Below are 56,422 nucleotides of genomic sequence, written 5' to 3'. Positions count from 1 at the left end.
TAGTGGGTCAGGTTGACATTTACGGGCCATATATCTAATTCAGGATGCATGATTTGCTAATGGGGAGTTCTGGACTTCTCCAGCCTCCTCTATGGGCTTTGTTCACAAAGAGAAATGATAACACGGAAATATATATATATAAGAAGCCAGCTTCTAGAAGGAGTTCTAAAAATCTTTTTTTTTTTTTTTTTTTTTTTAGTTTAAAAGGCCTGAGAGTCAACAGAGGGTTTAAATCATGCATACTGAGCACTGAGCTTCTGTGCAAGGAAGAATAAATAAATGAAAGATGCCATGAAGGAGAATGCTTGGCTGACCACTGAGAAGTACGTACATTCGAATCTGTTTCCCTCGAGCAATGCATTCAGGTGAGACTGCCCTTTCTTAATTAGTAACAGAACTGCTCTTTTTGAGAAATGAATTCACTATGGCACAAGTGAGAACTACAACTAACTTGTTGCATTTTTAGATGCCTCACACAGAACATTGCTACTTAACACATAGAGGCAAAAAAGGTTACCAGAGAGTAACTATGGGAGCAGTTGGTAGAAGCAACATTTGGGAGGGCAAAAAAATCATGTAAAGGAAAGGTGGCTAACTAGTTCTATCTTGCCCAACACAGTGCCCAATGTTTAACGAAATATGATTTTGAAATTAATTATCAATAGTTGCAAACCAAGAAGCTTCACATAAAAATCCAAACTCCTGCCATCTCTTGGAAGAAGGCTTAGCTTTCATTCAGGTGTGGCACCTGTTAGAGATGCACCAATCCCTTAGTGAGCCCATGCCCACTAGCTTCCTACCTATAGGCACTGGAGTCTTAAACCTCATTCTTGTTGATCATTACTTATCCACCCCTGTTACATACTTGCTTTAGAACTATGCTCACATCATGCATATCAAATGAATGAAAGAATCCTCTAGGAGAGTATCAGAAACGTGCAAGGATATGTGCTCGGACTAACACCTTCCATGAGTCTGAGAGTCGTGCCTGATTTCTAATCACATATGCTTTGCATTAAAACGACCTGTTTACATAAATACATGTCCCTCAAGATTCTGAACCACCCCTAAGCAGGCATCACTTACCCGGCCCCCACACAGAACAATGACTCTTATGTGTAAGTCGTTGTCAGTGGTGTTTTTAAAGATTGATGACACTGCTCTATCCTTAACTCTTAGCTTTAACTTTTTAAAGAAACATGTAGAAATTCATTCAATCATAATGTTTGGAAAAGTCATAACAAGCTGAGAGCTGGTTTAGAATTATTTAAGCTATATTCCCCAGTCTCTCCCTACAGAAAGGACTAAACCTCACAGCCCTAAAGGTGTTTGGAAACTCTGGTAATTTGAAATGTCACTTTGTGCATAATCCATTTTATTTAGGGAATAAAAAACTAAGTCTGGTTAAACTCTTGAAAATTATACCAGCACCAAGAACAAATCAGTTTTCTCAGATAGTAGTCTCACATCATTAACTTATTAAAGGTTTTTAGCTTAAGCTAGTTTGTAATTACTAAATGTTATGCAATAAAATTCTGGAAACTTTTTACCTTACCTTATCTTACTTTTTAAAAAAAACAATCATTGTCAGTGTTTGAAAAGAAGAAGAAATATGGACTCTGCTCCATAATAAATGGGTCTACTCTGGGGCACAACACCCCCCCACCCAGCATGATCTCATTAATCATTAATCACTGAGGCTTCACTGGGTAGACTGGCAGAAGCAAGGCAGTAATGAAATTCAATCCCCATTTCACAGATGAGGCCAAGGCAGCAAGAGTTAAGTGATTTTTGAAGACGATACAGCAAGGGGGTGGAGGAGCAGAGCTAGACTACTGCCTGAGCTATCCTGGAGGCTCCATGAAGCCCCTCATGAAGAAGTGGGGAGTAAGGAGCCTGCAAGAGGGCCTAGTGAGGGGGCCCTTGACTCAGGGTGGGGTTACAGTAGGAACCCCACAGGCCTGCTTTCAAAACATCTCCCAGTTCATGGACTGTATGTGACTTTGGCTAAGGATCTTCTCTGAGTCCCATTTCCTCCCCTTTCAGATAGTTATAAGGATAATCACAATTAGGTTTGCAGGGAAACTCGCTTAAAATTCACATATGAAGAATCTCTGGCACATTATGGACATTCAGTAACATCTCCCTTTGATGCTGCAACTCACCCACAGATAAAAACTATTTTTTCCTCCCATTCCTGGACTGAGAAACCCTGTGTCCACCCTGTCACCCATCAAGAGGACTGAGGAGGATGGATAGAGCCAGCCTAGGCTCTCCACAGTCCTGTAAGATTTCACCTGTATCTTGTTAATCTATGCCATTAGCACCCATTTATGATGCGGAGAAATTGTTAGGATTATAAACATCATCTCCTCCAACCCCTCACACGTGTACTCTGGGCCTCCACATATTTATAAGTATTTACTTTCTTTCTAAAGAGGCCTCTCTATATAGCACATAAATAATGTAAACACCTTTCTGCTTCTCCTTTATGTAACATTACCTTGCAAAGAACATCACCATTTGTCCCAAACTGAACATGAATTTCCTTTCAAAATTATTCATAGAGATGGATTAATCATTGTGAATCTATGATGTATGGTGTAGGCTAAAAAGGGAGATGGTGAGGGGATCCCTGGGTGGCTCAGTGGTTTAGCGCCTGCCTTCGGCCCAGGGTGTGATCCTGGAGTCCCAGGATCGAGTCCTGGGATCGAGTCCCGCATCGGGCTCCCTGCATGGAGCCTGCTTCTCCTTCTGCCTGTGTCTCTGCCTTTCTCTCTCTCTCTCTCTCTCTCTCTCTCATGAATAAATAAAATCTTAAAAAAAAAAGGGAGATGGTGAAATAGTAAATAGTGAATAGACAGTGAAACATTCCTTTTTTTTTTTTTTAAGATTTTATTTATTTATTCATGAGAGATACAGAGAGAGAGAGGCAGAGACACAGGCAGAGGGAGAAGCAGGCTCCATGCAGGGAGCTCGACATGGGACTCGATCCCGGGTCTCCAGGTCACGCCCTGGGCTGAAGGCAGTGCTAAACCACTGAGCCACCTGGGCTGCCCTGACAGTGAAACATTCTAAAACCCACAGGGCCAGGAAGATTAGAGAGCTTGAATGACCTGAGTCAGAGGACCAGGCACCGTGTCCCTCAGCCAGACACACGGAAATCATCCATTGTCTCTCCTCCCTCTGCCTGCAGGCTCCGTGTCCTCCACACTACAGGTCCTCCAGCCTTTGCACGACTGTCTCCTTCCCTGAACCCCCCTTGGCTGCATGCCAGCCGTCAGCATCCATCCCATGTTTGAACTGTGGTAACGATCTTCTAGCTCATGTCCATGTTTCCATTTTTATCTACTTCCTGTCCATCCTCCACACAGAGCCAGAATGTCCTCTAAAGCACAACTGTTACCCTGTGCTTGCTCTGCTTAAATTCCTTGGTGACTCCCCTGGGCCTGTGAGGAAGGACACACGATGTTCTCCCGGAGTGGAGCCTGCCTCCCTCTGCGGCTCTCCCTCACACTGCGGCCACTTTCCACCCCTCACACCCACATGACTGCCTCATTTTCCCCTGAGCCTCACAAGTTGGTCCCTGATTCAATGCCCCATCACTCTGCTCCACATCTCCCCATCAGGCTTCTAAAGTGGCCACCTCCCTAGGCCAGTTCTCTCTTTCTTTGAGCCTCTCTGGGGCCTGGGCCCACGGGGCCCTCCTCAGCAACTAGCTCTCTAAATGCTCATCCTCTTCCCAGGCCTGCTGGTCTAGACCATTCTGTGGCTTGACCTCCATGGCTCTTGATGTGTTGTCATTTTTCTTTACCCCTTGGGACTCCATATCCAATGTTAACTGAAGATGCAATATGCGTGGAAATTTCTGGGACTTTGATATGGCCTCCCACGTCCTCTGTGTCTTCCCTACTTTTATAACTCCTGTTAGATGGACACTGGCTCTCCTTATTCTCTCTACTTCCAAAACTATGGGGTATGTTTTCTCTCTCCAGACAGGTTGCTCAGTTCCATCACCCGGGGATTCACTCCTTCTTCAGGTCAATCTAACTTGCTGGTATGTTATCTTCTTGTTTATCTCAATTACTGCATTGTTATTTCGGGAAATTCATTTGCTCAACTTTGCCTTGCTAGTTTTGTTTTTCCCCAGAATCTATTGTTTCCTTTGAGATTCTGGTCCTTTTTCATCTCTTGAATACATTAAAAGAGGCTTATTTTTAGCTTCTTGCAAACAGCTTGATTATCCCACATTCCTATGCATTATTTTCATGTTTGTTGTGTTTTCTAAACACTTTCCACAGTTGACAGCTGCCTTGTACAGTTCATCATTCCTGTTTTAAGATGAGGAATTTATTTCTCTCTGGCACTCTGGGCACTCTGGACTGTGGGAAGGCCCAGACAGAGTGGCTTTGCCTCTGTTCCTATGGGGGCTATAGTGATGCCAGGCTAGGACTGCCTGGGGCCCTCACCGGAACTATATGCTTGCGGCTGAGCCCCCACAGACGTTTCCTCGACCAGAGCCAACATTGAAGCTAGACCAGCCCTTATGAGTTTGATGATCTCAAGAGGAACCTCAACCACAGTCATCATGGAACTGCAGAAAGACAAGCTAACTTTCTTGGTCACAAGTCTTCAAGGGTACATGGAAGACATGGGACCACAAAGTGAGGTCATATGGAGAAACAGAGAGAAAAAAAAGCATGGGCCTGGGGTTCTGTCTTTACTGGGGGCAAGAGTAGGGGGCCTAGGGCTTTGCAGTTTCACTCTCTTGATGAATTTGAAACATAAGAGTGGGAACAGAAGTAGGGGAAGGGAGGCACCCTAGATTAGGGACTGGCTCTTTGTTTTGCCTCAGGGCCTGATCTCTGGGTCATGAAATTAAGTCCTGCATGGGGATCCACACTCAGCATGGAGTCTGCTTGAGATTCTCTCTCCCTCTCCTTCTGCCTCTCCTGCTTACACTCTCTCTTCTCTAAAATAAATAAATCTTCCCCCCCCAAAAAAAAAAAAGTACAGGAAGGGAAAAGCAGGATCACACTAGCGGTCAGTTATCTTAGTCACTCAGAGCTTTCCATAAGAGGACTTCATGGGCCTGGCTCCTCATCTAGCTATGTAGCTGGCAGTGTGTTTTTTCCAGAAGGACATCTTTGAAATGAATGTCTCCATAGTCAGAAGTTTAATGTCGGGCACTTATTCTGTTACAATAAAAAAATCCCTGATTGCCAGGCCCTTATAGTACAACACCTTGTCGGTTCAGTGTCACACTCACTTCTCAGGGGTTCTCATACCATATGGGGTTGTACACCGGAACTCCATACCACCCCTTTGCATGGCATGGGCTTCCTGTTTTGATACCTTACAGGTTACTTTTCTTTCCTTTCTACTCAGAGCCCAGGTGAACAGTAGTCTTCCTTAATGCTTCCAACTTTGGAGCTTCCCTTTATAGAAGGACTTTCAGACTTGCAGTTCTTTCTAGGGCATCTCAGATGCAACCTCCAGCTTTTGACAAGCCTTCTACCCCTTCTCTTATTCTGGTGGGGCATCCTGTGCCCACCCCCAGCCACCTGGACATTCATCCAGATTTCCTCCTCTGCTGTCTGAAACATCTGATTGCAGGCTACTTTCCTGCCTTGGGGTTCCATTTCATTTCTGGCATGTGGAAATTTGCCTTTCTTTCTTTCTTTCTTTCTTTCTTTCTTTCTTTCTTTCTTTCTTTCTTTCTTTCTACTAAGGTCAGCTATATTTCCAACAAGGCTTTGTTTTGGTTACACTTATCTAGTATTTTTCTGCTTTTATAACTGGAAAGGTATCACACATTAGCCCTGTTCGCTTGTTTTATGAACTGGGTTCTGTAGGCCTTGAATTAGAACATGTGGTTTATTCAGCATTCAGCAAGTGCCTCCAACATATGAGATACTTAGACTTTGACTGCTAAATAAATAAAACCTGAGATGAATCTCACCTTCTCCATTTAGCAACTGGATCTTAGAAAAGCCATGAAATCCCTGTAGACCTCAGTTTCTCCATTGTCAAACCAAATGAAAATAATCCCTCCTTCATTGTCTCACACAAAGAATGGGTTGTGAAAGTCAATGCAATAATATTAAGAAAGACCTTTAAACAGTCATAAGCTCTAGTCAAGTGAAAGACACTAAAGAAAAAATAATTCTATATTAATAAAGCGTTTCAAATTAGTGTGGGAGAAGGAACAACATGGAAATGACAAACGTACACTCATTCATTTCTTTATCAGTTCTCAAGTATTTGGTACGCCTCACAATACACCTGGGCAGGGTATGCATAGATAAGAAGTGGGTGTACCTAGAAAAGACCTCAGAAGACCTCAGAAAATGCAAACAGTCCTTGAGGTGCCCTAAATGAAATTGAATTAAATGTGCACAGTTCAATGAGGAGTGAGCCAGAATCCATTTACTATTTTGCAACTGGCTTTTTTTAAACTATAAAAAATATCTTATATTGTTCCACATTAGAACATATCAAGGTGCTTATTATTCTCATTCTTCTTACAGCTGCAGAGTATCTCATAATATTCTTTAGCCAGTTCCATGTTAATGAATATTTAGGTTGTTTCCAAACATTTGCTAGTTATAAAAATTTTTAAAAGACCTCAGTGATATCCTTACACATTCATTATTTCACACATGTGCCAAATATACCCTTAGAAAGGGTTTTAAGAAGTGGATTTGTAAGTCAAATGACATGTGTATTTTACGTTTTGATGGATATTGCCAAATTATTCTCCATAAAGATTGTAGCTGATATTCTAGTTTTTAAACATTATGTATTTACTTCCTACTAAAAACAATGATAGACTGTTATATATTTTCCCTTTTTATTCTTTTTGCTAAGCTTTCTTTTAATTGTCTTATTTCCCTGGATAGGACTTCCTTAGCAATAGAAAATCTAACTGGCAAGAGGAGACCTCTTTCCCCATTTCCCTGCTGAGTTAGTTTCCTTGTATTCTACTTTGCTGAGAGATCATGCTCTGTATCTTAAGTGAGTCTTGAACTTTGTCATATCTTTTTCTTGTATCTGTTAGGATAACTATATGTATTTTCTCTTATTTTGTTAATGTGATGAATTACATCGGTGGATTATTAAATACAAACCAACATGCATTCCTGGGGGAAGCCATTCATGATCATAATGATTATCTTTTTAAAATATCATTTGAAAAAAATAATTAAATATAGTTTGATTCATTTTGTCCAATTTTGCTAAAGATGTGTATTTCTGTCCTCAAGAGACATTATGGTTTCCTTTTTTTTGTAATATCTTGGTTTAGTTTTGGTGTCAATGTCATATTGGCCTCAGTTTGGGGAGAATTCCCACATTCATTTCCGAAAAGAATTTGTGTAAGCTTGGTATTTTTTTTTTCTTTTTAAATGCTTGATAGAATTTATCAGTGAATCTATCTAGGCCTGGAGATGTCTTTGTGGATTTTTTTTTTTTCTAATGAATTCGATTCCTTTAGTAGATCTAGAGGTATTTGGATTTCCTATCTTATTTATCACTTTTACTAAGTTGTATTTTTTATAGAATTTGTCCATGTCATCCAAGTTGTCAAATTTAATAACATAATAGTACCCATTAGGTTCTCTTACTACTCTTTTGATGGTTTTTAGGATCTGGAGTAATAATTTCTTTCTTGTTCCTGTTACTGGCGATTTGTATTTTCTTTTTTTTCTTTTTTTTTTTATAAATCAGTCGCCAGAGATTTACCAGTTTATTAATCTTGTCAAAGGACTAACTTTGGGCTTTGTTAATTTTCTCTTTTATGTATCTATTGCTTACCTCATTGACTTCTGCTCTTTATTACTTCTTTCCTTCTAACACTTGGGTACTTTTCACTTTCTTTTTTAGCTTGTTGAGATAGAAGCTTAGATAACTGATATTATATCTATTTTCTTTTCTAAAATAAATACTTAAAACTCTAAATATGCCTTTTCTGCCACAAAATTTTGATATGTTGTATTTTCATTGTCATAGAACTTAAAACAGTTTCTAAATTCCCTTGTGATTTCTTCTCTAACCATGAGCTGCTCAATAACGTTCTGTTTGTTTGCTTACTATATGGGGATTTTCCAATTTTATTTTAATTTATTTTGTGATCAGCCACTTATAATTTCAATTCTTATAGATTTATTGATACTTGGTGGCCCAAATATAGCTTCTCTTGATAAATGCTCCACGTGTACTTTAAGAAAATATGTATTCTGTAATTGTTAGATGTAGTATTCTGTGAAAGCCCATTAAGTCAAATGTATTGATTGTGTTTTTCAAGCTGCTAAAAATATCTTAGTGATATTTTCTCTCCTTGTTTTGAGTGCAACCCACTGAGAGCAATGTTGAAAAATGCCCTATTATTAGTGTGAATTTATTGGTTACTTTCCTAAATCTTCCAGTTTTGGTTCAAACACTTTATTTATTTTTTTTTTGAAGAGGCAGAGACATAGACAGAGGGAGAAGCAAGCTCCTGGTAGGGAGCCAGATGCAGGACTCAATCCTTGGACCAGGGATCACACCCCGAGCCGAAGGCAGACCCTCAACCACTGAGCCACCCAGACGTCCCTGCTTCAAGCACTTTAAAGCTCTTAGATACATAAACATTAATGACTATAATGTCTTCCTGATAATTGAATGGAACTGATCATTTTATTATTATAAAATATCCCTCATGCAAAGTACATCTAGGATGGTGGAATAAGTATCTCCTAAAACAAGCTCCTCTATAAAAGCAACCATAATGCTGGCAAAGATTGTCAAAGTTAACTTTTCCAGAACTCCAAAAATTAGTCAAAGTCTTGAAACTATCCCACAACATTTACTCAAGAAAAATGTCTGAATCCCAGTAAGAAGAGAATATGGCATTTTGACTTGCCATATTCCCATCCTCCTATATTCAGCTCCATGATAGCCTTGGAAACCAACAGACTCAGAACCATACTAGATGTGAAAAACAGCAGCCTAGCAGATATGGAGGAGGCAGAATGGGTTTGGAGCACCCCAGAAAGCCTCATCCTGAAAGAATTGTTACATTTTATCTGTCTGGAAGCTCCCTGAAAAAGCCCTAATAATAGGACTTATCTTTATTTGACCTGACTCAGAGCTTGCTCAATGAAGAGAATTCTAACCCCAGAGCATTTGCTGAAAAATCAACTGCAACTGTTTAACATCCAAGCTGATTGAGGCAATGCTAATAATTGGGCAAACACGGGCTGACAAAAATAAATCTCAAAAGAAAATCTAGGGATCCCTGGGTGGCGCAGCGGTTTAGCGCCTGCCTTTGGCCCGGGGCGCGATCCTGGAGACCCGGGATCAAATCCCACGTCAGGCTCCCGGTGCATGGAGCCTGCTTCTTCCTCTGCCTGTGTCTCTGCCTGTCTCTCTCACTGTGTGCCTATCATAAATAAATAAAAAAATTAAAAAAAAAAACACCTTTAAAAAAAAAAATCTAGGGAATGAGATTGGAAAAGCTCAGACATATTCCTGGGAATATAGAATACTCTAGGTTCTAGTTTTCACGTGGAATTGTGACACATGGGGGCTTATTAGAGTATCAAAAATATATTATGAGCAAAATATATGAACACATGAATAAAATCAGGCCATGAATTGACCAATGATGATAGTATCATGAACAAAAATGATGCTGCATGCTCAAAGTGAGGGAAAGAGAGACACAGAGGAACATTGAACGAGTGGGAGACAACAGTTACAGATCATGATGTGAAGTTAGGAGGCATTGTTTTAACTTTATTCCTGTCTGGTATGGCCAAGGCCAGCCCACCATAAAATGTTACAGAGAGGGCAGCCCTCTCTGACCCAAGCTGGAGCAGACTCAACCTGAGGAACCACTCACCTCATCTTACTTATCTGTACCTCACTCCTCATCCGTTCCCTGAATTTCTGAGTTGAGGGTTGTGTTTTGTTTTTTTTTTTTTAAGATTTTATTTATTTACTCATGAGAGACACAGAAAGAGAGAGAGATCGGGGCAGAGACACAAGCAGAGGGAGAAACAGGCTCCATGCAGGGAGCCCAACGTGAGACTCAATCCTGGGTCTCCAGGTTCACTCCCGGGACTGAAGGCGGTGCCAAACCGCTGAGCCACCCAGACTGCCCTCTGAGTTGAGTTTAAAGCCAGTCTGTGCTTCCTTCCTGCCACTTCAGCTCTCTGCATATGTGTTTCTGTTGTAGATGGTTTGCTGCTCTTCTGACCACACTATTGCCTCTGTATGTCTACTCAGCCATTTGCATCTCCCCCGAGTTACAGCCCACCCAGAATTGGAAGTCATCTTACTGCTGTCTGACCCTACTCCCCACCCAGTCCCCAGATGGGGAACACAAAAATTATGTTTCAGTCAGTCTGAAGGATGAATTGAAGGTGCTAAATGCCATTTGAGATTAATATTTTACTTCTATTCCTGCATGTCATGAAACACATGTAATTGAAAAAGAACTTTGTTTTCCAAAGGCTATCATACTGCTTGATGGAGACATATGATAACGCTGTAAAGCGGAAGAACCATGGGCCTTGGCACATCCCAATGGCCATTGCTTTGTGGGAGGAGAGAGGAAGTTTAGACCAGGGCTTGCATACCCAAATTCTGGAGCCAGACTACCCAACTTTGAATATTGGTTTGGCCATTTCCTAACTGTGTGATCATACCAGCAGGGTGTTTGTCCCAGTGTTCGTTAGTGCCCTTATCTGACAGATGTTGATAATATGAATCCAGAGGGTTGTTGTGAGAGATACAAAGGCCATAGGTTAGCATACAGAGCACCCTCAAAATAGTGCCTGGTACAAAGTAAATGCTCTATATGCATTTGCTATTATAATTGCTCCTTTTTCCAATATTCCCACCTGTCTATATAATTAGGAAGAAGAGGGTGGTTGGTTCTCAAAGCCTGTCTCCTGTTTTCTCAAATGTGATTGTACATGTATCCACTGTAGGATCTGGCAAGAAAGGTGGTTTGGAGAGAAGCTTTGCCTGCCTTTCTGCTCCCTATGCTGCCTCTTCTGAATGCTTTGTGGGCAGAACTCATAGCAGATTCCATAAGAGGGGTTCTATCCAGTCCCCTCACATCTTGTCCATGGGCCCATCTGTGGGGGTGGCAGATGTTGAGTTCTCAGTGATGCCTAAGCTGCCTCAAATCATGCCCAACAGCTGGTTTGGGACCAGTTGTGGGGAAGTCAAATCCCAGGTGTGACACCAGCTGGATCCCCCACTCCTGACACCACACACTTCAGATGATGAGAAAATGATTAGCAATTTTAAGCATCCCAAGAGGTCTGATAAGCTTGTACAATATGCTAGGAAGAAATAAAACTGAGATCCATCCAAAGATATCTGGCTTGAAAAAAAATAGCTGTGTTATTCAAAACATCTGGTTCTTGACAGAGAACAGGATTTTGCCAACCAGTTCTCCCCTGCTAAAGCCCTGAGGTCCATTCTATGTGGTTCTGATTCCTTTTTCCTGGCCTCTATCAAAGGTTACATAAGGACCATGGGGTTATTCTATGTCCACAAAACTTTGACTCTATCCTGCCCCCATGCCATGGCGATTCTCCCAAGTGGGCTGTATAGCATTGCTCAGCCCCAATCACCCACCCCAAGTGGATATTTGCCCAAGGTCAGCCATGTTCCCAGCCAGTGCAGTTTCACAATGCATGGTGTCATGGCCTCCCACAAGTACTCCCATGTGTTCTCTCTGAGAGTCCCCTGATACTCTCTGGGTGCTTGGCAAATATGAAACCACAAACAGAACTGGAGTTCACAGACATGGTCAGCTCAAAGGGGATTTCCTCAATGTGCATTCTTTTCTGAGAACCTCATTGATTGCTCTCCTGAGGCTGATTGTGGAAAAAACTCTGAATTCACCCCATTTTGGTAGATCAAGGGCCTCACTTAGGGGAAATAATATAAGAACGAAGATGAGACAGGTCAGATGTCCAATGATTGGAAGTCCTCTGAGATACCTCTGGAGTTGCAAAAAAAGAATGCTTTTTTAAATGAAAAAAATTACAGCTGGGTTCCTAACTTCCAGTGACAGAGTCCATAGGGTGATACAACTGATAGCTCTGTGCTGAGTACCTCAGAGACCTGTCATCAGGATGCTCATATTTAATTACAGTTATAATTAAAGTAATTCATGCACATGATTAAGTATCAAATCCCTGTCCCCTCCTATAAAATGGCCTAAAATGAAAGAAAAAATATATTTCCTGTCCCTGTTCAACTCCCCAAAAACAACCTTGGGTTCTGGCAGTTGCCATCATTTATAAACTGAGTTTGGAACTGTTCCTTCTTCTTTTATTTTCTGGAAGAAATTGTTTAGAATTGGTGTTATTTCTTTGTTAAATGTTATTTTATAATTTGCTGATGAAGCCACCTGGATAGACATCTCTTTTTCAAGAGTTGTAACTACAAAGTCAATTTATTTTGTAGTGGTTATCTATTCAATTTTGAGTGTGTTTTGGTAATTTATGGTTTTTAAAAATGTGTCCATTTCTTTTAAGTTGTCAAATGTATGAGCATAAAGTTGCTCATAATATTCCCTTATTATTCTTTTAATGTCTGCAGGATCTACAGTAATACCCCTTCTTTCATTTCTGATATTGATAAGTTGAGTCTTCTCTCTTTTCATCTTTGTCAGTTTTTCTAGAGGTTTGTTTTTTTTAAAGAATCAGCTTTTGGTTTTATCAATTATTCTCTATTGTTTTTCTGTTTTAAATTTCACTGATTTCTTGTCTTACCTTTCTTATTTTCTTCCTTCTGCTTGCTTTGTCATCTTTTGTTCTTCTCTTTATAGAGATTTAAGATGAAAGCTTGGATTATTTATTTGAAACCTTCCTTCTTTTCCAAACATAAGCACTTATTTCTATAAATTTGCCTCACAACATCCCTTTACCTTTATTCTATAAATTTTATATGTTGTATTTTCATTTTTGCTCAGTTCAGGCAATCTACTTTCCCCTGAAATGTGTATTCTGCTCTTTTAGGTGGACAGTTCTATAAATATCAATTAGATCCACTTGGCTGATGGTGTTTATCAGTTCTATATCTTGGTGAATTTCTGTTAGTTCTATCATTACTGACAAAGCGTTGAGATCTCCGACTAAGATTGTGGGTTTGTTTATTAACCCTTTCAGTTCTGCCACCTTTTACACTATGTATTTTGAAGCTCTGATTTTAGTTTTCACACATGTATGGTTGTTAAGTGTTCATGAAGAGTTGATTCTTTGATCATTATATATTTTCCTTCTTTGTCCCTGGCAATTTTCTTTGCTCTGAAGTCTACTTTGATATTAATATAGCCATTTCAGTATTAGCTTAGCGGTAAATGTTTCTCCATCCTTTTACTTTTAACTTACCCATTGCTGTCATTTAGACAACATATAGCTGTGTCATGTGTTTGCTTATCCATTCTGATAATCTCTCTTTCATAATTAGTATGTCTAGACCATTTACATTTAATGTAATTATTTACACATTTAGATTTAAGTTTACCATTATGTATTTGATTTCTATTTATTACCTCAGTTTTTCATTTTTTGTTTCCTTTTTCTTGCCCTCTTTTGGGATATTCAAACACTTTTTAATATTCTATTTTCATTTATCTATTGTATTTTCTCTGCATAGTTTATTTTCTTATATTTCATTTGTTTGTCTGTTTTGGTGGTTGCTCTGAGGATTAAGATAAACATATTTAACTTTAAAAATATCGGGGATCCCTGGGTGGCGCAGCAGTTTAGCGCCTGCCTTTGGCCCAGGGCGCGATCCTGGAGACCCGGGATCGAATCCCACGTCGGGCTCCCGCTGCATGGAGCCTGCTTCTCTCTCTGCCTCTCTCTCTCTCTCTCTTTCTCTCTCTCTCTGTGACTTACATAAATAAATTTAAAAAAAAATAAAAAATAAATAAAAAAATAAAAATATCTGGAGTCAATGTTTTACAACTTCAAGTGGGTTGTATAAACCTTGTCAATATACAGGTCCCTTTTCCCTCTCCCTTCTATGTGGCAGTTATCTCAAGTATTACACCTACGTGCATTGAAAACCTCACCAGACAATGTTATATTTGCTCTTATCCATCCAGCTTATTTTAAAGAACTGAAGAAGAGAAAAGTAAGCTATTGTATTTATCCAAATATTTACTATTCCTATTGCTCTTCCTTCATTCCTGATGTTTCAAGTTTCCCTCTGATACAATTTTCCTTCTGTCAAAAGAAATAGCTTTAGAAATTCTTTTATAACAGATCTGCTGGCTTTTACCTCTCAAGCCCTCTAATCAAGTAAGCCTATTTTATTTACAGGATCATGAATACATGTTGCCAGAATGGATAAATTAACCAATCATGCCTTTCCGTGAAGTCAGACCAAATTTAACAAGCTCCCTTAAACAATGAGAGGTATGATGCTAACTGTGAAGTTTTCACACTTTGGTTCACACAGATAAATTATTGTTACGGCTTCCTTTCATATTCAACCAAGGATTTTTAGGCTGCACTTATTGTGCCTTGATCAAGAAAACACACACACACAACTTGTCATGCCTAGTGACACAAGGCAAAGAGTTTCTCTGATCAATTACATGAGTGCAGCCTATTGTCTGGATCTCCCTCTTCCCTTCATCTTTCCCTACCCCCAGCCCACACATTCCAGATCAGGGGCAATTTTATAGGGGAGATGGCATAAAGGGTTTGCATCATCTAGCCCCAACATGATAAAAACAAAACAAAACAAAACAAAAAATTATCAGATGTTTCTATTTGCTCTTTTTGAATCTGCTCTCAACTCCAGAGTCATTAATCATCCCTTCCCATAGGAGTCAGTCCTTCTTGATCCTTTTTCTTCCCTCCTGGATTTGTCTCTGTAGGAACATCAAACTCCTCCCCTTCCCATTTATTAGACAGAATTTTTCTCTTCCTCATGGAAACTAGGCACCAGCCCAAAACCCAGGTCCTTAAAGCTTGTTACTATCCCCTCAAAGGACTTTTAAAACCAACTTCCAAAAAAATCAAGTCCCTTATGAGTAAAGAATTCTTATAATAACCGCTAAGAAGAGAAAACATTTCTTCACTTTATGACATGCAAATCTCAGAAGAGACATTTGTGTCCAAGTTGTAGGGACATTTCACTCTAACCCTCAATGTTTTGTCCAAATGAAAACCCAGTACAGCAAATTCCACAATGAGTGTGGTTTGTTGTAAGCACTGTTTCCTCTAACATAGTTGTGGGGTTTCCTGTGGTCATTTTTCCCTCTACTCACCAATAAGAACACATTGGGGAAAAAAAAAAGAACACATTGCACTGTGTGTATTGTGTAGGGTCCCAATTCAGCTTCTCCTTTTCCTACTCCACCAGTAAAATATCATTGGAGCCAGCCAGGCTTACACCTTTAACTGGGCTAAACTACAGGCCCATACAATTTCAGCCAACTTCTGTACTCAAAAGTTTGAAAGATTGTACCCTAAGTCACTTAGTTGAGGGTAGCCAGACATCTATATCTTGGGTGAATTCAGCCCCAGAAAAACCATGGAGGACACAATAAAGAACTACAGCAGTAGGTGGAAATTCCACATGCCTGTTGCCCAGATCATAAGCCTTGACTCTTTAGTACTTCATTCTATTCAAATGGCTTCCCTATTATATTCTCAAGTGTGATTCTGCCCTCCTACTCCTAACATCAACTCCTATGGCTCCAGTTCATAAAACTGAGCATTTTTCTTCAGCTCCTTCTGTTTCCTTTTATTACCTCCTGATTCCCCAACCCCTGTGAGGACTAATACCCTGTTCTACTTTTATTAAACTAACAGAGTGAAGTGAGGCACTGACTGGGAGCTATGCCTGCCCCCAAATATTATCAAATGGTGTAAGGATTACAACAGGAACAGCTCTTGATGGAGAACATGAATGTTCAAGGCCAAGTTCAAGGAGCTCCTGGTTCTTGACCTAAGACTACACTGTCATCCATTTATTTCACTTATTTGTATGCTATAAACATCCAATAATTGTTACTATTACTACTTTAAAGAATTAAAATTTTTATCAATTAAAAATAAGAAAGGTAAAGATTCTATTTGACCTTCATTTTTCCCTCTCCAACACTCTTTCTTTCTTTATGTAATCAGTTTCTCACTGTATCATTTTCCTTTTACCTAAAGAGCTTCTAAAACGTTTGTTAGAGGACAGGTCTGACAGTGATGAATATCTTCAGATATTTTTTCTAAGAAAGTTTTTATTTCTTCTTAAGTTTTGGAGAATAATTTTCCAGGATACAAAGGGTAGGAGCTAAATTTTTTACTGGAGTGGGTGTTGATAGGCAAGTAAGGGGAGGAAGCTAAAATGTTCCATATAGAAATGCATTAGAGTTGGGGAAATAAATTCATGTTTAGATTAATATAGATATAAGTGGCTACATATATATATACGTATATATGTACAGGCATACACACATATGAGTTATATATACACATATATTTCCTACCTGTATCCCCTAAGAGGATCCAGAAGCAAAGACACCCCAATAGCAAAAAGCATACCTAGCACCCAGATCTTGGTTTCTAATACCATTCTTGATATAAAGAAACTGTGCTCCTTAGAAAAAAAATGATGATTGTAGGAATAGGGAAGAAAATGTACAAGATGAGCCTAGAGCATCTCATAGTGACAGAAAGTAAGGAAATGCTCGAACAACAACAAAATATATTGATGGGGGCACATTAAAAGGACACAGAAGATGAATGAAAAAGTTTCCATGGCCAAAGTTGGAACAAGTTGATCAACAAAATAAATAATGTAGTACAGTTGATCCTTGAACAACATGGGTTTGAACTGCACAGGGCCACCTATCTGTAGATTTTTTCAATAGATACAGAACTGTATCTATTTTCTTTTCCTTATGATTTTCTTAATAACATTCTATTTTCTCTATCATAAGCATATAATATATAATACATATACAAGCTTTGTGTTAACTGTTTATGTTATTGGTAAGGCTTCTGGTCAATAATAGTCTATTAATAATAAATTTTGGGGGAACTCCAAAGTTATATATGAATTTTTGACTGCACAGGAGGTTAACACTCCTAACCATTGTCAACTGATATTAGATTACAGCCCATAATATAAAGTAAATATTCATGAATCTATGCTGATGTAAATAAATGATTGAATAAATAAATAATTGGGGAGAAGAGACAAATCTCCCTTTAAGAATTCCAAATAAGTTATGTAGATACTCAGCCCTCAGTGAAATGGGACATAACTCTCCCTGTGTGAGTTGCACATAATGAGTTCCTTCCAAAGGGTAAAGTATAAAAATAAGAGCATGATTTCACAGTGGAGAATCCTGACAAATACTTTCTCAGTCAGGTGATCAAGGTCAATATCAACAATGATGTCATAATGATAACATGTACCCTTGATATGATGTGATGAAAATGGCTCTTTACATCTATGGTCTCCCTCCCAAGAACACAAAACCCCAGGCTAATCATGAGAAAAAGCATCATACAAATCCCAGTAGAGGGGCATTCTAAAATTCTAAAATATACCTGACCAGTACTCCTCAAGACTGTCAAGAATACCCAAAACAAGGAAAGTTTAAAAAACTATCACAGCCAAGAGGAGCCTAAGAAGACATGATGACTAAATGTAATATAGTATCCTGGATGGGATCCTGGAACAGAAAAAGGACATTAGGTAAAAACTAAGGGAATGTGCATAAAGTATAGACTTTAGGTAAATTTAATAAATCAATATTAAGTCATTCATTTTGGCAAATGTACCATCTAATGTAAGATGTTAATAAAAGGAGAAAATGGGTGTGGGAATATATGGAGCCCTCTATATTATCTTCACAACATTTTTGTAAATGTAAAACTATCCTAGCTTCTGGCTTTTGGTCTGGAGGAGGTGCAAGTACAACTGTTCTCAGTCGTCCCAAATCCAGGTTCATGCAACATGAGCTGCCTCCACCATGCAGCCCAGGTTGGACCCCAACAAGATTGAAGTTGTATACCTGAAGTGCACCAGTCAGGCAGTCAGTGCCACATCTGCCTTGGACCCCAAATCAGCCCCCTGGGTCTGTCTCCAAAAAAAAGGTTGGTGATAGTATCGCCAAGGCAAACCAGTGATTGGAAGGGTCTGAGGATGACAGTGAAACTGATCATTCAGAACAGACAGGCCCAGACTGAATTGGTTCCTTCTGCCTCTGCCCTGACTCTATCAAAGTCCTCCGGGAACCACCAAGAGACAGAAAGAAGCAGAAAAACATTCAGCACAGTGGAAATACCACTTTCAATAAGAATCATTGCCTGACAGATGTGGCACTGATCTTTAGCCAGAGAACTCTCTGGAACCATTAAAGAGATCCTGGGGACTGCCCAATCTTTGAGCTGCCAAGTTGACAGCCACCACCCTCATGGCATCAATAGCAGTGCAGTGCTGGGCATTCCCAGTAAATTAAGAATTACAAAAGAAAATATTTCAATAAAGGATCATTTAACAACTAAAACATTTTTTTAAAAATTTTTTAAAATTTTAAAAATTTTTCTTAATAAAACTAACCTTAAAAAATTAAATGTATTTTAAAACAAATGAGTACAAACTTCCAGATAAATATGACAATCCAATTGAGGAAATATTTTCAATCAATACTTTTGGTTTTAACCCTATAGTAGAAATATTAATATACAAAAAGTTGCCCATATTTAATGTTATACATTTTGATGAGCTTGAATATATATATATATCTGATAGCACTTTTCTCAAAAAATTCCTTGAATGGATTATCACCAGACCATTGTATGGATAGGGAAGAGGCAAGACAGACACCTCTAGGTGCCAACTCAGCATTTATCCCTCTTCTTATTCACCAGCAGAATATTTTGTTTAGGGCAGTAATACAGCCGGTTGCTTCTCCAGACAACCTGCCCTGAGCTGGGGTTCTCAGAATAGGTTGCCATCCTTCTCTGCACCTATCCTTCTGTCTGTCTGGAGTGCAGACACAAAGCCGTGGAGAAGCACCCTCCTATGAACATGAGACAAGAAAGGAAGCAAGAGGACAAAAGCCTCACCTACAGGCAGGGTGGAAAGAGGATCCTGGGGCACAGATGATATGGAGAGCCACTGTGCCAGCCTGGACAGCTATTTCAGGACTTCATTTGGTGTGAGAAAGCAAATCCTTAATTGGTTAAGCTATTCTTTTTTTTTTTTTTTTTTGGCTAAGCTATTCTATTGTGTTTCCACTCTATGGATTTGAGCATAACTCTAATAGAATTAAGTGACTTGCCCAGGGCCTCATGCATAGGACACACACTCCTGGCCCCCACATCAGATTGATGTGATCTCAAAGCTTGAAACTGCTGCATTTTCCTGCCTTTTACATTTGTGTTCATTGCTCATCATTAACTGTTTCATCCCAGGCCTTCCCAGCTTCCCATCTTCAATATTGACTTTATAATTGAGACACTCAAAGGTCTATTCCTGGGCTCTCCCTCTGGCTCTTCCTGGTCCTGGCCACCCTAGACAGCAAGCCCACTCCTGCACACACCCCTGGTCCCTGGGGCGTGGGGCCCAGACAAAGCAGACCAAGTGGGCACGCACTTTTCAGCTGCAGCTAGAATTCATCCCCATGTACTCATAGGCTCCTTGATCTCATCATGAGACAGCTGTTCTTCCTAAGCCACATCTCTCAACCCCAGACTCCCATGAACTCGTACTAATCACCAAATCAAATAATAAGGGTCTAACCTGATGTCAGAGTCCTGGGTTACAAGGAGAGAAGATGACGGTAGCAGTGACTGTAAGGATGGGCCAGTGGTGAGCACTGCGGGGAGGATACCTCTCACCCCTCCCTTCCCGTTCCTCTCTCTTGCCTTGGTTAATGCTGTTCTTAGCACATCACAGACAGCAACTTTTGGAAAAAATAAATCAGTAGGGGCCACTGTCCTCTGTTTACCTCCATCTGTCCAGAGCTGCTGGGACCTGCACAGAACTGTGTGTCCTCAGCGCGGGTACCCTGAGCAGTGCCACCGGCTCAGTCTGTTGTAGGCTGAGACCAGGACTCAGACCCCTCTGGAACTATACTACACCAAGGACATGAGCACAGAGTGTCCTCAATGCCCCATTGCCTCCACTCTGATGCTTCTGAGTCTCACTGCTAAGGACAGAACTGTTCAGAAGCCAGGGGCAGGGTCCTCAATGCATCTTGGTGCTAACAGTCCCTCAGGGCACCTGGTGAGCACTGGCTGGAGGAATCCACAGGCAATGCGCACCTCCTGTGCAGCCATCCCTGGCCTCCCTGCAGAGATGCAGCTCTTTGTGTCTGCTTTCTTCTGGCCACTGCCACCTGATGCCCCCGAGGATACCCCACATGGCACAGTTCCCCTGTAGAAATCAATCAGCGCCCCTTTCCTAACCTGTTCTTTTTGGAGCTATCAAACAACATTACAGCCATCCTCAGCCTCAGGCTCTGCAGAGAGAAGGACAGAGTCTCCTCTGGCTCACTCTTCTCTCCTTCCTCCTCCTGATCCTCCCTTTCCGCAGTCATAGCCCAGCCTGGCCTTGCTGCCTGGACTGTCCACTGCTGCTCTGTGTCATCACACATATTTCCATCTAACCTGTATTTGAAGCCCTCACTATGATGGCCTACCTCCCTCTTCTCCAGGATCCTTCCCCATTATTCCTCCAGCACACTTGTTGCGTTCCAGGCCCATCCCGAAAGCTCCTTTTCCATTTCATCCCCCTAAATCCACCTGTTGAAAGTGGGTATCTCCCTTGCAAAGCCCCTAAGGCCCATTTCTCTCTCTCTCCCTCTAAGAGCAGATTTTTTTTTCTACCTAATCATGCACTAGATGGTATATACATCGTGTGCAAGCTGACTGTGAGGCAGGACCACCTCTGCATCCTGTATGGTCTGAGAGGACTCATTTTCCATGGTGAGTACTCAGGAAGGAACAGAATCTCAGAGCTTACAAACCCAGGCCCAGGTATCCACATCCCATTGCAAAGGTGAGCTTCCTCAGAGAAAGGAAACAGATTGCTCAAGGTCACACCCCTCACTCAGGGGAGGGTTAGCATCAGATGACAGCTGCGTTATGAACAAAAATATATCAGACTTGGAGTTGTAGGACATTTGTAGAATTCCAAATGTCTGTTTGGAATTCCAGCTCTGATCCCTCATGGTGGCTACATAAACAATTTAAAAAGGGCTAACATGGATTAAATGATCATGAGATGCAGGTGCACTGCTAGGAACTCTAGGTGGGCTATCTCATGTGATCCTCACAACAGTCTTGTTACTTATGGCTAGCTTTGCCCCCACTTTCTAAATGACCCTGTCTTAGACTAAGCAATTTTCCAAAGTCATGTATACTATTTAAATTGTTTAGAAAGGTTTGAACCTAGCTTGTCTCACATGAGAAATCACACTCTGAACCAACATATTAAGTCACTCAAACTCTCTGGACTTTAATTTTATCACCTGTAAAATAGGTATAATAGTAGTTTATCATCATGGCATACAATATATATGAAAAAGCTACAGGGTGTGCATTACTCTCTATAGTTCAGTGGAGACTCTAGAGATCTGAATATTCATCTCAGCTCCTGCAGTTTGGCCTGAGGTACACAATTCTTCACCTCTCTGTGCCTCAATTTCCACAACTATAAAAGTGAGGAGCTTGATCAGACAATATTTAAGACTTCCTCTATTATAGTCTGAGCATCCTTGTGGTGAGTCTTCTGGCTAGAATCTGCTAACATCGAATTGATTTTGTTTTGTGCAGGGTCATGTGCTCATTGACATGTGGCACCATTAACAGGACATACCATGTTCATTGACATGCCCAACTTGCCTCCAGCTCTACACACAAAAACAAAGCTTCACATGATATTTTCTTTCAGTGTTTATTGACACTTAGTTTAGGTACTATACTTGCAAAGAGATTTTTCTTTATTTTTTAACTAAAGATATTATTTTGCACAATACTATCCATATGTTACTAACATTAAAACTTAGAAATATGCCTTTTAGGTCACTTCATGGAATATAAATAAATATGTTTCATTATTTTTAATAATTATATAATATATATAATATGAATTTACCTAAAATTTATTTTTATATTTTGAAGATTTTATTTATTTTTTCATGACCGACACAGAGAGAGAGAGAGGCAGAGACACAGGCAGAGGGAGAAGCAGGCTCCATGCAGGGAGCCCGATGTGGGACTTGACCCCGGTCTCTAAGATCACAACCCTGGCTAAAGGCGGTGCTAAACCACTGGGCCACGGGGGCTGCTCTAAAATTTACTTTGTTTCTGCTATTTTCATTAAACATTGCTTGAAATATTTTTCTTCATTCAACATAGTTCTATACTTTTAGAGCTTGCATAAAATTTCATTGCAATAAGTGCATAATTTATTAAACTTTAATGTTGGGTATTTAGGTTATTTCCAATTTTCCTTGGATTTAAGTGCACATTTTTGAAACAGTAGCTTTCTGGGTTAGATTGAGGCATAGTGCACCATCTAAAATTGGCAACAAAATAAAGTCCAATTTTTCAGTTCTAAATGAAAGGACACACTAACATTACCCAACAGTGAGGTTCCCATATATGGTTCTGTGTTAGACCCAAAAGCTCAAGCTTCTATGGCGAAGAGCTGATACATAATGATTTTTTAATTTATTTCTTCATCATCCATTTACTCAATTTATCTAAATATTTATTTTAGGCATACTGTGTTCTAACCATTCTGCTAGGTTCCAATGATGTGGGTAGAATGCCTTCCCTGACCTTGCGGAACTTATAATCTAGTAAAGAAATAGTACAGCAGTAAAAGAAACATGTATGAGAGATCACATATGGAAAAAGAATCTAGGCATAGATTCTGCACCTCTAGGTATAGAAGTGTTCTGCACTTCACCGTCTTCATCTGTAAAATAGACAAAATAACAGCATATATAAATGCTTAAAAGGGTCCTTGACATATACTAAGCACTCAGTATGTTTTAGCTATTATTGTTTTTTGCATTAATTATTCACTGCTACATAACAAATCACTTCCAAACTTAGCAGCTTCAAAAAGAATCTATCATCTCACATTTATTGACCCAATTCAAAAGGGTCAGCATGTGTGTTACAAGACAATAGCAAGTGGGAAAGGAAGTACCTGGCACAGCAACATCAGCCATCAAATAAACACTCCCCAGAGATGAAGTCACTAAAGTCCAATAGGTCTCAGTCTTTTGCAGTTCAGAAATAAGGGAAGGGATCAGGGAAAGATCTGGAAGCAGCTTAGCTAGGTGGTGCTGTGTCTGGGTCACTCATGAGGCTGTAATTATCTGAAGGCTCAGCTACAGGGGGAGAATCTGCTTCCAAGATGCCCCCTCGACAGCTAGTGGTAGGAGGCCTACATTGCCTGTCCGGTGGATGTCTCTGTAAGGCTGTTGAGTGTCCTTACGCTATGGTATCCAGCTTCCCCTGGAGCAAGTGATCCCAGAGAGAGGAGAAGGTAGTATTTTTTACGACCTATTCTTGGAAGTCCTACACAGCATCACCTCCACCTCAATCGATTTATTAAACGTGAGTCACTAAGTCCTAATTTCACTTAAGGAGAGGAGATTTAGGGTCCACTTTTTGAACAGTGTCAAAGAGCTTGTGGACATGCTGCAAAAGGTCACACAGATATGGAAGGACCTCTCAGTGCCTGACCCACAGAAGGGGTCCTCTCTCTATCTCTTTGGTGCCCCTCAGTGGAGTAGTCTATACAACACAGCCCCTCCATAAAGTTCATTCACAGAGATGCCTTCTATAAACTTTACCCTAGCTCAACAAATCCCCATCATCTTCATCACCAGATACACAAAGTAACTCTTTTGTTTCCAATCTTATGTATTGGATTTAAGAATACAAGCCAGCTTCTGGGATGCCTGGGTGGCTCAGTAGTTGAGCATCTGCCTTTGGCTCAGGTCATGATCCCGGGGTCCTGGGATCGAGTCCCACATCAGGCTCTCCGTGGGGAGCCAGCTTCTCCCTCTGCCTAGCCTCTCTCTGTGTGTCTTTCATTAATAAATAAATAAATAAAATATTTAAAAATACATACATACAAGCCAGCTTCCATTCCTTTCTATACATCTCTCTAAAGAAAATTCCTTTACTTTAGAAAAGAAGTAATGTTGGAGAGATGCAGGGCAGCCTGCGGGTAGAAAATTTGCAGTGACAGACTAGAGGCAACTTCCACATCTCCCAGGCCAGGTCAGCCTGCCCCCAGGATGCCTCTTCTAGCCTTCCCCACAGCTCCCTGACAGGTTTCACCTGGCCTTCTGTTCCTCAGAGACCTACTCCCTCAATCATGTTAGTCTCTTTTTGGGAAGATATTTACCAGTCCTACTGTATTTTTAAAAATTCATGTAGTTTTAAGATGCCACATCCTTTGCATAAGCCATTGTCAATCATTACTTCAACTCCAAAAACCTCACCGTAAATGAGAAACTTGATTCAAGTTTCAGAGAAACCAAGATACTTGCACCAGCTCACACAATGATGGAAGTTCGGAGCTAGGCTTGCTGGACTCCATATCCATTTCTGTCAACAATGCTGCCATTCCTTAAGGTTTTATTTCAGAGCCTCAAGACTGAAAAACCCTGTAGTCCTTCAAGTTATTCCCAGACATGCCAGTTCACTTGTCAAAGCTTTTCCATAAGCCTCTTCAACCCTCCTATGACAATGAGACATCACCCACACATGGGATCGCCTGATAACATACAGAATGTTGAGTTAAATTTGCATGTCAAATAATTTTGTTAGTATAAGTATGTTTCATACTTCAGCTAGAAAAGTTTGTTGTTGAAACACAAGTTTAACAGAGCACAAGTGATAGCAGACTAGAATGCTTACATCTCTCCCTCACCACCACAGATCTGGAGGTCTGAACAGATCCAAAGGTTTCTGATTTCTTCACAAAACCACCAAGGATGTAAGACCTAGATCACAGGAGCTCTGGGCTCTGTGTTTCTGCAGTGGAAACTGGGCAGGATGTCCCAGGAAGCTGGGGCTTCTGTTGACACTGAGATATCAAGCCCCTGGCTGCTCCACTGCGAATAAATGCAGGATAGTTCGATGTTTCCCTTCTGTTTGGTCAAAGATGAATTTAATTGTGGAGACCTGATTCTGTGTGGGTTACTTGTAGCAAAATTGTCACCACAAATTCATGCTCTTTCATCACCCATGTGTCTTGGAAGGGCCCCATTGCCATTCAGTAACTAATGACCTTGGGTGCAAACCACAGCTGGGAAGAGTCTACAGCAATCCCAAATAAGGCAGGCTTCCTGGAATTAAGCTTTGTTTTAGTGTCGAACCAAGTTGGCCAAGACAGCTGGACACCACTATTGTCCTACACTGTCCTTGCCCAAATCCTGGCTGACCTCTCTATCATCCCTGCATGCAGCCATAGCTGGAGAAGAGGATGTGCTTCTCCCAGTGGCTCTGCAGACTCTTAGGGCATATGTATGTTTTCAAAGGCAAAATCCACCAAAAAATCCCTTAGGATAAAGTGCCAAAATTCTGGAGTGTGCTACAGGCTCTGCATGACTCTCCCTTGCCTACAGGTCCCTCACTATCTCCCACCTCCAGTCACAGTGGTCCTTCCCCAAATGATTTCCTTTTCTGGAATTTTCTCATTCCTTCTTCTGGAGAAAACCTACTGACATTTCAGGTAGCAGCTGAAACACGATTCTTATAGGAGGCTTTGGTCAATCCTACCATCTCCCCATCACAGCTAGGTTAGGTTTGCCAATTAGCCACATTCCACATGCTCAATAGCCACATGTAGCTCCTAGCTACCATAGGAGTATGGATATAGGACATTTCCACCAGCACAGAAGAATATTTTTCTTTAAAAAAAAAAGGCTTACTTTGCTTTTTTCCCAGTGCCTTATGGAATTGTCTCTGGTGGGGCTTTCTATTCATGCACTTTGAGTCCGTCTTTGTGCCCTGGCCTTCCACCTCCTTTCCCCATCCTCTAGGACATAGATCTGATGCTTTCATTTGCTTCTCCAGAAATAGCCCCAAGTACTGTCCTTGACGATCGCATCTGTCCTCATTATGATTTCCACCAGGCAGCTCAAGCTCTTGCTTTTAGTGAATTTACTCTTTCAAATTCAAAGTATAATAAGAGAGAAACAGATCCAGACAAAGGTGACTTGTCAACAATTTCCAAAAGTCAAAGTTTGCTTATCCCGGGATAATGACCTTCTGGAAAACGAAAGAGCCGGAAGCTGAGTACAGTGACATCTATTCTTCTTACTGAATATGCAGTGAGGCTACAACAGAGCTTTCTGAAGCTGTGGGCACATCCCGTTTCCTGCTGTGCCCTTTACCTGACAGAGTAGGCAGAGGGCTTTCCTGTTGGAAAGTTCCTCCTAGACACTTCCACTCCCTTCTGCTCTTAACCATCTCTCTTCCCATAAATTGGCTTTTCTTTATCAAAAAAGAAAATCCAAAAGCTATCTATTTTTTGTGTACGTGAAGAGATAACTGCTGGGAGCTAAACATATGAATGAATAAATGAATAAATGAACAAATCTCCAGATTCCATTCCTTGGTAGAAATTCCATAATCTGTCTGCATATTCAGGGTGAAACCACACACCCGGGTCCTCTCATCTTTGAGCATATCTCAGGAGAGAGGAAGAGTGAAAGGGCAGACAGCCCTGCTAAGCTCCCAACCTATGAGGGACATACAAGAGGAGGTGTTGTTCAGGTTGTGTGCATCTCAGATGATGGATTTCTGGGGCTCAGGCATAGGCTTTAAGGCCCAATAATAAACACATCCTCCATTTCCCCCATTCCATAGTATTGTTCAAAAACAACCTGATTAGTAGGAAGCAAGCTTGGAGAAAAGTCTCAGAGCTCCACTCTTGTGGTGAGAGCACTATCTCAGCAGTGCAAGCTATTTGGGCTGGTTGGGGCTTTTTCCCACTTGCCTTCCCTACCAACCTCGTTCAGCCAAGCCTGGACCACCCGGGAGCAGCAGGGCTTCAGAGCAGCTCCTGCCCCCCCTGAAAATTGCACAGGTGTGGAGGTAGAATAAGGGACATTAATAGGAGATTGGCTGGAAGCTATTGTTTCCATGTAAGTCATGATTTTAAAGAATTGGAAGACAGAATGTTGTCATCAGACAGAAAGGGTGGTAAACTTGGATGCAAGGGCAGTAATCATGAATTCGTTGGAAAAGTAGGGACACTTCCAATATAGCTGGAGAAAAAGAAGAAAAGACAAGCCAGACAGCTTTAGAGTGTTTGCAGATATTAGAAGCCATAAAGTACTAGGGGCACCAGTCTTTATAAATGCGTGCACAGAACTTGGGTCCAGATACAGGAGGACATTTCAGTGGGTCGAAATACAGCAGGCTCACTCTTTTTAACACTACAACTGCTTGTTTTTTCTACAGCTCAACTGGCCTCCTTCATGAGCCCCAACTGCTGGTGATTGAGAAAAACAATCAACTATGTGTTCAAACTAATTTATTCTGATCTTCTACTTCAAACAGTCTTTAGGGGAGTTGGGGTCGAAAGGCTAAGTCCCTCAGACGCCTCCCTGTTCTTCATCCCCTAGAATGACATCTGAGGCAGGAGATGAGTGTGTGCAGAGAGGCCTCTAAGTGAAGGGCTTTGACCTGGGGTGCCAATACCCACTTGCTAATGTTTCAGGCTTCCTGTTTGCATTTTCATCAAAATAATTCTCACAGTTTGATTTTTGGCTTGTTGGCTTGTGGATAAGTGCTAGGCAGCCATTCATTCTATAATTGGGGGGGTGGAGGAGGAATTAAAACTGTGTGCTGAGGATGGGGGACATGTCACTGCCGTGGGTCCCTATAGCCAGGATGCTGCTGAGAGCTTGTGGGCCCCTGGAGATTTAGTAGCATGAGGAGTTCTCATATCCACCACAGCCCCTTCGTGACCGTATTCTGGTTTTTGGCTTCCCCCTCTTTTTCATATGCTTAGATATGAAAGCATATTTTCTTCCTTATTCCCTCAAAATCTTTGAACCACCACATCAGATGATGACCCACCCTACTTAAACCCATTATATCCCCTTTAAAGGATTTGTTCTCTTTTGGATTTCATTAATGTGAAGAGGAAAAAATTAAAAATATGCCCTGACTTCCATTTTGCATTAAGATTTACTAAAAGTTTTGAAAGTGGCAAAGTAATCCTGGCAGTGATATGCTAGCTCCAGCCTATGAATGGAGCGGTTTTAGTGCCCTAGTGGATGATTCTTCCTCCATTTCCATTTTGATTTTTGCTTTAAACCAAGAATTTGATATAAAGTTGTTCTAATTTTAAGTTTCTAAGTGCTAAGTATTATTTTGGATTTTTTTGTTTGTATTTCTGAGGGAGTTTGGAGGGGACTAGGAGAGATGGGAATGGATGTATTTTTAATTTATTTCTAAAAATACATAATTGTATTAAAGTCAATGGGTATGGAGTTTTGTTTCCTGTTTTGAGGATTTGCTGTCCCTATGAACTGACAGAAATGTCTGTCCTCTGTGTCCTAATCATAGTTCATTTTGTGACTATTCCTGGGGTATTTACAAGGAATGTGTGATGATCTGTGTATTTTATGTGTAAAATCTTTCAAAGCTTTCAAACCCTCTGAGGATTCTGCCTTTGGAGCAGTGTTTGGAAATTCTATCTCCTCCTCAGGATTATGTAAAGACTCATCTATATTGTTTTAAGGCATAATGCTTTCAGGTTTTATATTTAAAACTTTAATCAACTTGAATTAAATCTGACCTGAGACAGGGGCCTCCACCTCTTTCTGTGCTCTCCAAATGATTATCCACTCAACCCTAGTTTCCAAATAACTGAGGCATCTTTTCCCTCTCGTTCAATCTCACACTCAACTCCATTAATATGCATGTGTCTGTTTTGAAACCATGTGATGCTTTCACATCTGTTGGTGAAATTCTCCCTTTACTGTTCTTGTAGTACAATTTCTTAGCTAGTAGTAGCCATATGTCTTTCTACTTGCTAGCAATCATGTGATATATTTGATCAGGATTAATCTAAATGGGGGCACCTGGGTGGCTCAGTTGGTAAAGTATCTGCCTTTAGCTCAGGTCATGATCTCAGGATCTTGGGATTGAGCCTGCTTCAGGCTTCCTGCTCAGCAGGGAGTCTGCTTTTCCTTCTCCCTCTGCCCATCCCCCCTGCCCATGCTCACTCTCTCTTTCTTTCTATCAAATAAATAAATAAAATCTTTTAAAGAAAAAGGATTGTTCTAAATGTATGGGAAAATGAGACAGAACCAATATCCTTCAACAATGTCTTTACATTAAGCATTTAGAATCAAACCCCTCATCAGTGATGCTCACACATAAAACTGTCCCGCGTCTCTGGAATAAATGTGTTCTATGGGAATATTATCAACAAGATAATGTTTTATAATACAGTAAAAGAGGAATGTGTTCTGTTCCACCTTTACTTTAAGTTTTACCTAAGCCTTTTTAGAGAAACTGTAACTCTTCCCCCATGCATAGTCAACAATTGGGTGATGCCCACAGTCCACTACACCGTGCATCTAAGAATGAATTAAGATCAATTCTTCTCACCTCCAAATCAGCCACCTGCCAATGTTTAATTGACTCCTATCTAAGACTCGGATCCCATAGGTCAATTCATTTAGTTACCTGAATATACATTTTTGCAACCAATTTATCTTGGAGGTTTCATTAGAAATAACATTGCTTAAAATTAATCATTTTAGCCTGGGTAATGATTGGGAATTCTCTGGGAATTATTGGAAAGTCTTATGGTCATGGTGAGTGACTGCAAATATTTACTCAGAACATTTTCAGAGTGACTGTAACTGCATTTTATGGTTCAGAACCTGGAAGACTTGGACCTATTTGTCCTGTTTCTCAGGCATGTCAGGACTGTTTTCTTACTCCTGTTCAAACACATTTCTTTGTTCCACCTCTGTGTGAAGATTGAATGGCCTTCTTTTCAGGGACAAGTCTTTTCAGACACTATACTTTCCCTCAAGACAAGTTAGCCCACCATTTGTGTTTTTGAAAGTTTGGATCAGATCTTCTTTGGGATACGCATGAATTTTGCTCCAAGTCTTTTTTTATTATAACCTCAACCTGTTCCTCAACATTTGTCTAAAATGCCATTATGAGACATGTGTCCAGAGCCATAGCTATCTTCCAAGATACCTCTGTACAAATTAGACAAAGAAGACTTCTGGGTGGATATAACTCTGCAAAAGTATGGTTTGGAAAGAAAGCTATATCTTTTTTTTAATTGTAGCAAAATATATAACATAACATTTATCATCTTAAAACCTTTTTAAGGGGCACCTGGGTGGCTCAGTGGTTGAGCATCTGCCTTTGGCTCAGGTCATGATCCCGGGATCCTGGGATCAAGTCCCACATCAGTCTCCCTGTGGGGAGCCTGATTCTCCCTCTGCCTATGTCTCTTCCTCTCTCTGTATGTCTCTTGTGAATAAATAAATAAAATATTTTTTAAAAAATCTTTAACTGTCCACTAACATTAAGTATATTCACATTGGTGTGCAACTTATTTCCAGAATTTCTTCATCTTGGGAAACTGAAAATTTACTATTAAATGACTCCTCATTTCTCCCTCCTCTCCTCCAGCCCTTGGCAGCCACCATTCTGCTTTCTGTTTCTATGAGTTAACTGTTCTAGATATCTCATAGAAGTGAAATCATACAGCATTTGTCATTCTGTGACTGACATATTTCACTTAGCATGATATCCTCATTTTCTGCCAAGTGGTAGCATGTGTCAGCATTTCCTTCCTTTTTAAAGGCTGAATAACATTCCATTGTATGTATATAGCACATTTTGTTTACCTATTCATCTGTGGATGAACACTTGGGTTGCTTCCACCTTTTAGCCACTGCAAATAATAATCTGTGAATATGAGAGTCTCTTCAAGACCTTGCTTACAATTCATTTGGGTATATAATCAGAAATGATAATTCTATTTTTAATTTTTTGATGTCTGCCATACCATTTCCCATTCCCACCAACACTCACAGGGTGCCAATTTCTCCACATCCTTGCCATCACTTGTTATTTTCTGGGGTTTTTGTTGTTTTGCTTTACTTTGTTCTTTCACAAAGTTCTTCCAATGTGTATCAGGTGGTTCTGATTTGTGCTTCCTGAATTACTAGTGATATTAAGCATCTTTTTTTAAAAATTTTTTATTTATTTATGATAGTCACAGAGAGAGAGAGAGAGAGAGAGGCAGAGACACAGGCAGAGGGAGAAGCAGGCTCCATGCACCGGGAGCCCGATGTGGGATTCGATCCCAGATCTCCAGGATCGCGCCCTGGGCCAAAGTCAGGTGTCAAACCTCTGCGCCACCCAGGGATCCCGATATTAAGCATCTTTTCATTGGTTTCCTGGCCATTTGTATATCTTCTTTGAAGATTAATCAATTCGAATCCTTTTCCTATTTTAATCGGATTATTTGGGTTTTTTGTTGTTGAGTTGTAGGATTCTTTATATATTCTGGAATTAAGCCCTCATATGATTTGCAAATATTTTCTCCCATTCTGCAGGTTGCCTACATTCTGTTGATTTTGTCCTTTTGTGGAGTAGAAGTTTTTAAAATTGATGTGGTCCAATTTATCTGATCTTATTTTTGTCTCCTGCACTTTTGGTGTCATATTAAAGAAATCATCACCAAACTCAATACCATAAAGATTTTCCCCTATGTTTTCCTCAAAGAGTTTCATACTTTTAGCTCTTAAAGTTAGGTCTTTGTTCCACTTTGAGCTAATTTTTGTATATAGTGTAAAGTAAGGGTTCAACTTCTTTCTTTTGCATTTGGATATCCTTTTTCCTAACATCATTTGTTGAAGAGACTGTACTTTCCCCCATTGAATGAGATTGGCTTCCTTGACAAAAATCAAATAATAAACAAGAATTTATCTCTGGGTTTCCTATTCTATCCCATTGATTTTTACATGTCTTTTTTCTCCAAAGCCATGATGCTTCAAGGATTGTAGCTTTCTAATAAGTTTTGAAATCAGCATCTGTGAGCCCTCTACTTTTGTTCTTCTTTTTCATGATTTGAATGTTTGGAGGAGATTACACTTTTTGATTGAGGAAAAGGCAGACCTTTCTCCTGGGATGTAGCCCTATGCCAGGGCATCCAGCTTGCTGAGCAGAATTGACCCCTCACCTGAAAAACCATGTAAAGGGATCAGCCTGCACATCCAGCTACAGAGGTCCTGCCACTCTGAGAACACCAGAGGCAGATGACCCATTTTGTCTTCTAATTTTGATCAATTCTCCTTTTAAAAAAGCCAGTTTGTCAGGGCTGCTGACTGTCCTCAGTGATGAGACACTGATATGCACCAAGTTGCTTTGACATTGCACAGATGGGATCTCATTTCCTTTTGCTTTTCTGTGATGCCCAGTTTAGGGTGAGGGTGTTATGAAGAGCCACAGGCAGCATTTGTTCATTGCTCTTGCTCTAAAAGGATTGGGGAGGGATCCCTGGGTGGCGCAGCGGTTTGGCGCCTGCCTTTGGCCCAGGGCGCGATCCTGGAGACCCGGGATCGAGTCCCACATCGGGCTCCCGGCGCATGGAGCCTGCTTCTCCCTCTGCCTGTGTCTCTGCCTCTCTCTCTCTCTGTAACTATCATAAATAAATAAAAATTAAAAAATAAAAAATAAATAAAAGGATTGGGGAAAATGTGATTCCCTCACCAAGACCCATAGGAGAAATACGTAGCATCCCCAAGCACTGTTGTATTACATGGACACTGAAACTGGTCTTCTCTGGCTGATGTTATAAATAATGCTGTTTTTCTGTTTTTTTTCTGTTTTGATTAGTTCCTAAGAGACTTCAAGGTAAATATGCAACCCAGCTTTAACAATTGTGCAGAATTTTCTGGCATATACTTTTGAGTAGCAATTTAAGCTAGCCCTACTGTATTTAGGAATGGCGTCCATACTCTGGAATGAGAAGAGGTTTGTAAATATACTTCATATCATAAAATAGCCATATCTTTTTGACATTTAAGAGAACATACATTGTATTAAGGCTCATTTGATTACATTTAACAGAAAACTAACTCAAACCACTTTAAGCAAAAAATGGGATTTTATTTGCCCATAGAACTGGGGAGAATGGCTGGATCTAGGGTCTCAAAGGACATTTTCAAGACAGTAAATCTCATCTCCTTTCTTTGACTCTAGTTTTTGTTTTTTTTGTTTCCTCTGTGGTGGCTGTATTCTTTTTTTTTTTTTTTAATTTTTATTTATTTATGATAGTCACAGAGAGAGAGAGAGAGAGAGGCAGAGACACAGGCAGAGGGAGAAGCAGGCTCCATGCACCAGGAGCCCGACGTGGGATTCGATCCCGGGTCTCCAGGATCGCGCCCTGGGCCAAAGGCAGGCGCCAAACCGCTGCGCCACCCAGGGATCCCTGGTGGCTGTATTCTTAGTAGGGCTTTTCTTTCAGCTGGCAAACTGATCCCAAAGGACGAACTTATGGGCCACCTTCTTAGCAATCCCAGTAGACCAGGAGGAGATACATCTCCTAGTAGCTCCAACTTGAACCCTGGGAGGTTTTTCATTGTTCTGTCTTGGCTGTTGTGCCCACCCCTGGATCAATCACCATAGCAGGAGCAGTCAGTGCTCTGGGTGGTTGAGTCTGAATCACATGGCTCCCCCACTGCTAGAGATGGAGTCCTGGTGCTAATCATGGACAGAGCATGGGAGTTGGAAAACTAGGCAAAAACTGATTTTTTCTATACCATATCTAAAAGGATTGCTCAAGAATCCTTTCTTGCCAGATGTTTTACCTGGCTTCCCTTTGAACAGATCCCAGAACTCACAACTTCCAGTTGTCTTCCAGTCCAATGCTGGACAAATCTAGTAGTCAGAAAACTGTTTCTTTTCCTCTTTTTTTTTTTTTTTTGCCAGTTCAAGTCTTCCTATAATTTCTAAGGAACTATCTTAACTCTACCCATCAGAACTCAATAATTTAGAATTACCACTTCATCTTCCTAAAAGAGTGTTTTAAATTTGAGTCATATTTCAGGTTTTTTATATTTCATGTTCTACCTTGTCAATACCTTTTGAAGATTCCTGACACAATCTCCATTCCACATCAAGAATATTCTTTATAGACCTAATGGACTCTAATGATATTTTGGACTTTACCAGCTACCAGGGATTTCTACTTGGTATGTATTATGCCATTAAATAATTTAATGCTCATGTGTTGGAAATAGTTTCCAAATGTTGATTAAAGTCTGATTCTAACTCCCATAGTAAGTTCAAATATGAATTATTTCTTACCAGTCATATCATAATTTTGGTTCATATTAAGCTTAATAGTAGTAGTTACCATTTATTGAGTGTCAGATCCCTTATATAATATTTTAAGATTTTTTCATTTATTCATGAGAGACACACAGAGAGAGCCAGAGACATAGGCAGAGGGAGAAGCAGGCTCCCTGTGGGACTCAATCCCAGAACCCCAGGACTTGATCCCAGGCCCCAGGGACCACCCCCTGAGCCAAAGGCAGATGCTCATTCACCGAGCCACCCACGTGTCCCAGACCCTTTATATAATTTATCTATAATCCCTACAGTAACTCCCAAGCTTAATGACTATTATTACTATCCCATTTCACAGACAAGGGAGTTGACATTCAAGTTGAGTAGCTTGAAAAAGATCTCAAAATTGGTAGGTGGCCAAATGCTATTTAAGCTCAAATATCTTTGTCTCCAAAACCAAGTTTTTTTCCATCATACTTAAAGCTCCACACTTGAGGTCAACTGAGATCATCAGACCTGTGTTATTTGAACTCCTACTAATCATCGTCCACACTTGTACTTACGGATAATGAATTTGTGCTCATCCTAATGTGGGGCAGTGCATGACACAGCAAGCCTGAGGCTGCTATCCTTAGAAAGGCCTGCTCGCAGAGTTAGCCCTTGATCAGAGTCTGGGTCTTGCATTTTGGGAAGGTTCCCCCCATTTCCTGATAAGAATGGCTCACTGTATCTAAACTGTTTGTGCAGACAATATAGTTTATGCTGAACACATTCTTTCTTTCCAGGAGCATGGAATTTTGGAACGTTAAGCTTACACAGCTTACACAGCCTGCCCTCCATAAAAACCCTGGGCACTGATTATCTAATGAACATCCCCAGTAGATGTTTAACACTTGTCTTCACAGCTCATTGCTGGAAGAAGTAAGCACATCATGTGAGACGCCACTAGGAGAGGACTCTACTAACTTCTGTCTGGTTTCCTCTGGACTTTGCCCATTAGCAACTTTCTTTTTGCTGATTTTGCTCTGTATCCTTTCACTGTATTAGATCATAGACCTTACTGCAAATACTAAGTGCTCTGAGTTCTCCTAACAAATCACTAAACTAGGAGGTTGTCTTAGGAACCGCCAACACAGGGGCTTTATATTTGTTTCTGTTAAATTTAATCCTGATAGGGTAATTTTGAATCCTGACCCCCTCATTCTATTTTTTCTTAATATTTAACTTCATATACATTCCTTCTAAGTATTCATTCCAATCCTTGATAAAAATTTTGATTGAGAGGGTCAAAACACAGTACTGTGGTTGTCTCCTGAACACTTCTTTTGCGTTGAGATTAAGCTATTAATCAAAATGTTAGGGCAGACTTGCCAAACCAGTTCTTTATTTTTCTACAAGTACTATTGGGAAGAGTATACTTCCTAGTATAGGGAATATAGTCAATGGTATTGAAATAGTGTTGTATGGTGACAGATGGTAGCTACACTTGTGGAGAGCAGAGCATAATATAGAGTTGTTGAATCACTAAATTGTACACTTGAAGATAATGCAACATTGTATGTCAACTAGACTTCAATAAAAAATTTTAATTTTAATTTTTTAAAGAAAATCCTGAGGAATAAATGTGTTCTCTGATAAAGGAATTAAGAAAGAAGAAAAGGAGAGATAGAAAGAAAGAAGAAAGAAAGAAAGAAAGAAAGAAAGAAAGAAAGAAAGAAAGAAAGAAGAAAGAAAGAAAGAAAGAAAGAAAGAAAGAAAGAAAGAAAGAAAATACTTCATTTATTCCTAAAATTTCTTAGATTTTTGTCATTTGTAAAAATAAGACATATAGTCCAAAATATTCTCATTTTTTCCTTTTGTAGTTATGTAGTATTTTTTTTTAAAGCTAAAGATTTTCTGATTTTTTTTGTATGTGGGTGTATTGGGTGTATGGGGCTCAAAGTTTCTAATTTGAGCATCAGTACTGGGTAGGGTAATGGAATAATGATTGGTTTGAAAGAGAGAGAGACACAGGCTCAGAACAGGCTGGTTCATTCATCAAGCATTCACTGAGCTGTCTCTTTTGTGTCTGGCTCTGTGCTGGACAATGTGGGTGATACATTGGTGACAAAGACAGCTCCAAGCCCTCCCTCAAGGACTCCTGGGATAATGCGCCAGAGAGACAGTGCCAACCAGGGTGTCAAAGCTAAGATGGAGAGGCACAGGCAGATCAGGGCCAGAATGGAGGGGTGCTCCCCTTCCAGTTAGAAACACTACACTGTATAATTTCTCTAAATAAGAGCCTCTGCTGGAAGCTGAGGATACGGTGATGACCAAGACAAACCTGTTTCTCCTCTTTCAGAGTGGACTATTCCTTTTTCATTGAACTAGTCCTCTTTCTTCCATTTCTGTATAGGTACTAACAGCCTGATTTGAATACTGGCCCTACCACTTGCCAGCCATGTTATCTTAGGCCAGGGACTGTACTTCTCCAGACTTCCAGTCTCTCCATTTGTAAAATGGAGGATCTCATATCTTCCTTACAGGGCTAGAGGATATGATGAGTTAACATGGGGAAGAGGTTGGCACACATAACTGCTCTCAGACAAATTTGCTCTTTGGTTTTAAATCAGGAAAACACAGAGGTGGGGGAGGACCCTCCCCAGAGACTGGGAATCCTCCCCCAAGGAAGTGATAATGAGCCAAGATCCAGAAATTAAGAAGTTAGCAGAAGACTTGAGCTGGGAGCATGACACTTTAGGGACCTAAGAGATCAGTACTGTTGGTGGCACAAAATATGAAAAAGAACAGGCTGGGATAAGAAGTTGGGCCTAAGGGAGACTATTCCCTATCCTATGAGCAACAAGGAGCTGCTGAAAGCGTCTCTGGAGGGAAGTGGAGAGGCCCAGTTTGTGTTTTCAAAGACATCCTCTGTTCCTTGGGACAAGATTGACATTATTTACTGTTACTAAACCTACATTCCTCCTTTGTCATGATCACATTCTTACTAAAAGAAGTTAAGTAACAATTGACTTATGGGTTAAAATGTTTTGAACTGTATTATTTACATTTGCATCTTAGAGTTTTTAGGCTGTGTTGGTTTTTCCTATTTAAATAATCAGGCCATTTCTTGTCTTCTGCATTATTTTAAGGAATTGGTCCTTTTCATCTAAATTATCAAATCTCTGAGCACAGAATTGTTTCATAATATTCCCTTTTTGTCCTCTTTATGTCCATCAAGTCCTAGTAATTGTCACTCTTTCACTTATCATATTAGCATTTTGTCTCTCACGTTTTTCTTGGTTAACCTGACTAGAAGTTTACAAACTTTATTAATCTTTTCAAAGAATTGGACTTTGATGTTGCTGATTTTATTAATTCTTTTCTGTTTCCAATTCCATTGGCTTCTAGTCTAATTTTTATTCTTTCTCCTGGTTGCTTTAGGTTTGTTTTGCTCTTCTCTTGCTAGTTTTCAATTGATTTGAAATCCTGCTTCTTTTCTAACATATGCATTTGATGCTATAAATTTCCCTTTAAGCACTCCTTTTGCCACATCCCACAAGTTTTGATGTTATATTTCTATTTTCCTTTAATTTAAAATATTTTAAATTTATCTTGAGATTTCCTCTTTGACTCATGTTATTTTGAAGTGTTGTTTTATCTCCAAATATTTTGAGATTTTCCAGCTGTCTTTCTGTTATTATTTTCTAGTTAACTCACTGTGCTCTGAGAGCATCCTTTGTATGATTTCTATTTTTTTAAGTTTATTCAATGTGTTTCATGTCCCAGAGTGTGGTCTAGCTTGGTGAATGTTCCAACAAACTTGTGAAGAATGTATGCTCTGCTGTTGTTGGATGAAGTAGATGTCAATTAGATCCAGTTAATTGATGGTGTTGTTCAGCTAAACTATGTTTTTACTGATTTTCTGCCTGCTGGATCTGTCAATGCTGATAAAGGGATGTTGAAGTCCCCAGCCATAATAGTGAATTCATCTGTTTCTCCTTGCCCTTCTGCCAGCTTTAGTCTCTTGTCTTTTGACACTTTATTGCTTAGGTGCATACACATTAAGTAGTAGGTCTTGGGAGTAGTAGGTCAATAAAATTGACCCATTGTTATGTAATGCCCCTCTTTACTACTGATGCTTTTCCTTGTTCTTAAGTCAATTTGTCTGAAATTAATATAGCCATTCCAGCTTTCTTTTTGATTTTTGTTAGCATAGTATATCTTTCCCATACCCTTATTTTTAATCTACCTGTACATGGTTTTTCTGAGTTTTTAAAAAAGATTTATTTATTTATCTATTTGAAAGAGAGAGCATGAGTGGGGGGAGGGGCAAAAAGGGAGGGAGAGAGAGAATCCCAAGCCCCACCCCCCCCTCCGGCCCACTGATCACAGAGACCAACACAGGGCTCCATCCCATGACCCCAAGATCATGATCTGAGCTGAAATCAAGACTCAGACATTTAACTGACTGAACCACCACGGGGCCCTCCCTATTTTTAAAGTAGGCTTCTTATAGGGAAAAAAAAAAAAGAGGCAAACCATGAAACAGACTTAACTAAAGAGAACAAACTGAGGGTTACTAGAAGAGAGGTGGGGGGGGAGATGGGCTAAATGGGTGATGGTGATTGAGGAGTGCACTTGTGAAGAGGGTGTTGTATGTAACTGATAAATCACTAAATTCTACATCTGCAACTAATGTTGCACTGTATGTTAACTAGCTGGAATTTAAATTAAAACTTGGGGAAAAAATAAAGTAAGTGGGGATCCCTGGGTGGCTCAGCGATTTAGCACCTAGGGCATGATCCTGGAGTCCTGGGATTGAGTACCGCATCAGGCTCCCTGCATGGAGCCTGCTTCTCCCTCTGCCTGTCTCTCTCTCTCTCTCTCTCTGTCTCTCATAAACAAATAAATAAAAAAAAACTTTTTAAAGAAGTTTTTATTTTACTTTCACTGTTCTTTCTCTAATGTTCTGCCTTTTTAAAATACAGATCTAAGTTTCTGAACTGTATCATTTTCTTTCTGAAGAACCTGTTTAACATTATGCAAAGCAAGTGCACTAAAGACAAAATTTTGTTTGTCTTAAGAAGCCTTTATTTCTCCTTCACTTTTGAAGGATAATTTTGCCAGATTCAGAATTCCAACTGATTTTTTCAACACTTTGAATATTTCATCCTGAAGAAAAACAAGAGTGGTTTCTAACAAGAAGTCTGATATAATTTTTATCCTTGTTCCTCTATAGATTATGTCTTTTCTCTTCTGGTTTCTTTCATGATTTTCTGTCTTTGAATATGATATGCCAGAGTATGCATTTTTTTGGTATTTATCCTATTTGTGGTTCTCTGAACTTCCTGGATCTGCAGTTTGGAATCTGTTGTTACTTTTGGAAATTTTTTAGCTTCTATTACTTCAAATATTTATTTGCTCCTTTTTTTCTTCCCCTTCTGGTGTTCCCATTATGCCTATGCTGTACCTGTTATACTTGCCTCACAGATCTTGGATATTTTGTTCTTTTTTAATATTTTATATATTTATGCATGAGAGACACAGAGAAAGAGGCAGAAACATAGGCAGAAGGAGAAGCAGTCTCCCTGTGGGGAGCCTAACAGGAGACTCGATCCTAGGATCCTAGGATTACAACCTGAGCCGAAGGCAGATGCTCAAACACTGAGCCACCCAGGTGCCTCTTCACTCCTTTTTTAATTATTATTCTTGTTTCCCTTTACATCCCAGTTTGGGAAGTTTCTATTGACATATTTCAAGCTCATTAACTCTTTCCTTAACCATGTTCAGCCTATTAGTGAGCCCATTGAAGGCATTCTTCTTTCTTTTGGGGTGTACTGATTTCTAGAATTTCCTGCAGATTCTTTCTTTAAGTTTCCACCCCTGATTACATTATCCATCTATTCTTGCATGTTGTCCACTTTTTCCATTAGAGCTCTAAGCATATTAGTCATTGTTCTTTTAAATTAGTGCTCTTATAATTCCAAAATCTGTGTCATACTTGAGTCTGGTTCTGTTGCTCATGTTGTCACTTCTTATTGTGTTCCTTCTTTCCTTTTAGCATGCCTTGTATTTTTTGTTGTTGTTGAAATCTGGTATTATGTATTATATCATAGAAATTATGACTTACAGGGTAAGGATTTATTTCTCTCTGAGGAGAAGTTATGCTTTGTTTACTCTTTGCTATAGTGGTAGCTGTCTGAGGCTTCACTTTCCTCTAGTGTCCTTATGTTTTATCTCCACCATTATCTTTGTGTTGACCTAGAAACTTCTTCTTGAATAAAGTCTGGGCCTTACGTCTCTTATAGCATCTCGTAATACACGAGATTCCCCTTTCCCAGCTCCCAGTAAGCTGTGATTTTCTGTATTCACCTCTTTCTCCAACTTTAGGAGCATCACTTGGCCCTGTGATCTCAAATTCTCTACTGGATCTAAGAAGATCCATTTTTTTTTCCCTTTCATTTTATTTTTGCTTGTGGTGAGGATAAGAGTGATGACTTTCTTGTATGTCTGAGTAGGAAATGGAACCAGTCTCATTCCGTACATTTCCTCAGTGACAATAGGGAAAACTTTGCTCTAAGATCATGCTTATAGTTTTTGTACATTTTCGAGATATAAAAACCTAGACCTGAAGATACAAATTCACGCATATGGTAGTATGTTGTCTTTCTAATTTCTTGCTATAGGTTGAAATGTCATCATTATGCCACTGGATTTATCATTTCCAGGTTGGCAGATAGCCCAGGAGCTTGGGAAGAAATGATAGGAAAACAGGTCACAGAAGGAGTACTGTGGTGGAAATGATGGATTCTAGTGGGACCACTTACTTAGTGTCTGTCACCTCTAGTGACCTACAGAGTTAGCTGTAAAACCCAAGCCCTCCCTTCTAACTCATTCCAAGTTCTAGTGTATATTCTTTAAACAATGTTTTTATAATTGGAAGCCCATCTGAAAAATTCCTTGATAGTTGTGGATGAACTCTGGTGTCTAAGACAGTGCTATTTACAATAATTCCTATTTAACTAATAAGAGTATTTTTCCTACAAAATGTTTAGATTTTCCTGATGCCCAATGACAGCCTGGAAAAATATGCCTGAAGATAATGCCAACTAACGGGCTTGGGCCAGCATAATGGGAAGTCCAGCACTGCCTAGGCATGTTTTACTCTCTTGACTCCTTTCCCAGACTGTGGGAACCACAAGAGTTAGACATAAGTTTCAGCAGAAATGGAAACTGGGCCTGTACATAACTCAATGAAAGAAGCTGGTGTCCATGGATAATCAGCTCATAAAGCAATCAATTAGCACATTTGGCTGTTAGCTGAAAGTCTAAAAACCACCCGGGGTGAGAATTTAGTTTTTCCTCCTCTGACATCTGCACTGGCATTTTTCTTTGCCTCTGTCCTTTGGCCTATGCTGTTCTCTCTGCTTGAATGCATATCCCTCATTTCATCCCTCCGGTCATCAACTCCTTCTCATCTAAGACTCTGCCCAGAATTCACTTACCTGTGCAGCTCTTCCTGGCCACTCAATCCTGATGTTAATCTTCCTGAGGAGAAAGGGAGTGACCATCTTGCTCAAAACTTTCTTCTGTGTCTAAAATAATGCTTGACCATCCATAGATATCAAGAGTGTTGTTTGGATGAACTAATGAAGTATAAGTCTCTAAGTTCATGCTTCTGACAGGAAATGGTCTATATATTTGCCTACCTGTCCCCATCAAACCATAAACTCTTTGACAACAAGAACAGAGTCTCTAATTGTGTCACTTTTCTTACAGCCTAGCCCAGAACCCAGCATGTAGTGAAGGCTCAGTAAAAATTTGTGAAAAGAACACAAAATGAAGGAATAATATAGTTCCTGGGTACTTCGAGGTAGTTCATGTCAAAGACAAGCCCTAGAGACATTTCTCTGCTGCCTTGCTCTTCCTGTCTCTTCGTTAGGACCAGGAGCAGCTTTCCTCTGCTGTCCTTGGGTTCTAAGAGATTTGTTTGTCAGCAAAGGGCCAATAGCCAAGATCAGATTCCCATTAGCCTGAGGTGAACCAGAAGTCATTGTTATTGATGTAGCCTCCTTAACTAGGCCTCCTCACTAAGACAAAGGTGTCTCTATTTCAGTTGAGCATGTAGGAAGAAAGAGACCAAGCCAAGAGCAATCTATAAACCATACACACCCTCTCCTTCAATCAGATGCCATCTGGGCTGCAGCTAGGCACTTCATGCTGTTCGGTGGGAGCAGTTTCTCTTGAACTTCCCCATGAGAAACTTGAATGTAAGTGTCCACACCAGAGTGCTGCATTCCACAGCCCTGAGCAGACATGCATACAAGACCAGAGTCTGCTTATGCCTATTTATGCCTGAACAATTATGAATAGCACTGACTTTAACTCTCAAGTGTTCCAGTTTTGATGATAAATGACATGACCACCCTATATGCTTCCCACACACTTTTTGCACTACTTCCATTACATACTGGAACATTCTCAAACAAATTCCAGATATATTTTATCGAAACTGCTTCTGTTTTTAATCTTCCATTGATAAGGGTACTTAATAAATAACTGCCATGTCTTTATCCTACTTAAAAAATATCAATAATTCCTGAATATCAGTAAATGTCTAGTCAGTATTCAAATTGCTCCAATTGTTTCAAAAAAATTTCTCCAGTTGTTTGAGAAATGTCTTTTTACAGTTGATTTACATGAGATAGATAGAATCCTAACAATGTCCACATGGTATCCTCACCCCACCTTTTTATTTTACATTTCACTTTTTATTTTTTCCTTACCCTTTATTTATTTAAGAAGCAGGTCAATTCCTATAAATTTTCCCACATTCCAGATTTGACATCCTTGTGGGGTCATTTAACACATTTATCTATCCCCTGACTTCCTGCAACTTGAAGCTAGATCTAGAGACTTAATTGTATACTGGTTCAAGTTGTTTGGAAAGAAAAATTCCTGTGTACCTCTTGTTATATTATATCAGAAGATATAGAATGTCTGATTGCCTTGCTTTTTGTGATATGAGGATTGATTCATAGGTTCAGGCATTGTCATTCTTATCTGGTTATTTATAACATTCCTTGCCAAAATCTCACTTGAAGTTTTTGGCAGCCATGGATGATCATTGCCTAAATCCACTATTCATTAGGGGTTATGGAGTCATAAAGTTCTAATTCTATCATTTCTTCTATTTGAGTTAACCAGCATCTTTTATAGAGAAGCAAATACTTTGTTATAGTTTATATAGTAAATGCAAGATAAATGTTTGAATCTTTTCCTTTAGTGATAAATTTTCAGAATAATGAATTAGTGAGGTAGCAATATTAAAATATGACCAATGAGCATTTTTCTTTAAAAAAATGTAATTAGAACATAAAAGCATTTACTGAATCTCAATCCATTGCTGTGTTATTACTTTTGGTCCTCAGATCAGGCCAGCAGGAGTTCTTCAAGTTGCATAAACATTAAAACTTAACTTTTTTGTTTCCTGTTCCAAACCTGGAACCAACAATTTCTGCAAGAGGCCCTGAATTGGTTTTGTGAACCCACAAAGTGGGTCCAATAGGTACTAATTGTGTTAGGGTTGTTATTGCCTTTAGATGTTTCCAGTGGGCACAGCTAGAAAATATGTCTTCTTTTAAGGAAAAAAAAATATGAGTTAAGTTATTCTTGGTATTTCTTACAGATTTAAAATCATAGGGTTTATATTTAACTCCTTGGGTTTTCATATACACTTCAAAAGTAAAAATGTAGGACCATAAGATGGATCTTATTGTAAAATTCTATGATATATATTATATATTGTATATATAATATTTTATATATAATATATTATATATATATATATATCTGTTAACTCTCAGAAAAGTGAATGATCCTAGATAATAGATTAGAATGAACCAATTTCCTTGACTTTAAGCTTGATTACTGGATCTTGATTCACATGATAGTGAAATACTTTATTAAATTCCAATGATATCCTTGTGAAGGAATGAAAATTGTATGGAGTGGAAAGAACTGGTAAAGATTAACGCTAGCTTGTACAATAAACAGTGTAAAGTCCGATAAGTTTCAAAAAAATAACTACACAGAGTGGGCAAAAATAAAAAGCTTAGCTTAACAGTTGTCCTTGTCAAAAAGCCTTAGAACTTTTAGGTTCTGCTAACATCAGTGAAAGTAGTAGTGTTAGGGTCTTGATCAGAGGCAAATCTATATGAATGGGGTAGATACCTGGTACAATGGAAGACAAAGCCATCCCTTCTACACCTACATCTACCATTGTACTGCTAATAAAATGCAATAGTTTCTCCTTAGGATACAACACAAGATAATACCTCATATCTCTTCTATTCAACATTATTATTATACTGAAAGTTCTAGCAAAAACAAGAAAAAGAAAGACACAAACATTAGAAAAAACAAAGAGAAACTGTCACTATTTACAGATAACAATTGTGTGCACAGAAAACCCTGTGGAGGGACGCCTGGGTGACTCAGTGGTTGAGAGTCTGCCTTTGGCTCAGGGCATGATTCTGGAGTCTGGGATGAGTGATCGGGCTCCCCTTGAGGAGCCTGCTTCTCCCTCTGCTTATGCCTCTGCCTCTTTCTTTCTGTGTCTGCCATGAATAGATAAACAAAATCTTAAAAAAAGAAAACCCTGTGGAACATATAAGAAAACTACTAGAAGCCATAAGTGGATTCCATGAAGCCGCAGGATACAGGACCAATAGACAAAAGTATCTATATTCCCATATACCAGCAGCAAACAATTTTTAAAATGAAATAAAAACACCATTTAAAAGCATCAAATAGGTAATAATACAGCTAATAAAATATACTAAGACTTCCGTGTTGAATATTTAAAAACATTGCTTGGAGAAATGAAAGAAAACCCAAAAAGTGTTCCATGTTCAAGCTCATGATTAAAAGATGATACTGTGTGTATGTGTGTGTGTGTGTGTGTGTGTGTGTGTGTGTTCACAAATATAAACCACTGATAGAGACAGTAACCATATGGATGAATCTTGAAAACATGATGTTGATACATGAAGTCAAACCACAAAACAGTACAACTGAATAATCCCATGTACATAAAACCACATAATGGACAAAATGAATCCACAGAGATTGAAATCAGAAAGTGGCTGCTTATGGATTAACTAGAAAGGAGCATGAGGGAGCTTTTTAGGGGGATAGAGATGTTCTCTCTCTTGTTTTGAGTGGTGGTTAGGTGGATGTATACATAATTATTGAACCTCGTTTCACTGAAAATGTTAGAAATATCCATTTTGATTGTAAATTCTATACCACCACCACAACAAAATAAGAGACCTAAAAGGGCTACCTATTATATGTATGTGTCTGTGTGTGTGTGTGTGTTTGTATGTGTGTATAACTGTTTTATAATATCATGACAGAGAGATATGGCAAGGGATTTGAAAGTTTGCTTTCAGAAATTATCTGTAATGAATAATAATAAGAGTATTCGAGAAATAAAATATCATTAAAAACTATTTAATGATTATAATACAATGCTTGATAGAGTCATTGATAGATAGTCATTGCTAGCCAGATGTAACATTGATGTAATCGTAACACATCATATTCACTGGATTCACTCTTAAATAAATGTATATAAGTTAAATAATAGGTGTTACTATCAAAATCTCTAGAGTACAACATCTGTAAACAACAGTCCTGTAGTGCAATTTCTTACATCAATATTCCCAAGCTGGTGTGGGGGGCAGTGGGGATGGAGAGAGAGAGAGAGAGAGAGAAACAGGAAGGAAGGAAAGAAGGAAGGAAGGAAGGAAAAAGGAAAGAGGGACAGAGAGAAGGAGAGGGACAAAGAGAAACAGAAAGGCACAAAGAGAGTCAGAGAGAGTTTCCTGACAAATTCAAAGAATTTTAAAGCTGGTTTATCTCCTACATCACCATCCATACAAAACCACACATGGACACTGATTTTGAGTTCTCAAACCTATGCACCTTTGTATATGAATATACATGTAAATCCCCTTTTTAAGAGTCCTTTTCACTTTTTGGGTTTTACATGAATAGCTTCACTCAGTCTTATTAATGAAAAACTTTGAAACATTTGCCCAGACTTCAATACGGACTTGGTATCAGAGCTAAAGTCCACACCCAGGTCCTCACACTCCTAGCACCTGACCTGTTCTCCCTCTGCTCAGTGTGTGTGCGTGGGGTCATAAAGAAGCCAGAGGCCTGGTGCTGCAGTCTCTAGCAATGCCAGGTTCTGAGGCACACACAGATACTAACCAAAATCCTCATTGGAAGATAAGGCTGAAACTCAGGTCCTACTAATTAAACATATGATTTGTATTCTTTGTGAGAAAGATGGAGCTTTTGTTGATAGAAGAAACATAGAGAAACATTTCATCACACAAAAATTAAATGACAAAGCATTTTTCTGAGGGCTTCATTGATGACACAAAGAAACAACCTAGAAAATTCTGATGGATGAAAATTCCAGAATTAAACTCCTGAAAGTCTCTCTCCTCTACATTTGGGACCAGTTAAATTAGTAAACATACTGAAAGGCATTTGTACTTCACAGCCTATTCTGCCAGAGACAGCAGAGAAGGTGCGGATCACCAAGGGATTAATCAGAGACAGATATAATTAAAGCCAGAAGGACTAAAATGGCCCATAAGTCAAAGGGAATTAAAATCCCCACAAAATCTCCACATAAATGAAAAAAAAAATGCAATGTACTCTGTTGGGACATTTAACTGTTAATATATTGTAGTTTACCAGACAGGTTTCAGCTAACCTCTTCAGTCGGCAAACCTGGGAGGGGAAGTTTGTAAATGAACTTAACAGTGTGGAGTGCACTCCAAATGGCCCATTGTCCAAAAGTCTTCATTGAGACTGGAAGTCTTTCCTTAGTTAAAAAAAAAAAAAAAAAAAAAAAGACGCGTACTTCTGTATTTATTTCTGTATTTGTTCTACATAGCACTCTATAAACTTAATGCCTTGTGATCATTTCAGTTTAGTGTTCTTGGTCACATTCCAATGAGATAAGCAGTTACTGTGCCCACTTTGCTAATGATAAGGGCGAGATTAGAGAAGACATTTTTCTGGATTGCTCAGCATGAGAATAGTGGGGCCCAGAGCATTCCGAGATGTACTCAGCTACCTCATGTGCCCAGAGTGCAGAGTGATCTACATTTCTAAGTCCTTTTTATGTTTTAAAACATCTCACATATTTGACTTCAGTGGTCTTGAAAGATAACCAACTACCTCCATACCCCTCTTGTCCTTCTGCATCCTTCCAGAATCAACAGCTGGTCTGTTGTCAGGTACCTGCTCATCCTGGAGGAAGAGCTGTTCTAGAAGCCAGCTCCTTCCAGCCCAGGTCCTGCTGCATAACTGGAGCATGATATCCACGACCTCCTGGTGAGAATTGGTTGTACATAAGGGAGGAGAATTAAACAAAGCCCCAAGATCCATTTTCCCTTGTCCTTAAAGGAGCATTGATATTTGCCCATGGATTGAGGGTATTTTCCTGAACCCCTGTGGGTTGACTTGCTCTTCCAGGCCTTTTACAGAGGATGGTGGGCAGGAGGTAGAATGGTAGAAGGGAGGCAGTGTTGGGCTGGCTTGCCATGCCAGGAAACACTGCCCAGCACCCCAGGGGTATTTGCAAATTGCAACTGAACTAATTTCAACTCGGGCCTTAGGGACCATCAACACAATGATGCTGGACCATCCTTCAAGGAGCACGTGCTACAGCTCCTTAATCTCCACTTCGAGTCTGGGAGGTCTGAGGATTTGTCAAAAGTCCTTTAGAAAGTGATTGCCAGACACGAGGCCAACGAAGATTGCTGATAAAAATACTATTGGGGCCACAATATGGGAAATCTTAACCACATGAAACAGAACTCAGTGTTGCACCCTCCGGCGTTTCTCCCCTATCCCCTGCCTGTCCTGTGCGAATGGGTTCATAGGAGGCAGGATGCCCTGCTGTGTCACTCTGGCACCAGAGCACGGTGTTCTAGGAACCCAGACCACAGACACCGGGTATTTTAAACACTCATCAGGGATTGCTCCTGTGTTCCAGTGAAACTCCTCCTGCCTATTTTCTTACTCACTGGTTCACCCCCTTGTTGGCTTTCCAACAAGAGCTTTCCCTTGTTCGCTTTTGCTTAACTGAGACTGGCTTAGTCTGATTCTGTTTGGAAATTTTCATGTTGTGAGAAATGGACTTTCATGTTAAAAAGATTCAGCACGTTAAGATTACAGACAGCCCCACATGAAGAAAAAAAAGGCAACACACTGTGAATTCTGTTTCTGAGGCCTCTGGGACCATAGCATAAACAGTAGAATCAATAGAATTAGTTTCCCTGTCAGCTGCTTCAAACCTGGGTAAGGTCTTCTGGAATATATGAGCTGGGTTTTCCTGTGGTTAAGATTTCCCATATTGTGGCCCCAATAGTATTTTTATCAGCAATCTTCGTTAGCCTCAAGTCTAGCATTCACTCTCTAAAGAGTGCTGAGAACCCTCAGTTTTCAAGTCAGTAGAGGCTCATTCAATCTACCCCCTGTATCATCAACAGGAAGAGGTAGGTTTCCAAGACGCAGTGAATGTGTGTGTAGGTGCCAAGCGGATCTGCACAGGGGAGTGGTAAAGACCTAGTGAATTGTTGGAAGTAAAATCCAGAAGATCACAGGAAGCACATAACACCAAAGCCAGCAGCAAGGCATGGACAGGTCACAGTCCCACCTGTGAATGAAGGTGTTGATGGGCCTTGGGGATTCTGCAGTGGGGTTCCATTAATTGTTAGAGATTCCAGAGCAAGTCAGCAGTAAGGATTTCTGGAAGAAGGGAAAAGGGTTGGGTCCAGTGTGCTAGGGCAGGGTACAGGCAGGACTTGAGTACCCATCATGATGGGGAATGAGATATTGCATGAACAATCAATCCAAAGCCCAAGTTCATGAGTACTAGAAGTATTAGAAAGTTGATTATGTTTCTGTTTGACCACAATAATTCCAGTTTAGGCCTGTTGTTCTGGAACAACTACTTTAAAAAGTGCCACATTCTTTGTTTAGAAGATAAAGTATGTGGTCACCCCATGTAGGAGGGAGGTTACCAATACAGGGGTCAGCATGGAGAATTAGGCCAAAAGTACACAGCAAGGCCTGTGTCACCAAAAGGCAGGAAGCATGCCCCCACTGAGGCAGAAAGAGGGCTTTTCTGGAACAGTGCTGCCGGCTTGGGGTACACTTGAGTCTCACAATGGCAGTCCTGGTGGGATTGAAGGGGGCGGGAGCAAATGTTGATAGCCTAGGGGATTGTAGTCCTGCAAAGTATTCATTTTCTATTCAATGAACATCGCTGGGAAATTTTATCTTACTACTAAAGGTAAGGAAAATGGACTCCTTTGGTTTATCTGTGAGTCTTGCTGGCATCTAGCATGGAACAGCTGTGCCAGTGCACTATGGTCAATACTTTCCCTTGAAAACCCCACAAAGCCTTGGACTTTTTTGTTTGGTTTTGTGGGAATGAAATGGCTCTGATGAGAACACCCAGGTTTGTCCCCTCTGTTCTGTGCTTTCATTCACCATACAGACCAGCCCTGGGGGCACAGCAGCACAGTGGGGTTCCTCAGTAGAACCAGGTGGGGAAGAGGCCCAGGCAGCCAGAAACTTCAGGCAATGAAGACCCAGATTTCAGTTTTCCTTTTTTTCTCTTGTCATTGTAAAAAGCCTGAAAAAAGTGTTAGCAAGTGGAATTCGGCAATATATAGTCAAGAATACGTACCAGCAAGTGGGCCTTATTCCAGGGATATAAGGCTAGTTCAATATTGATAAATCAATCTGTGTTATCTACCATATTAATGAAAGAAAAAAATCACATGATCATATCAATGATTGCAGAAGCATTTGACAGAGCTCAAGGTCCCTTTATTGTAAAACCTCTCCAGAGAGTAGGAGTAGAGGAGAGCTTCTTGAATTTGACGGAGTATCAACAAAAACCTACAGCTAGCATCATACTTGATGGCAAAAGACTGAATGCTTTCCAACCAACATTGGGAAGGAGGCAAGGAGGCCCCCTCTCACCATTGCTGCTCATCGTCACCCTGGCAGGTCTAGCCAGTGCAACAAGGCAAGAAAAGGAATTAAGAGCCATACATTCCACCTCAGGAACCAGCCCCAGTGTATCCCTCACACGAGTGACTACATGGACCCAGCACCTAGGGATTGGTTGAAGCCTTTATCTGAGAACCATCCAAACAAGGAGACAAAAGTAGCAAAGAGCTTACTAGGGTGGCAGCTGGAGCCCGGCTGAGCTCTACCACACAGCACCTGCGTGACTGTGCAAGTCACTCAACTCAGTGTGCCTCAGTAATTTCGTCCGTGAAGTGGGGCAATAATAGCACCTGCATTATAGGGTCCTCGTGAGGCTTTAAGGAATTAACATCTGCAAAGCACTTAGGATATTCTCTACTACATGGTAAGTATCATGGAAATACCAAGCTACTACTATAGATTTAATGATTTACTTCCTTCATGAGAGAGAGAAAATTTAAAAGCCAGCAGCCTCCAGTTGAGCAATGGAAAACTGAGATTATCTCCCACATCCCAGGTTGTGACTTTTTATAAGGATCCTGCACCTTAACACTGTATAATAACACGGTGGGCAGACCTCAGGTCAATCAGGCAGTTTCCAGAGGCATGAGACTGGATTGTGATCTCTTCCTTCCCCGCTTCCTTGAAGCTCAGACCATGATCTGGGGAAGTACTCCCAGTCTCCCTCCCCATTTTCTTCTTTTCCACCAAACGGGCTTTCCCCGCTGGTCTCAAATGCTATTATTTCCCTTTCTCCAGCCTCTTCTAGCCCCTCTTCCCAGTGCCTATCATCTTGGCTTTTCCACATTAAAACCTCCTTGTAATTGACACAGACCTCTGTGAAACTTCCAGGCAATTAATCCAGCCGGGCAGAGCTTTCAGAGACCTTTGTTTAAAAAAAGGCCACAAGCTCATGTTTCTCTCACATACCATTTAAGTGGAACCTACAGAGATACATGTCTGGCCAAGCAGTGAAGAAAGCCACCTTTTATTATTTTATTTAAGGAAGAAATTAAAAATTCAGCTCACATGGATTGGAAACAAACACTTTCTACCCTTGAAACTTTCTCCATGTTTATTGCTCACTATAAATTGAAAAAAGAAAGGAAAAAAAGCAACCAATGCAGTTAAACCACCACAACAAAGCTGGAACAAATATGCAAGCCTCGGCAGAGGCCAGATTTACAGTCAGAAATATGGAGTGTGTCTCAGCAGGGGCAGGTCATGAAATAGTATGAGCTAATATCAGGGGTGTGAAAACAGGCATTGTTGTTTAGTTAACTAAAGTCATACAATTAAGCAATTCTCAAAAATCAATTAGCCATATGTTATAACCAAGATGACATGTTTTTATAACTTCTCCCTGGATGTTTTATTGCCAAAGGATGCTCATGTGGGCACTAGAACAAGAAAATAAAACAGCCCAAGAATAAAAGCACAGAAATCCAGCCATGATTAATTAAGAGTCCAGTCTGGAAATGAGGGAGTCGCGGGGCAGGCAACACGGTATTGAAGAGATTCCTCCGTGGTGCTGCTGTGCTGTTGCAAAAAGCCATGGATCATTTTTTTTTTCTTTCTCTTTGTTTTTCTGTCCTTTTTAATTTAGCACAGATACAGCTGTGAAAACTAGATATTCCACTTGAACTCCCATAGTTATGCTTGTAACTGGCTCCAAGGAAATGTCATTTTCAAAGTTTTCAATGAAAGTGAAAAACGGATTTCTCAAGGGAAATCCTGGTGGCATGCTGTTGTTAGTGACAGCTTGTTTCCCTGACTTCCACAAAGGGAGCAAAAAGTGAGGGCAGAGCCATACTCCCTCTTTGTTCCTTTTGAACCAGGTAAGAAAAAGACTCAAAGAGGATTTTCAGAGACTGTGATAGCAAACTCACAGTAAGATCCGTTCTTAGAGAGCCATAAGTTCTTACTGTATCCACCATTGAGGGATGGGGTGCATTTTCCCCCTTTGCTTCTTGGCTGGTCTAATATTTAAGTCAATGGCACAAATGATGTGCGTTGGTTCCACATTGGGCCCCGAGCACATGGTACAAGATTCTTCTCTTTCTTCTGGAACTTGCAGCAACCATAAGAACAAGCCTGTGTTGCCAGCTGGATTATGAGATGCCCATGGTTCAGTTTCCCCCATTCCTAAACACGAATATGAAGCCACCACGAAGCCAACTGCCAGGCTGGCAGCTGAGGCCACCCAGACCCCCAGACTCAACCAATCTGTCAGCTGACAACAGACATAAGCCTGCTCAGCTTCCATCACCTAAGCAGCTCAATGGCATAAATGGGGGTACCTGGATGGTTCAGTCGTTTGAGCATCTGACTCTTGATTTTGGCCCAGGTCATGATCTCAGGGTTGTGGGATCCAGCCCTGACTGGCTTCATGCGTTCAGTGCAGAGCCTGCTGCTGATTCTCTTTCTCCCTCTCCCGTGGCTCCTCCCCTCACTCACACTCTAAAATAAGTAAGTAAGTAAATAGATAGATAGATAATTTTTTTAATTGCACAAACAACCTATAGACTTGTAAGCAATAGTATATAGTTATTTAAGCCACTAACTTATGGGGCAATTTCTCACAAGGCAGAAGCTGATGGATATAGTCAGACACCCAGAGTGCAGGGTTAGCTGTGACAATCCCAACCACAAAATCTGGCAAGAGTATCCCCCTGTACACACTGTACTGGACATGAAAAGTCCTGCAGCTGTACAGATTCATCAACCTCATAGATTTAAAAATGCTGAAGTAACCATGCTTTGTAGGATGGCAGCGCGTCATTGGGCCTGAATCTCATGCCTGTCCCTTCCCAACTGTATGATTTTACATCTCTGAGCCTCAAATTCTTTATCTGAAATTATCTGATACAACGCTAGAAAGCTGTGTGTCTCAAAGTGTGGTCCATGGACCAGAAGTTGCAGCATCACCTGGTAACTTACTAGGAATGCAGATGGTCAGACCCCAAATCAATCTTTTGAGGCAGAAACTTGGGGGTGAGGCCCAACGGTCTGTGTTTTCATGAGCATTCCTGGTGATCCTGATGATCCACTCAAGTCTGAGATCTCCTGCTTTAAAGAGGTATTATTATTGACAATGAAATGATCACATTTAGGTAAAGCACCAGTACATGATAGACATTCAATAAATAACAATCTCTCTCTCTTTTCCCTTTGCTGAATACACTTTCAAAAGAATAGATGAATGTATGTGGGTGTACAGAGAGTTAACATAAATGAATACATGGAATGTGTACATAACAGATATGAAAATTGAATACGCACACATTGTCACTTAACCAGGTGGAAATCAGCTTCCTGTTGAGAATAAAGGGAATTACATAAAATGGATATCAGATTTAAAAAGCCATCACTTTCTGCTTTCTGGGGACAAACGTGACATCTGACTCATCAGCACATGTGTACGGTCTTCTGGGGGTATTCTACTGGCAGGCTAGCTGAAGAGTTGTTGGGTGGCCGAGCTAACACCTGAAGGGTTTCTGCCATCAGGACATCCCAGTGACATTTGGCCTGATAGGGGAATCGCTCCCATGGTGCCTGGCTCTGCTCTCCATTCTGTATCAACCAGGAGCAGGACAGGGAAGGACAGGTTGGGCTGGAGGGACTGAGGTGGGGGTCAAGAAGGCAGGAGAGATGGATAGGAAAGAGGTAATCTTTATTCTCTATGCACTGGTGCCCCTAATTACCCTTCAGGCCTGGGATTTCCTCATAACAGGGTACCACAGTGGCACCTAGGAACTCTGTAAGCATGAATGATGCATATTCATGTGCCAACACATGTGTGCCGTTCCACCTATGGTTGGTGTGGGTGCCACCAACGATGTGTTAGTGTTCTTCTATGAGAGTTCATGAATAAGCAGAAGAGGGAGTGAAAAGCAGAGATTGTTGTCACTGAGGAAAGCAGCACAACGTGTCCCCCAAGCCACAGAGGCATGTGGGCAGGGGGACGGCTTCCTGAGAGAGAGCAGAGTGAAGGGAACAGAGATGGGATCCTGAGGCATCCCCCAATCTGGGTCTCTGGTTTATGTGTTTTCAGTAGCAATGGAATCCAGTAGTGATGGGAAGAAGCCGATTGCTCTGTCCCAGTTCAGCTCTTTGAAGTGTCTGGAGTCCCTTAAGAGGTTCGAAGGAACACTGAGACACCAGACCATAGGGTAAGCCAAAGATATCAGCCTTTGCAAGGAATTGTTGCCCCTACCTACAAGGGCTCAAGTCCAGGTGAAACCAGTGGGGTGTCTAACTATGACGGAACATGTAGACTGGAATCCAGCTGGACTGTCCAAGACAATGACGATGCTACAAGGTTAGCAAACAGCTGCTGGGACTAGACAGGCTGTCTTCCTTGCTCGAGTGAGCCCAGGGTCTTTGGGGTCCTTCCCTGGACAGGGACCATTTGCCAATATGTGAGCTACCTTAGCTTCTCGTGGGCGGTTGCAGGGGCAGCTCAGGGAGGATGGTGCTGATAAGAATATCCGGGCTTCCTGGCTACAAAGCAGTGCAGTGCTGCAGGAAGTTGCTCTCGGGCCTCTCCAGGCTAGGGAACTGTGGGAGCCCCTCACCTCCTGAAATCTGACCTAAACATAATCTCTAGACTCCATATTCTATTCCAAGTCCTTTCTACTGAGGACCAGAGGAAAGGAGAAAATAAATACTCACCTTGTGCCCCCTTAGGCCGACTTCTCACCAAACACCCCACTCAGCCCTGGCATCCAACTCCTTTCTCCTTAAGAGCTCAAAGACACATTTTATTATTCCATTTTAAAATGAAAGAAACTGAGGCAGGAGTCACTTTCCAGAACTTGATCTAAAACATCTCCATCCCCCCAGGGCTCCCCTATTCCCCTCCCACCAAGACCCCTAGGTAGGGACTATTGTAAGTCCTTATATGCGTTTTCCTTGCTCATACACTTCATATGGATGAAATCAGGCAGTAATCACTATTTTGTGTCACACGTATTATGTACATAATGTCTGTGAAGGTTTATCCAGGTTGATGTTTGTAGTGATAATTTATTGCATTTCATTGCTGTGGTTGGTTTCTTGTACAGACACACTGTAACTTGTTCATTCCTGCTTTGGACATTTGAGTCCCCCCCCCCCCCCCCCGGTTTGGGGCTATTATGAATTGGGTTTCCATGAACATGTTTGGCATGCCTTTGGTGGCCACAAGCACTCCGTTCTGTTGGAGGCACACACCAGGGTGAAGCTTCTGGGCCCCTGCCGAGATGTATGTTTGGGTTTAGAAGATAATCTCAGCTTTCCAAAGTGGTTGTACCAGGTTACTAGTTGCCAGCAACAAATGAAAATTTGAGTTGCTCTGCATCCTCCCAGCACTTAGTATTAGCAGTCCTTTCCATTTCAGTTGCTCTGGCAGAGGTGCAGTGGTATCTGCACATGTTTTTAGTTGAATTTCCCTGATGAGTTTTGAAGACCGAGTTTGAACTCGGGTCTATTTCATTGCAAAGCCAACTCCGTCCACTGCTCCACTCTAAGTTCACAGCACGACGTAGCCACGTCCTTTCAGGGAGACCAGCCCCTCCTCAGTACAGCCCGTCAAAGCCGTCCTCACAGAGTGTCACTTCCTCCAGAGAAGTGATGGTCTGCTTGGTGCTGGGAGCTGCGGAACCACCCCTGGGTGGGAACTGGGCATGGTGGGCAAGGGTGGGGCGTCAACCCTGGCACCCACAGCATGGGGCCCGTTCTGGGAAGGGCATCTCTGCCATTTGGAGCCTGTCTATGACTAGGACAAGGTTAATCGATAATTGTGGTCAATAAAGCCCAGAGGAGCCTGACACAGGAAGACACATGTGGCTCCATTCTGAGAACAGACTTGGTTGTTCTCATAACCAGGTTGTTCTCAGAGGGGAGGTTGGAGCCAACACCTTGAGGATGGATGAGATATGACAGGGAAAGATGTTATCCAGGGGAAGCCTGGGAATAAGAATGAGTATCATGTGCATGGG

The 56,422-nt window shown here is 40.6% G+C and overlaps 1 long non-coding RNA gene across 1 annotated transcript; it reads left to right on the top strand.

The window, feature by feature from the left end:
• The first annotated feature begins 203 nt into the window (after nt 1-203).
• Nucleotides 204-16,061, top strand: LOC140620610 (uncharacterized). The gene is made up of 3 exons (XR_012020353.1): nt 204-365; nt 14,337-14,432; nt 15,840-16,061. It is a non-coding gene; the product is annotated as an uncharacterized lncRNA (long non-coding RNA).
• The last annotated feature ends 40,361 nt before the right edge of the window (nt 16,062-56,422 follow it).

The sequence above is a fragment of the Canis lupus genome, chromosome 29 (assembly GCF_048164855.1).
Source record: "Canis lupus baileyi chromosome 29, mCanLup2.hap1, whole genome shotgun sequence".
Classification (NCBI taxonomy): Eukaryota; Metazoa; Chordata; class Mammalia; order Carnivora; family Canidae; genus Canis; species Canis lupus.
The sequence above is the reverse complement of the archived record's forward strand: the minus strand, read 5'-3'. Positions and strand labels throughout refer to the sequence as shown.